The sequence below is a fragment of the Aythya marila genome, assembly GCF_965140915.1.
Source record: "Aythya marila genome assembly, chromosome: 4".
NCBI classification, from domain to species: domain Eukaryota; kingdom Metazoa; phylum Chordata; class Aves; order Anseriformes; family Anatidae; genus Aythya; species Aythya marila.
Genome location: NC_139045.1, coordinates 68381422 through 68452380, shown reverse-complemented (window position 1 = coordinate 68452380; position 70959 = coordinate 68381422). Strand labels below are relative to the sequence as shown.

At 47.4% G+C, this 70959-nt stretch overlaps 1 protein-coding gene across 3 annotated transcripts; it reads left to right on the top strand.

The window, feature by feature from the left end:
- The first annotated feature begins 35290 nt into the window (after nt 1–35290).
- On the top strand, nt 35291–60479 carry NAT8L (N-acetyltransferase 8 like). Of its 3 annotated transcripts, none has more exons than XR_014317386.1 (4): nt 35291–35663; nt 36872–37036; nt 58752–59960; nt 60074–60479. XR_014317386.1 is itself a non-coding variant. In XM_082759079.1 (4 exons), the coding sequence occupies exons 1-4, from the start codon at nt 35339–35341 to the stop codon at nt 38024–38026; spliced, it is 738 nt and encodes a 245-aa protein (XP_082615205.1). In that variant the 5' UTR covers nt 35291–35338; the 3' UTR covers nt 38027–38053. The 3 variants fall into 3 exon arrangements, 2 of the variants coding, with proteins under 2 accessions (XP_082615205.1, XP_082615204.1); XM_082759079.1 differs by lacking the exons at nt 58752–59960; nt 60074–60479 and adding exons at nt 37246–37336; nt 37870–38053; XM_082759078.1 differs by having other exon boundaries at nt 58752–60479.
- Nucleotides 60480–70959: the final 10480 nt, after the last annotated feature.

The following is a 70959-nucleotide window of genomic DNA, read 5'->3' as shown; positions in this document are numbered from 1 at the left end:
AGCATTAAAGGTTCTTAAAATGTTCAAGCAGTTTTTTGATCAGTGGGTGGCCCTGTGCTGGAAACCACACGTTTGTTTGCTCAGTAGTTGGACACAATATCAGTAGCAGAGGAAAAAAAGATGGGGCAAAGAAGAAATTGTTATGTACAAATCCTTCTGATAAGTATTTCTAAGTGGGCCCATGGGGAGCATTCTCAGCAGCTCATCATCACTAGCACTGAGACTGACCAGAAGAGAAGAAAATATTAATTGCAAGATTTTTTTTTTTTTTTTTCTGAAAATCTTCACTGAGTTCTGCTAACCACCACTCACCAGCTGACTTCTCACAACTGTCATAAATGAAGCAATTTCAAGAAGAGATTTGGACATGTTTTGCCTAACACACAAACACACACGCTGCTCTATCTACAACTGTCAGGCATATGCATATGTCTAAACTGAGTAAAGCCAGGTCAGCTCCTATTGTTGTCCTTCCCCATTCATTCCCCACTCTTTGTCTACAATTCACAAGGTACATTTCTTCTTCTTTTTTAAGTTTTGACAAAATCCTAAAATTAATGAAGTCAAAAGAAGTGCTGTTATCAACATCACAGAATCACAGAATTTTCTAGGTTGGAAGAGACCTCAAGGTCATCGAGTCCAACCTCCAACCTAACGCTAACAGCCCTCCACTAAACCATATCCCTAAGCTCTACATCTAAGCGTCTTTTGAAGACTTCCAGGGATGGTGACTCCACCACTTCCCTGGGCAGCCTGTTCCAATGCCTCACAACCCTTTCAGTGAAGAAGTTCTTCCTAACATCTAACCTAAAACTCCCCTGGCTCAACTTAAACCCATTCCCCCTCGTCCTGTCACCAGGCACGTGGGAGAACAGGCCAACCCCCACCTCGCTACAGCCTCCCTTGAGGTACCTAAAAAGAGCGATAAGGTCACCCCTGAGCCTCCTCTTCTCCAGGCTGAACAAGCCCAGCTCCCTCAGCCGCTCCTCGTAGGACTTGTTCTCCAGGCCCCTCACCAGCTTTGTCGCCCTTCTCTGCACCCGCTCAAGCACCTCGACGTCCTTCTTGTAGCGAGGGGCCCAAAACTGAACACAGTACTCGAGGTGTGGCCTCACCAGAGCTGAGTACAGGGGGACGATCACCTCCCTAGCCCTGCTGGTCACGCTGTTCCTGATACAAGCCAGGATGCCGTTGGCCTTCTTGGCCACCTGAGCACACTGCTGGCTCATATTCAGCCGACTATCCACCATCACTCCCAGGTCCTTCTCTGCCTGGCAGCTCTCCAACCATTCCTCTCCCAGCCTGTAGCTCTGCTTGGGGTTATTGCGCCCCAGGTGCAGGACCCGGCACTTGGCCTTGTTGAACTTCATGCAGTTGACCTCAGCCCATCAGTGCAGCCTATCCAGATCCTCCTGCAGAGCTTTCCTACCCTCAAGCAGATCGACACACGCACCTAACTTGGTGTCATCTGCGAACTTACTGAGGGTGCACTCGATGCCCTCGTCCAGATCATCGATGAAGATATTAAAGAGGACCGGCCCCAGCACCGAGCCCTGGGGGACGCCACTAGTGACTGGCCTCCAACTGGACTTGGCTCCATTCACCACGACTCTTTGGGCCCGGCTATCCAGCCAGTTTCTAACCCAACGAAGCGTGCGCCAGTCCAAGCCAAGAGCAGCCAGTTTCTTGAGGAGAATGCTGTGGGAGACGGTGTCAAAAGCCTTGCTGAAGTCAAGGTAGACCACATCCACAGCCTTTCCCTCATCCACCCAGCGCGTCACTCTGTCATAGAAGGAGATCAGGTAGATAGGCAGAGGATGCCTATCTATAGACATAGACAGGCTTAGGATGTCACTCCTGCTTTTCTAAGCCTCATGCAGAAGGCAAGGCAGTTTTGGGCAAAGGAAATGATGCTAAGTACAGAGAATAATAAGAGAGTGTCTCCTTGAATACGGATTTGACAAAATTTAACATGACAGAACGCTGCATGGTCTGCTTTTTAGTCCTCTTTTCCAACAGCAGTATTGTGCATCAGCATTGTGCTCTGTTCCCGTAGAGGGGTGAAGGTGATTGCTAAGACCATAATTTTAAAATGTCTATTACAAGACAGTGTAAAATCTCTTTATAAAGGGTCACCTACAGTGCAAAAGTTTGCACATCAAACATCACTCCTTTGATTTAGCCAAAAGCTCCTGCTGTCAAACACAAATCATCATGAGGGGGCACTAAAGAGCTGTCAATAACAAAGTTATTTTGAGTTAAGGATTGTAGGGAGAGGTAATTATCTTTTTTTAGATCACCAAATATTTTGACTGAGATCTGAGATAGTCTGATTTCAAAACATCTTCAAATTGTGAGGGAGCTAAAGCTTTTTAAGACCCTCTTCCAGAAACTAAGCCTACAATATTTTTGGTTGGTGAAATTGAGGAGTGTGTGAAAGGTAGACAAACCCATTTAAAGACAAATTTCAAATACTTCCTGTTTTGAAAAAAAAAATTACTCTGTGTGGGAGATCAGAGATACCACAAGGCCTCACAACACCTGGCAGCACAAATGGGAAATGAATGAATGACATGCAAATTGGACATCTCGATTAGAAAAGATGGACTATTTCCTTCTAAAGACTGGGTTATGGATGGGGTGCCAAAGCTGGTGCAGATGGATTCAGCAGAGTCAGCCCTGACAAACCGTAAAGAAAATCCCCTATCTCGTAGACAAAGCAGAGGATTTTCAAAATTAAAACGGGCCGTTTCACAAGCGACTTGTGAGCATTCCTGCGAGACCTCACTGCTAACAGATGTCCTCAAAATTGTTCTCGCAGGCCCCATTGAAATGGAATGCACATATGGCACAAACTGCAACCAGACACTCCTGGTGCAGTGCGGGCTGATCACTAATTTTGCACTCATGCTTTAAATCTGAGCAACTGACTTGATGGAGCAAGGTCACTTCTCATATCTCAGACCCCAGTGAAGCCAGTGAGAATGGGACTGAGATTCAGGTTAATCACAACAAAAATAATTAATAACATCTTCCTTGCAATTAATTTTCTTTATTAGACATTTATTTACATAGAACATTTGAGGGAATAATAACAAATTGTTTCCAAACCAGAGACATGCAAAGATGTGCTAGATTACAACCCGGAATCCAATATTTTAGCGGATATGGCTAGAATTTCATGGTCCTAGTCTTCTAGTGCAACGCCTTCCCAAGGACAGGATGAGAGCCTTCCCAGAGTCCTGTTCCAACAAGACTACCTTCTTGAAAAATAATTCCTTGTGATTTAAGGACTTTAAAGGGAAGAAGGAATGAAAAGAGGTTGGACTCCTCTGCCTTTGTGCACCACACTGAGCCCCTTCAGTGTCAGACTTCAGCTAGGCAGTGATCAAACAATCCTGTCACCTTCCATTTTTTTCATACACCACTTCAATTTATTTTTTTTTCATACACCACATAGATGGTATTTTTGGCTGATGTTTCTCCAAGGCATCTTTAACTTCAGCTATGTGTCAGAATCAGCTCCTCCTTCCCAAGTTTATTGAATTCTGGACCCCAAACATGAAGATCACAAGGCAATCGACATCCAACATGGACATTCAGTCCCAGTTATCTTTTCTAAGCACTGCATCACCATGGTAGGCCACGGCCAGCTAATTACCTACTACCACTTGCTAGTGCTTTTCTGAGTCAGTTTTCCAGAGAATTGTGTCCTGCCTTGTGAGAACAGTTTACAGCCTTTGACCCTAAACATAGCATTTGTATTTGATATCTCGTCCATTCAGGTTCACCCAACAGTATGATCATGTTTACTCAACATCATTGTCTTCCTTCTGTTTACCCGCCCTTCTGTCTTTGTGTCACATAATAACTTTGTGAAGACCTGGTTTGTTTTTAACCATTGATAGAAATGCATAATAACATGATGACAATCCCTGCGCAGCCGCGGTAGAAGTCTACTTGTTTAATTTTGCTTCTCGTAACTCAGAGTCAGCTAATCTAGCCATTTTTACCAGTTTTTCTCCCTTTTACTGTATACCACATTGATTTTTATTTTTTTTTAACCATTTGCACTTAACTTCTAAAGTAAGCTTTTGTTTCTTTTGTCAATACTGTAACTGTGTGTATATTCGAGCACAAATAGATTATTTGATTTTGCTTCTAGGCAAGGTTTTCAGGAGTTTTGGCTCTTCTTTGACTGATTATGTGTTGTTTTTTTTTTTTTTTTTTTTTTTTTTATTTTGTTTTGTTTTGGTCTATTTTTAAGACAAATCTTTAAAAAATCTGATCTGAAAATTATATTTTGACATGCTTCCTTACAAGTAATTTGGAAATTTTTTATTTATTTTTTTTTTTCCATTTATAAAACACCTTTCTAAGAGATTGTATATAGAATAATCATCTGGACTTCATTTTGCCTGTACACAAGAAATCCAATTAAGTAAGATGATTTGTATCAAAGCTATCACTAAAATTAATTCTGTGGTCAGTTCCTCTTTGACTGTCAAGATGAGGTCTAGTAGTAAATTTCCTGGATTAGATGGAACATTTTTGAGTAAGAAAATCAGCTTACATAGTTTTTAGAAATAGTAAGGATGTCTAGTTTTGGCAATGTCACTCCTCCAACATATATTTGAATGATGATCCCCTCTCCCCTCCTGCCACCTACCTTTTTTTTTTTTCTTACGAATTCTGCATATCTACAGATAGATAAGTATAGTGTGAATTGGTGGTGTGTAGCAGATTTAGCTGCAGATTTGCCTGCTTTAGCAGTTAGGGCATTAATCAATGAGTGTCAAAGATCACATTTCCAACTGATCATACAGATCCCAGCAGTTCTGACAATGTCACCGTCTCTCCTTCTTTTGCCCACTTGATCCTTTTTTAAATGCAATTTGTTCCATTGTATCATTGATAACTTGATTAATTCCATCCGCCCGTGTTTCCATCTTCTACTAAATGACTGCTGACTGTTTCCACTTTTCACCCTCTGCTTTGGCAAATGTGTTTTAACAGTTGTAGTCAGATCAGTGCTTGGGTTGCTCCCATGGGGTGGAGTCTGCTCCTTAGACAAAGGACGTTCTGGTACAGCCTTGGCTTTCTACCACTGACCTGGCCAGTGGCTCGCTATCAGTTCCATCTCACCTTGTTTTCCAGGGAGAGATATTTTCTGAGATATCCAGGTGTTCCTCTCTGGAAACCACGCCACATTGCCCAATCCATTCTTTGTGGAGCCTGAGGCAGGGATGCTTCTCAAATGGGGTTATCAAGGACCTTCAGCCTGTGGTGTTCCCAGCCTTGTCCCTCCTGCCTCAGAGCTGCTACTCCTGCGTGTACCATATGTACTAGATGTCCTTTGCTTGGAAGCTGTCAGAACAGAAACCACAACCTGCTCCTTGCAGGTCACAGTGCTCGTCAATTGTACTGCTGAGACTAAAGCTGTATGTACAACACATGTACTTACAATTCTCCAACCACCCAAGTAACTACCATGACCTTACTTCTTTTTCAGTATTCCTCTTATTTTATAGGCATTTAACTTAGAGCAGGTGTTCCCAAGGACATTCATTTTTTTTTTCTCTAACTTATTAGAAAATTGTATTTGTCCTATTTTTTTTCTTCTTCATATGTAGTATAGATACTAGTAGAAGAACCTTACAATTAGCAAGGTGAGAGGGATTGTTTGGTTAACTTTACAATAGCCTATCATTTTGTTGATGGTTTGGTGAAGTACTGTTGTCAGTGATGGATACATTATTCACTTTAATAAGTCTTTCTGGAGTGAGCAAAGAAATACAGCCTTAGGGTAGTGCCCCCTAAAACTAAAGTAATCTGTCATTGAATTACATTGTTATATGGTCACAGGAGTTTGACTCCAGACTGAAGGTGAATGTGGAGAGTTTGGCATGGTTTTGGGATGCAAGCAAATGAGGTAGAGAACTAGATGGCTAAGCAACAGAAACAGATAGAAAATGCAGCAAAAAGACACTTAATTACAACAACAGAGAGGCTCTAGGAGGAAAGCTGAAAGATTTGAGGAGCAGACTCAGAACCATAACATGGGTCATTGGGAAAGCTAATTGTCTCTTGGCAGCTGGTATTCCATGTCCAGGGTACTTCTTGTGTTCATGTACATTAGGAAGATTGTATCAAAAAAAGTCTTGGTTTTCTCCATGGGAAACGACACTTAGGATCCTAGTTATAGTGTAACAGCTCATGTCAAGTGTCACACTCAAGGAAGAATAGACTTAAAAATATTACCTGTAATGTCTTCTGGACAACTATTCTTTGCTTCTTGTACTACATTGTTCCAGCTGTTATTAGACAGTTGCTGTTCTTCAGTCCAAATTACTCCAGTGCCAGGATGAATAATTCCAATAAGTAATATATAAAACGTGTTGGAAGCTTTCCAGACAATGCTGCCCAACTCCTTCAGGCACACACAGCTCCTAAGTTTCAGAATAAGGTGCAGAAATGACTGAACGAGTGCATATAGCTGCCACAGAGAGGTAACCCATATACAAAATGTGCATTTGTCTGGATGCTGAGGTGATTCACATTTCAGCTTATGTTTTCAGTGCACACTTCACACTGCTTCATGAACCCCATGTGGGTCACGGACCCTGGGTGGCTCTCACCTGCTCCAGATCAAAACAAAACAAAACAAAACAAAACAAAAAACACAACCAACCAAACAAAAACCACAAACCAGAATATTACTATTATTAGCAACAAGATCAGTTGCTTATTAGTAACATATGTCACTTAGAGCGCCTTTCCAAGCAGGTTATAAATGTCCATAGAAGATGGCATGCTATCAACCCACATGGTTACACGTATTCTGTCTATACATGTGTGATTATCACCATGCCTTCAACATGATGATGGCTCTAAAAATATCCAGGCATTAAGGGGTATAAGGCATGGTAAGATGTAATCAGAGGGAGCAGGGCAGGGGTAGTGGGAGAAGGGGCAGGCAAGGAGAGCAGAGAGCATACTTCACATATCAGCATTCGCTTGATCCAATTTAGGAACGAGCATCACCCTGCTGTGGTCGTGGTCATGCAGTATTTATAGAATGCCACCTCCTGTCTCACAGACATCTAATGGCAACTAGCGTTTACTCCAAGTGTAAATCAGGACCAGATGGCGTTTGGGACCAATGTGATATTTTATAGAATATCAAAATATTTTGTTTACTTATATGATTCCCCCCAAAACCGAGTGCTTAATCTTTCAGTGTGATTAATGGAAAAGTAATCCAGATCAATATTGTTCTCTGGCCAAGGTCCAGAAAGGTACTTAAATGAATGTTGAACTTCATGCATGGAAATAAACCGGCTGATGAGTGTTCCTGATGAATTGGGAAATACTTGCCACTTTTTGACTCTACAGTGCATGTTGTAGCGCTATATAAGTCTTAATTTAAACTACAGTGTGCACACTAAAAATACGGCTTTCCCTATTGCATCCACTCTGTATTCCCCTTACCAAAAAGGGAATTGTGATTGCACACATGTATTGCTGAGAAAGGACATGGTGTGCATGGTAGAAATGAATTTCATCAGCCTTTGGAACCATATGCCTGTCATATTTGCTGGGCAGCCTCAGGGTCCAAAGAGTACATTTTATTTTCAAGCATCATGTTGCATTGTTTCTGAAATGGCATTTTCTTAGAATTTGCAGTTAGTGAGAACTTTCAGATAGTTTTGGGTTCAGTATACTTCCGACCACAATCAAATTTCGAACAAGAACAGCGAGGACATTTCCCATATGTTAGAAATCCTGCTTTCTCCTCTGGTCTATTGTTCTGGGAGCAGCCCAAGGTCTCTGTTAGGGTCAAAGACAGTCAACTAGGCATTTTTTTTGCACCTTCTACTGTTAAGTTTAGTTCCTGGATCGTATTAAAGGGACACCCCAGGTGGAATTAAGTGGAATTATTAATATCTGTTCTGAAGTTGTTGGATAAAGATATATTGCATTATAAACGTGGTGTGATACCTTCAACTGAAGCCACAAATTCACAGAGTTGTCATTAATGAGTGTGGATATGATAATGGATTTGGACTCCACAGAGAAAAAACAGACAAAGCTACAAACATAAAATACTAGAAATGTCTATGAAGCAGTGCAGGACACCTAAGGCAAATCAAAGTGCCAAGCAGGAATACCTTTGAGTGAAGGAAGGAATGTTTTTTTTAGAAATCTGGTGGAATTATATCCAATATCTATAATGTCTATCCAATATAAGAGTGTACTATTCAGGAAGCAGGCAGGGAGGGGCATAAGGTAAATGCAGACTAAACTAAACTAAAAACTAAATGCAGACTAATGCAGACTAAAGATTTCATACTGGCACATAGCATACAATATCTGACTAGCAAGATCCAGGCAATAAAATATTCATGGTTACAGGATTTCAAGATTTAGCAGTGCCAATTTCAAATATTCAGAAATCATGAATCAGGCTCCTCTAAAGCTTGTCTCAGTGTGACACTGAACAATTTCTATGGAGGAAATCACCCATAATTGCCATTTTACAAGATTTACAAGATTCTACCATTTTAAGTTGGACTTGAAAATAATGAGACACAGAAAGAAACACTATTTCAATTTATCTTCTGTTTTGCAAGCTGCTGTGATTTTTGATCTGTGTTTTAAATTTGGTCTCTAACCCAGAGGACTAGAAACTTATTCTTTTAAGTAAAATGTGACATTCTTCTTGAATCAGTTGCCCTGAGAGCTAGATCTTTAAGATAAGCACCAAAGTCCATGGAAGTTATGATAAGTGCCTAAGAATTGGGATCACTAAATCAAAGGACAAAAATATAACAGAGGGGTCACACTATAGGCCCCATGAAAAAGAACTGAATGGTGTTAGGAAATCAAAGAAGTAACTTCATCTTGTAAAATGACAATTATGGGAACTTTGCTCCCTATAAATTTTTCAAATGTCACGTTGAGACAAGTCTTAGAGATATTAAATGAGTACCTTGAGATATTTCTCTGAAAGTATTCTAGAGGAGCTATTCCCCTGTAGAAAGTGTGGGTTTCAGCAAACAGTCACTGAAAGCCTCAGACTTTCCAAGCCATCTGGGTGATTAAATTACAGATAATCATCTTGCAGGATTTTTGAAACATTCTGGACTTAGGCCACTACTTTGCATCAGAGCTTTTGAAAACCCCTCTGCCAATTCATCTAAACCTTTCACTACAATCACTCCACATACCAAAAGCTGCAGAGAGGCATGTAGCTTTTGTGTACGTCCATACTGAGGCTGTCCTTCAGTACAAGCACAGGAGTCCTTCTGCCATGCTGTGGTCTTGACCTTTATTGAGAATTGCACCAGTTTTGGCTGCTGTTTTGTGCTGCTGAAATCTGGTGACTGTAAGGTTCTCCGTTACCCAAGAATGAGAAATTGAGATGGGGCAATAACTGGAGAGGTTTTCAGAAATTGTTCCTGATGTATGAGGGGTTGGTGGCATGAAGGATCGCTGGATGAATGACTATGTGTTTTGGTGTCTCTCTCAAAGGAGTGTTGACTATTTTAATTTGCACTGGACAGGATTATTCTCCCTCTTAATGCATTTTCCAGGCTTCTTGAGGTTTGGCATGACTGGTGAGGCTAAATTCAGGCAGGCATTAATGAGTGGAAAATATATTCTTGTCAGGTACCACTTTCTTTCCCAGTTAGTTCCATACATACTTAGCTGGTTTCATCATTGTAGTGTGCTGACAGCTCCTAACAGGAGCAAAATCGTTTGTCTGATCTGGTGCCTGGACTGATTAATTGGTTCACTATGCAAAATGGCCCTACCGAGATCTGACTTTATTGTGCTGATTGAGAAAGAATAAGAGGCTCATTTAGTCCCTGTTTCTTCAGCGACAGATTTCTATAAACACTATTTGTGGTGTCGGTAGAGGGAATCAGAATGGTTTTTGCATTATTCTTGTTGGAAATATTTCCCTGGATGTTTCATGCACCAAAGTGAATCTGTGCAGCATACTGCTAGGGTCATCTCCTGTACATTTGTCTACTGCACTGTCTCTCATATTTTCCTCCCTCCTAGAATGGCTATAATTAATCACTGCCTAATGTAGGTCCTGCCTCAATGAGATTTTAGATACTTGGCCTGGGAGGGCAAATCCAATTCATCTAATATTGAATTTCCCTTAGCAATCATTTCAGTTTGGCACTTCAGAAGACCTATTAGGGTAGGTCAGCTCTCCTTAAAATAGTCTTTCCCCTTTTAATGTTTATTCAATAAGAATTTAGGTACCTTCAGAATATAATCCAGTCCTCATATATCATTTTAGAGCAGTCCTGCTATGAAAACTAGTAGTTCTGTGAGTGCTCTCCCAAACATGTACCAAGGTGGATCAGATCTGAAGTTTCCCAGCAAAATGCTGGGGAGACTTTTTGGTCTTGGAGCTGTGTCTTCTGGCTATCATGAAGTTTGGCAAGGAGAAGTGCAAAGTCCTGCGCCTGGGGAAGAACAAACACATGCACCCGTAAAAGCTGAAGCCCACCTGGCTGGAAAGCATGCTGGCAAAAAAGGAACCTGGGGGTCCTAGTGGACACCAAGATGAATAAGAATCAGCAATGTGCCCTTACTGCAAACAAATCTAATGCTATTTTGGGCTGCATTAGGCAAAGTATTGCCAGCAGGTTGAGCAAGGTGATCCTTCCCCTTTACTCAGCATTGGTGAGGCAATGCCTGAAGTCCTGAGTCCAGTTCTGGGCTCCTCAGTACACGAGAGATTTGGAGCAACTTGAGAGAGTCCAATGACTGATGATTAAGGGAGTGGAGCACCTCTCCTATGAAGCTGAGAGAGCTGGGTTTGTTTACCCTAGAGAATCACAGAATAGTAGGTTATCCTGAACTGGAAGGGACCCACCAGGATCTTTGAGTCCAGCTCCTGGCTCCACACAAGACAACCTTAAAATTAAACCATGTCTTAGAACATTGTCCAAATGCTTCCAGAAGAGAAGGCTCAGGAGGGATCTCAAGGGGTCTATAAATACCTGATGGAAGGGTGAAAGGAAGATGGAGACAGGCTCTTCTCAGCGGTGCACAGTGACAGCACAAGAGGCAATGGGCACAAGCTGGAAAACCTGAGGAACACCAGGAAGCACTTTACTGTGCAGGTGACAGAGCCTTGAAACAGGTTGCCCAGAGAGATTGCAGAATCTCCTTCTTGAAGATCTCCAAAAGCTGCCTGGATGTGGTCCTGGGGGGTCCTGCAGGGGTGGAATAGATGGCCTCCAGAGGTCCCATCCAGCATCAACCATTCTGTGTTTCTGTGATCATTTGCTGAGGAAGGTTCTGGGGAGTTTTGAGAAGACAAAAGCCTTGCAAAAGAGGCATTTCCATGAAAACTGAAACTGTTTGCCATATACAAAAATGTGCAAATGTCAAAACTGCTCTTTCAGGAGAACCAGGGCTGCCCCATACCAGGTGCAGAATCTGGCACTTGCTCTTGTTAAACTTCATGCAGTTGGTGATTGCCCAGCCCTCTAATTTGTCCAGACCTCTCTGCAAGGCCTCTGTACTCTCAAGGAAGTCTACAGCTCCTCAGTTTATCATCATAAACTTGGGACCACAGTTCAGAGCCTTGGAGCTAGATGGGATGGAGCTTTAGCTGCTCACCCTGAGCTCATTAGTTGGTCGGTTACTAAATCTGCCACTTGAATTATTTCTGATTGGAGTGAGACAGCTGGTGTCCGGTGGTGCCCATTCATATTCAGCTCATGTTTGAACATTTGTGGCTGCCCCTTGGTTGATCCAGTTCACCAGCGTGTTGTGTGCATGCTGATCCTGCTCATCAGGATGCCCGCATGGATTCCAGGCTGTAATTACTCAGCCGTGTTACACAAGCACATTGAAGAGTGGGTGAAGGAAGGGGAGGAAAAGTACATGATCAGCAGCCTTAGGTTCTGGCTTAACTTCTTTCTCCATTAATTCAATAGTTTTCTAATTTACCTTGAGGAGAATGGGAAGAGACAAAGTGTTTAAGAAAAACTCCTCTTACTGATGTTGATGATGAAGTGAAACCTCTAGAGGTTAGTTGTACCTTACCTAAGTAATTCATCTCTCCATTTCAGGGCAAGTCTCAGCCATTTGCAGAGGACATTTTCTCCATTCCCTTGTGATATGGGAATGACAGAAAGGTTCCTGATATATGCATCAGAAAGCAAGCTCAGGTCCTCTGGCAATACTTTATTAATCTTTGGAACAACATACTGATTCTGGATGAATAAGTATCATTGCTATTTATCATATTTCTGCAGCTAGTATAGTACAAACTGCTAGAAGACTTTAATCTACAAGGAAATCCATCTCATCCAATCAGAAACTAATTTGTCTGAGATTTCTTACAACAGGAAGTTCTCATTTTTTGCCTCTTTGCATTCACCTAATTACCTGACTTTGTGCACCTAATTAACTTGTAATGCTGTCATCAAGGGAATCCATGATCTTTCCAAACAATTTAGGAGCAGCCAGAGATGAGCCCTCTCTAGGAAAGAAATAATCTGCTTTTTGATTGCTGTGTCCATTTTGCTCTATTCCCTCTCTGTATACCCTTTCAAGAGATTCACAGGTGAGGAGAAACAAAATTGAAGGAAGGGCAGAAGAAATACCATGTACTCCTGAGAAAACATTGTGTAACAGTGAATCCCAAGGAGATCCTGAGTCAATAATGTGTAGGTTGAAATTCCCTTCACCTTTCGTCTCAATAACTAGTTCCTGACTGTTCAGTTTCCCTTTACATCTGATGGATTTAACCAGGACATACTCATTTCCACATCCTCCACATCCTCTTTTCATCCTGCCAGGGGTGATTCTGTACCTGAGATGATGTTCTTATCTGACCATGACACTTCATGAATTTGTCCAAAGAACAAGCTTCTCCTGGCATCTCCAAGGACACTTAAAGGCCCTTGTACTTGAGTGTAACAGTGGGAGTCAGGAGATTGGGGGGACTATTTCTGTCTCTGACACTAATCACTAGGGGTGGGATTCAACAACAAGTCTCTGACCTTTTAAAAGATAAAGTTAGCCTCAAGTATTCGTCTAGACCTCCTCTGTTGAGAGATGGAAGAGAGAGCCACTAGTGGATGTGTCATTCCACAGTAAATAAATATGTTTAAAAAAATAAAATAACTGACCCCCAGGGTTAATAATGAGTGCAGTAATACCTTTGCACTGCAGTGATACTCCGTGTTGAATGGAGGCAATAAGGTTTATCAGCTATGATGTGAGGGCAGCCATGAAATTTCAGCTGCTAATGTATGTCAAGTGTTCTTAAATCCCTGTGCAGCAAGCAAAATTGAATTTGTTGTCATTTTTATCCAATATCAGACAAAGCAACAATCTCTACAAAACTTTTCTCCAATGATAGATTTTCAGAAGAAAACTGTAACTGCGTTAGTACCTCATCTGAGTGCAAATAGTGACTGTAGCTGGGAGAAGGAGGATGGATAGCTCCTGTAATTTATGTACAGCTGTGTAGGCTGTCTGTATCCACTTAGTGGTCTCCCTCTTGCCTCGCTCCTATCCACTGGCATGCATCAGGTTATGTGAGTGCTGACATACATGCAGTTCATCAAAGTGCAGTGCCATGTGCCACTCGTGACTTTTCCTTTTCCCATTTTCACTTTTTCGCTTTTTAATTCTGGTGCCCTATATTAATTATTCCGTCCATGACAAGAGCTAGTAAGTGCTCATTCTGTTCTCAGCATTAGTCTGCATTTGCCTGTCTGTGTCAAGTCTTTGCCTCTCATGCCAAGTTGTCTTTTTACTCTCTTCATGCCACTTAAGACACACTGAGTGATACTAATCCTTGGCAGAACTAGACTCTTAAATCCAAAGTATACCCCTTGGGGTTGTTTTAAACTCCCTGTTTTTGGCTATCTTGTACATTTTGAGCCAGCAGTGCATTTTACCTCCTGGCTGCCCAGTGCTGAGTAAACATAGCACCAGTCTGAAATCCTCTCCTTGCAGCTACCCATAATTAATCTCTTTCCATGCTAAGAATTGGCTATTTGTTCCTCCTCTCTGCTTCTTATCTCTTCACCAGTTTTTAATCCATGACATTACCTTTCACCCCTGGATTGCCAAGTTTCTCAATAGCCTCTTGTGCGGGAGTTTATCAAAAGCCTTTTGAGAGCCGGCTGGGTCCTTGCGGAGGACAGTCTGGTTAACCCTTTCAAGGGACTCAAGCTGAAAAGAGCATGAGCGAAGGAGGAAAACCATCAATTGTAGGCAGTTTTCTGGCTGGCACATGGTGTTTTGTTGTCACCTTTGTCTCCTGGATTTTCTTGGCTTCCAGTTTTAGGAGTGATGTGTGGTTTATATTAACTTGCTTTTCTTGGCAGTGATCTTGCTCTGGTTGCTCTCTTCTCAGCCTATTTGGGAGGGAGTGGGGAGAGGCCACAGGTCTGTATTTTTAGGTCACAGACCCATTTTAGCCTCTAGGTCTATATGTCAAACTCTGAGGGGACCGCTCCAGGCCTCCAAACTTGGAGACAGAGTTACATGTACCCTGTCATGCTGATTGTGCAGCTCACCTGTCAGGCACAGTTCAGTGGATTGAATGTGGGCCTGGTGCCATTTGAGACAGCCATGGGTATGTAGTTATGTGCATTATAGCATGCCTATATTGGCAGATGCAACATAGGCGTCATGAGAGACCCATGACAGGCTGGATAGACAGTGGAAGGTGGGCCTGAGGGATGTCTCCAACATCTAGAGTTGGCAGTAGGTGGCTTCCAGGAGGAGGCTGGGCAAGAACCCTCCAGAGGTCCCTTGCAACCAACTTTTCAGCCATTTCCAGCAACCACGATGTCTGAAGATACCACCTTATGCCTTTGGATTGCATCAGGCACCAACGTTGTCCTCTGATCATGCTCAAAGTGCCCTTGCTCTGGTGTCTGTGAAAATGAACCCACCTGAGGTGGCTGCAAGGAGGCCTTGGCAAATATTTCTGCCAAGCCCCTTTCCCTGCCTCTCTCTCTTGAACATTCCCATTTTCTTGCATATGATCTGATACAGCCTTGGCAACACTTGGCACTTACTGGCATTTTGCCTTCCCTCCAAATCCCATTGGAAAGAGGACAGAGAGCTCCTGGGCATTCCAGGGCAGTCCTCATTGTGCCATCCCACCAGGTGTCTGCTGTAAACACTGCAGCTCTGAGCAGGGCTGACTGAAAACAGACCCTATCCGTTCCTCAGAAGCTTCTGTTCATGGCCACTACTGCCTGCAATTTGTATAATCATACCACTGCCCTTTCTGACCACTATTTTGCCACTTCAGTATGTCTCCTTTGTGGTCACCATGACAATTCTCCACTGATAACATCCAATTTCTTGTTGTCATTTCTCATTTCTTTGTCCTGCTGACTCTGCCTGGGCTTTTTCAAGTTTCACCTTGCAAGAGCCCTCTTAAAAACACTGAAGACCCTCAAATATACAAGGTTTCAAAGGAAGCTGGAAGAATTTCAGTGTTTTTCAGAGCATGCCTGACTCTGCAAGGCCTCTGGCCTTTTCTCTCCTTCTCCGTTTCACCTGTTGCATTGTATTAGCATCATCATAGCTGGACTTCCACTTCCATGTTGTTTTGTTATCTCAGTGAAACTGGGAGACAGAGGAGAGTACAGGCAGTAAATGGGTTCTGGTATTTCTCCCTTTGCTTATGTGAACCATGAGGATTTCCTTTTCTCCCTGCAGCCCTGACATTTCACTGCACTTGCATCCATTCTCCTGGGGGCTTGGTCACCTGTGCTTTGGCACTATTTGCTAGGTAAAGTAAATATGTCAAAGGTAAGTGCATCTGGACAGGATCTCTCAGGACCCTTGGGCAGGCATTAGGAATTTTACCATTATTTTTCCTTTTTAAAATTTTGTTTTATTATTTATTTATTCCTGGCTGAAATATATACATATATTAATCATATACAAAGTACCTCAGGTTCAGAGATATGTTTTGGTTTTGTAGTACTGTCACCAAATGACGAACACAACAGAAGTTGCAGGGTGTGGACCGAAATCTCTGGCTCTCACAAGGAATGTCAGAATTCCCAGAAGTAGTAAAAAATGTAAGGAGAAAGATAACAGCATATTTCAGTTCCTACCCCTAATCCTCAGGGGCATCAAAGGCCCTGCAGGGATCTGTTGTACATAGTGAAGAGTTTGAAGAAATACTTCTGCCAATAAATCAATTCCCAGCTCATAAACAAGCAGTTAACAGTTTGCAAAGAACACCTTCAACCTGGAAACAGGACAGTCTTACATATACAGTCACCTCTCCCCAGGCAGCCAGATTACAAGAGCTGTAAGCCTTCAGGCAGCGATTGGAAAGTCAGACGGTCCTGGGAGACCTCTTATTTTAGGAAATCAGAAAATTTAACCATTTTGCCTCCTTAGGAAGCAAACACCACAGAAGTGTTTCTTGGGTGTGAGCCAAGGGATCACTATTCACGATGGTTTCATCCCAAGCTCTTGTTTGGGAGTCAAAGCAACATTGATGTTGGGTAAATAACATCAAAAGTTGCCAAAACAACAAACCTGACAATAACAGATAATATACTATAGCAGCCTGCTTAAATAAAGAGAAGAGACATTCAAATCAGGAGCGTCACTGTTTGTGCCAGGTAGAGACCCTGGAGAAGAGCGAATCTGTTATCTCTGGAGCGCAGGAGAAGGGTCGTCCACGGTGTGACTGTCATTTCATCACCTTTTGCTGAAGTTTGACAGCTTTTTATTAAATTCTGGCATTTAGTTCTATTAGCATTCCAGCTGCCGTGCCTTTTCTGAAATACCACTGCTGACTATGGGATACCCTCGGTTTACTGATTTTGCAAAATATCTTTATCTTTTATGGGACTTTTTTCCTGGAAGTTTTCTGATGGTTGTAAAAACAAATTGTTCTTCTTATGTTCTGTTTGAACTTTCCTAACAGGATTAAAAGTGTTAATCTAAGGGAGAAAATTGCAAAGATTGGAAAATGAATTGCATTCCTCACCTTCTTGCAGCCAAAAAGTATTGACCACCAAGGTATGAAACCTGCTGTAACACAGCACTACCCTGGCTGGTGGAGGATTAGGAAAAAAGTAGATAACATTTGCTGGAAAGGGAAAGGTTTTATACACAATGGGGAAACTGAGCATCATTTCCTTAAATGTCAGCATAGTGAATAATCACTTAAAATTAAAAAAATAATAATAATCTTTTCTGCACCTGAAAAAATAGAATTCTGCCGTGGGATTCCTGCAGGAAGCGCATGACTTAGGCTTAAATCTGAGTAAATCAGATTTTGTTCAGCTCAGCTCTAGAGCATTCACAGAAGAAAAAAAAAAAAAAAAAGGAAAAAAATAGAAAAAAGTTGCACTTCTGTTCCATAAAAACACAGCTTTTCATCTGTTTAATTTTGGGACTAACAAAAGGGGAAGATTGTTATGAGTCAGGAGTAGATAGCTTTAGTATGAAATAATTTTTATTCAAAACTCACTGACCTCAACTGTTTTAATTTAGCTTTCTTAAGTGCATTACAGAGAAACTTTATCCAACCTTGATGCTTTGGTGTCTTAGGGATTATATATCAAACTCATTTTAAATCACAGATTTAACACATCATGTGTTAGCTTTCAGCACCTGAGAAATGTTATAGGTTTCCTAATGCTCCTGCAGAATTGGAACCACGAGTCATTTGGCTTTCCAACTGTTGTTTGATTATGTGGCATTAAAGGCTGCATATTTTATTAACAAAAGGAAAACAACCCTTAAATTAAAATTAAATACTCCAGCCAGTAGCCTAACTGCATACTGTTCAACCTCAATCCAATTTGTTCTATTAGCTCTCTCCAGAATACACAAATTGGATAGCTTTGACAATTAAAAATGTTTTCTCTTAATATGGTAAAGGTGGATGAGACTTAATAACCTTACAGAAGTCCCACCCACTATGATCTAAGGATATATTTTCAAAGGAAAAATAATCAAAGCAAAAGAGTTTGGAGAGCTGAAATAATAAAAAAGCTTCAGTTTGCCAAAGCAAGCAGAATCATTTGGGGAACTTTGCACAGCAAGACCAAATCATAAATGCTGAGATTGAGTGAAAATAGTCTCAGAATTAGACATGATGATGAGAGACCTCTGGAGGCCTCTTGCCCAACCTCCTTCTCAAAGCCAGAATAACTGCCACCTCTAGATTAGGCCAGATGTGGCTTTGCTAGCCAAATTTTGAATATTTCCAAAGACAGAGCCTGAGCAGCCTTTCTGTATGACCTGCTCCAGTGCCACACCATGTTTCTCATGAAATTACGTTTTCCTTGCTGTGCCTCCAAGGTGCAGACTGTGGTCATTGCCTTCTGTTGTTATCACTGCCCTTCAAGACATTGTAGGCAACTTCTCAATTTCTCCTTTTCCCCCTTTCACCATATAAAACAAGCCCAGCGACCTCACCCTCCCTTTTTAGAAGTTCAGGAGGTCCCAGACCACCTTGGTAGAAATATATAATGAAAGTGGTGGTCCAAATAAGCCCAAGCATGGTGTTCTCCTACTGCATGCAGTAGGCAAATACTGGTTTTAGTGCATTCTCAGCAGTCCCACAGTCCCTCAGACACCTGCCCAGTGCTAGAAACCTCTGACCAGCCAAAAGAAACAGCGCAGCCTGTTTGGCAGAGCAAGGATGAAATCAGTTAGTGGAGGAGGGGAAGTGAAGGGTTTGACAGGGCCACCATCTCTGGAGAAATTGCCTCGTGCCGAAATTTTCGTTCCTCTGAAAGCATCTCAACCCAATTACCTTGTAATTTAATCTCCTGTGTTTCTTCTCAGAGTGATTCAGTTTGCTGCGGGTTTTATTTGCATATATATGGTTTGTAGTTAAAGGGATCTCTGCTCTCTGTCTACAAGGACTAAAGGAACCAAATTTCCCTCTTTCATTCCCTCCTCTTTCTTCTTTCCCCATTGATTTCTCCCTACTTCTTCATCTTATTTACTGGATTCCTACACTTTTTAAAAAACAAACAAATAAACACCTCTTTTTCCCTGTTCTTGGGTTCTTTCTCCATCCTCTCTGCTGCACGTCCTTCAGAGCCACGCATAAGCCTTGACGCCAATGCTTGAGTCAAATCTGTGAGCTCATACAGTTCACGTCCCGGCTGCATTTATAAACTAAGGGAAAAACTACTTTCTTGCAGTGGGTCTGATAGGTGGATTTATGAGGGATACACATTAGAGCCCATGACAGAAAGCATTTGCTGCATGTTCAGAAAACATCACCAACAGGGGAGGGGCAACCAGCTCCCAGGGTTTCTAGGGACATGCTCTCTGCCTCTGCCACAGAGATACTTGCAGATTGTAGCACATTTGTCCATAATTTACAGATGTCAGGCAGCCCGACTGGGACTGCCGCTTTTGCCGGGTGAGCAGATGTCCAGAAATCCCGACATACCCACTGTGCAGGGGAACATCTGTGTGGTAGCATCAGAGCAGTCGGACACAGGCTGCAGGAAGCCACAGGGGATCCTCAGTTGTGGCAGTAGCATCAGCTGCTGCCTGATCCCAGATCAGAGGGTCTGGAGGGCACATCCCCATGCTCCTGCAGGCTTCTGCTACTGTAATGAGCAGACAGTGTCAGGGCAACATCAGGGACTAAGGAAATTTTGATCTTGCTGCATTACTGTGGATGTCAATGCATTTTTAGAGCTTGGATTCACTAGCTTCAGAGTGCAGACTGTGTTCCCTTTCTGCCTTCCTGCTTGGATCATCAGCTGGGGATTTCTTGGTGTCCCTTAAGCTCAGCAGAGACCTGATCTCCAGTTGCACATCCACCGAGCTGTGAGGGAACATGCAGCACAGTCCGGAAAGTTCAGTGCATTCCTCATTTCCTGGGGTGAAAATAAGTAGGATTAGTCATAGAGATATGAGGCCTTTTTAACTTGCAAAAGCAAGGGAATTAAGGCATCTCCTTGTAGTTTCCCCAGAAGAGGCATGGCCACGAGGGTGATATCCTTACCCCTACATGTTGCTTTCCCCGGCAAACCAGGCAGACAATTATAACACTTCACCTTATAGCTGGTAACAGAGAGGGAGCAATTACCACCCCAAACTTCCTAAATAGCATGCAGCAGCCTCCATCATTGCAGTGACTGTCACTGGAGAAGGGGGGTGACAGACCATGGCAGGAACTGGGGGCGACTGAGCCTCACCAAGTGTTTGTCTCAAGTTGTCAACAGGCCATAGACCCTGTGTGTTACAAGGTACAGGCTCTGGGCTAGATACACGTCCAGGACAGAGAGAGACTGTGATCCAGTCATCTGATGCTGCTCCCTATTGCATGATCTCATTGCTGGCATCTGTCAGCACCATCCTCTGGGGAAACCCGTCACTGATAAAAAGTCTCCACTGCTGCTGGTGATAAAGTGCCACTCCTGCTTTCCCAGTCAGACGCGGGGAACTCCAGCCTCCCCACGCTGACAGGTTTCCATGTTAGGTCTTCTACAGCGGTGTCTCCATAGGGGAGCACCGAGGTAGGCCCAAGAGGCTCTCCTCATGTTAAGGAGCTCTTGACACCTCTCAAATCAGGGAGTGCCAAACCCAGTGAAGTGTCTCACACACTTGTGTTTGATCACCTGGGCCACACAGCCCAGCAGGATGCTCTGCTGTGACACTGCAGGTCCGATGTCCAAGCCAACTACTGGGCCCTGGTGGGTGCAGGCCTCAGCAGCACGGCTCAAAATACCCTGCACACTTATTGCTATATCCTATTCTTTACTCATGGAAGGGTTCAGGGCTTGCCCAGACACCCTTTTGACTTGCGTAGAGAAAAGGTTATATCTGCTGTAGATATAGATATAGTTATACAGATATTTTTATTGCAGATCCCAAGTTGTATCCAGCTCTACCAATGTGGAGAGATACCTTGTTGAGCTCACTGCATGGAAAGCAAACATGACTTTGCCCAAGATTTTCTCTCTGATTTTAGCCCTTTAAATTCTGCATTTTAAGATTTCTTCAATAGCTGGAAGGTGAGCAGCCATCCTGCATTGCATCCCCTGGGTTTCACAAAAGCATCTTCTGCAGTGCCCTCAGAGCTCCTCAGAGGAAGAGTGTCACACGAGGGAAATGCTTCACATGGGGCTTTCAGAAAGCTAGATGTGCCAAGCCTAAAAGCTGCTCTTGAAATCTTATCTTATATTAATAAACATTCACTGCTCTTGCTAGACCCGTTGAAGGGCTTTCTCCCGGTGGGGAATGCATTCCTCCATGTCACAAGCAGAACATCCCAAATTAGCCGAGGGGTTTGAAGCCTGTGCCAACAGTGCTCACGCAGTGTTACCTTCTGGCAGGGTGCCTGGCCCTCTCTGTCCCTACTCGCAGCCATGGCTGTTAACCCTTCAGGCCATCACCCAGTGTCCTGGCCAAGGCAGAAAACCACGGGGAGCTTTGCAGATGAGGGAAACCAGGAGAGCAGGCTGGAGGCCATGCTGGAGAGCTGGTCCATGAGGGTCCCACCAGGCCATGCAGCAGAATGGAAAGGCACTGATGGGATCACAGCTCCTTGTGGTTTTGTTCTTATGGCCAAGCAAAAAGTGATGACTCCCTGCAAGCCCAGTAACTTGAGACATTGAGTATGCTCTCAACTGGTGACTAGAGACTGAAGGAACAGCTTGAATACTTCTGTTTCCTGCCCAGAAGGGCCGTGGTTAGGATCATGGCTCTCCATGCCTTGTGTCCATCCATCCTGAGGGACTCCCTGCCTGCAGCTCAGCAGGACTCAAAGTCTGGCCACCGTGGGCAGCCCCCATCCCTGCCTTCTCCCCCACCATCCCCTGTCCAATAATCCTGAATATTCTGTCATCCCGGGACCTGATTTCACCTTATGCTTAACTTCTCATCTCGGGCTGAAGAGAAGCCCTGTGCACCTCAGAGCTCATCAGAAACCGATCCTTTCAGATGCTCACAAAGTGAGCATCACCAAGTGAGCATCACCATCCCATTCCCTGACCAGATATTTCCTCATGCACAGAGGTGAAATCCCCTCTCCAAAATGCACCTTTCAGAAATAAACACACAAACACTACTAGCTCCAAAATCCTCTTGGCAATGCTTCCCCCAGCCTCGGCATCCTCTGATTTCTCCTTCTCTTGCCGCTGTAGCCATGGCAGACTGGTGGAGGTGTTGGCTGGGCTGGCAGGTGGATGACCCCAGGCACTTTTTATCTCCAGTCCTGGCTCTCAGATCTCTGTGCCTGCCGCAGGGACAGGTTGCTGCGGGGTGGGTGGGCTGGCAGACAGCAGCACGGACAGGAGGCACAGACAGCTCGGGAGAGCAGCAGTGGGGCGAACAGCAAGGGGATTCCTGGAGAGAGCCAGAGCTGCAGGGGATCTGCAGCCGCGACTGGGAAACACAAGTGAACGTGCATAAATCACTCCCCATGCCACATTTGTTCCTCCAGTGCTTGTAGAAGTGTCAGAGTCCAGCTACAGTTTGGAGTTTATTGGATTGCTGCTGGGCTAACAAGATTCTTGGGAAAATTAAAAATTGATCAGATGAGCTAGAAACAATGTGTTCCACTGGGAAAAAAATAAAAAATAAAAAAATGTTGCCTTCAACAAATTTCGCAATTTGGAAAAAGTATTTCTTCGAGCCACACTTGACATCGCTAAACACGTATTGTTTTGCAACCGGAGCGGGTGATGGGGATAATCACTGTGTGTTTGAAATGGAAGTGAAACATTTTGGTTGAGCTCCCTGGAATCTTTCTTTCAGGTTTACAGCTTGAAAAATGTTTCTGCAATTGTGGCTTTTCATTGCAATTTGTGGCAGATGTATTATTCTTCTCTTTGATACCCTAGCAGATTTCACAGGGAAAGAAAAGTGCTCTGCCCAGCTCTGGCTGCACGCATTTTGGGGCCAGGCATTGTTTTGCATGGGAGACTGTAGTATGTACACTTAAAACACGGGCTACTCAAAGCCCCATTGTGCAATTGCCTATTTAACCCAAACAGAAGTATTAACAACAAACAAGTCAAAGCAACTGGAGCTGCTCTAACCCCAGCAAAACCAGTGTTTTGCACAAGGAAGGCAATTGGGATGCAGACATCCCCACTGGGCATTGCCTACCTGCACCGAGGTCTGGATCTGTTGCTGGTTTTGCAGATCAGAGCCAGCACGGGTCCCTTCAGCTGTTCATGCAGAGGCATGGAGCATGTCCTCTGCGGTCACTGAGACATCCCAAAGCGGCTGGTGGCTGTGACAGGGCACCTGGGGCAGATTCCTGCTCGTGCAGAGCAGGTGGACAACAGGCAGGCTGTGAAATGGCACCACCAGCCTCTGTTTAGGCAAGGACATTGCCACTGATGGAGAAAACTCCTCTACCTGAGTATTACTGTGGAGTGGGAGTATAACTGTGTTTATACCTTTGTTATGGCTTCTCCCCACTGCTGGATGTTTGTATCTCATGGGTGCATCTCCTCATTCTCCTGACCCTATACATCATGATTAAAACAAACTCTTAACATAAGAGCTCTAAACTCAGCCCAAAGTTCTCTCAGGGTAGAAAAATTAAGTGATGCAACCAAAAATCTTGGGAATCATTGGACATCAGGGCTGGGCACATAACAGCTGTGGTGCTCCTTCCTTTGAGTGGGTCCTGCCCTGTGGGGCCAGGTGCCTTTTTGAAAATGGAGGCACCCTTTTGCCTTTCACATAGGTGACTTGCTTGGGGTCATTTTTGGTTTGATCTGCTGGAAGTGAGAGATGAGTCGGGACAGCTCTGTTTAGTCTTACTCATCTGGCATTTTACTATCACACGTCTCTCCTTGATGGACCAGCTGTTCCCCTGCAATCAGTCCCATTGAGATAGCAAAACCAGCCAAACATGCTGTTCCTGGTGTGTCCCTCCAGCCTAAAAATGACCTTACACCTTCCACAAGTCACCGAGAAAGGTCCCTGTGCAGGATGCAGATTCCTCATGGGGCTCTGGAATGAGCAGGGGATTATCAAAAGCAGAAGAGAGAGGTTTGTAGAAATTGTTCTCCGTACTGGGGACCCAAGGAGGCTTCAGTCCAGGGAAACCAAACCTCGGCATGGTATGGATGTGCTGTCTGGGTGCTGCATTGTCTCTCCTTTAGTCCTTCCTCACCCAGAAGCTGCACGATATCTGGCCCAGGTACACCAAAGCCACATAAGTTCCTGTCTACAGAGAGGAAAGGAAACCTGTGGGGAAAATTCAAGAAGAGCAGATTTGTGTCCAAGTTGTGTCCCCTCCTGGAAAACCTCCTGGAGATGCTGGGCAGTGGCAATGCTGGTGGAAAACAAGGCAGAAACCTCCTGTGAAGCACCATGGCTGCAAGGAAGGGATGAACCTCACGCTCAGTCTCTGCTAGAAGCCTCTTGCAGAAGGGCTGTGCTGGCTCATCTCCCAGCGGTTCTGTGACCACAAGCAGCACTGACAAAAAGCCATATCATGTATAGAGCTGTTACTGCTTTGATCACTTTTCCAGCAAAACTGAAGTGATGAAGGGAGGGAGTTTTCAGCTCCATCTTAACCTAGGCACATCAGCCAAGCCTTATGCTCTAAATCAAGTCCAAATGGCTGAAAAGACAAGTTTGTGGTTCAAGTTGAAGGAATTAGTCTTGTTTAGTCTACAAAAGGAGGCAAAAAAGCCACAAGATAATAGTTTTCCAACATGCAAAATGTTGCTGTAAAGCAGGAGGTGTTCAGTTGTTGCCCCTCATCTGCTGGCAGGAGGACAGAAGGTAATAGGAGGAATATGCCACAAAAGCAACTTAGGATAGATGTGAGGAATGATGACATATAAACACTAAGCAATAAAACTGGAGATTAAATTATGGAAGGAAGCTGCAGACCCCTCCGTATCTGAAGGTTTTTAGAAACAGATGAGACTAACTTTAAATGTGGATAGCGTGTGAAGATTTGTTCCTTACTTGTTGAAGAAAAACTGGATAACTTCTGACCACACCTCAACCAGAGATTCAGTTTTAGGGGCTGAATGCTGAGAAATAGTGGGTAAGCATAAAATATTAAAGCTCCTTTGAGAAGTTATTGCCTGCAAGAACAAATCTCCCTACTTTTTATTTTCTGCTTACTTTCCATCTCCCATATTTCATTTATGTGTATTGGTCAGTCACTTACCCTGCCTTTCTGTCCTTTCCCCTTCCCCAAGCCCTGGATGTGCTTTCCCCACAAAAAAGGGCTGCTACTTGATATTTTGTAGGTATTTTTAGTGTGTGCATCACTGTGGCATCTCCTCTTGCCCAGGAAAGATGAAGTCAGGACGTGGTCCCGCTGTGATTTGAACCTGTGGTTCCTACAAGCCGGGGCGCGGGTGGCTGAGCTGCACTTTCCAGATTACACATTTTACTGAAACTTCAGGAACAGCCTGATTTATTGATGCTGCCTGAAGCCTACAGACACGGTGGTGACCTCGTGCAAGGGCCAGCTGATCTTCCAAGGTGCTCCAGCTCGGAACAGGTGGATGAAATCCTTCCTCACCCTGGCACAATGGATGTAAGCCTTGAGCCTGTGTCAAACTCGCGTCTAATGACCCCCTGATAGCCAAGTGCTGAACTAGCTGAAAAGGTCAATAGCATATCAGCCAGAACAGCTGGATCTAATAGAAAATGAGTCAAGATGATACATAGTTGGCATTATAGGAATAACAGATGCAGCCGGGGTTGGTTGCAGCAGCACGTTGATGTACTGAAGCAACTGAAGAGACTCGCATGACCGCAGCCTACCGTTCCCTTCCTGTCCTCTGAAATTGAGACGGCCCGCAGGCATTATGCATGGATTTTCTGATGGCCAGGTTTCTGCATGTGGCAGGCACAAGGCAGATCTTGCCATCTGGGGAGGGCCCTTTGCAATGGGTGAAGCAGGTTGCAGGGTGACAAATACAACCTGCACCTCCGGTTGGCATTGGGGATCTGCACTGCAATCCCCAGCCCCAGGTCCAGCAGCAGCACTCCTGAAACCCTGGGTCAGGCATACCAATAAATCCATATTTCTATTTCACTGTCTCTGCTGTTGTTTGCAGGTGAAAAAATAAATATAAAAAAAAATAAGCAGCTGCTTAGGCCAGAGCATCTCGTATTGCCCGGGTAAAGGCAGCACACTGGGGCAGGGGGAGGCTTGCAGGGAGCGGGCTGGCGGTGTGACACTGCCACGGCAGCACCTTGTTCCTAGAGCAGGGAAAGGGATTTAAGCGAGAAATTTAAAAAAGAAAAAGAAGGCTAAAACAGGAGTCTAAAATAAGAACCAGAATCCCTCTGGTAAATTGCTGAGTTCGCTCCCTGCTGCGGAGAGTCAGCCCCGCTGGGGAGGGGGGGTGAGCTATTTTATGGAGATGTGCTGGAAATAGCACGAGGTAGCCTGGGAGCAGCTCAGGAGAGAGTGTGGTCCCCCAGAAGATTCACCGCTGATTCAGGGCTCTCAGCTGTGCTCTCAGCAAAACCACACTGGTTTTGGGGGCAGGACACTTGTCCTGGCCCCGTCCTGGCATGGGGATGTGCCCATCCGCCCGCCCAGCCTCATCCAGCAAAGCAATTACTGCCAGCCCCAAAGTGCTGCTGCTGGTGCTGAAATTGAATTTCGAAGCAGTCGGTAGCAATTCCCCAGAGATCACTGCTGGGCGGGCAGGGAACAGCCGCAGAGAGGTTTTTCTTACCCAGCTTCAAGCCTCACTTAGGTTTAAATGAGATGCTGAACCTAGAACTCAAATCTTCTGATCTTCCCTTTTGCATTCAGCATGGCTCCTGGCTTTTCCTGTGTAAAACCTGTTTATTGAAGCCACACCAAGTACCTGCTCAGCAGGTGGGCTCTAAGACCAGATGATTTTGGGGAGGCAGCGTCTGGATGCTGTATTTTAATAAAGAAATAACCTGTGAGTGCAGAGGGAGGAGGACAATGTGAGGGCTGAGTCCTGCCCTGGCACAGCACAGAGCATCAGGCTGAACCTGGAAAGGTGATGTGCAATCATCACGAGGCTGAATAGCTGTGCAGACCATCCTGGGGAGCAAGCACAGGGCTGGAAGTCAGGACAATAAATGGTTTTGCACTATGGATTAACCCTGCTGGTTCAGAGCATGGCACATGGGCACCGTGCCTCGGGCATCACTTTTGGGAGAAGAGCTCAAGAAAGCCAGCACAGAGTCAGAGCTAGCAGCAAGCCCTGTCCTTGTGGTACAAAATGCATCCAGACCTAGTTGTATGAGTGGGCACAAACAGAAATGGGACTTCTGCTGTGGGTAACTTGCCTCCAAAGCATCACAAGGCAGTGCCACTTAACATCTGCCCTGCGTTTTGGCTCTGCCTCTTGCAGAGGGCACGAGGGGAAGGTGATAGATGCTGGTGGTCAGGAAGGCTGGGAAATTATCAGGAAAAAGAAATATATTATGCTAGGTTTGTTTGTTTGCTTGTTTCCCTGGGAGCAGCACACTTAGAGCACGACCTTGTGATAGAGTAACCACTTCTTACATTGATATTCATAACAGAGGCACCTGAAGAAGTGCTGGTTTTTAGGTTTTCAGTTAAATTGCACAGAGATGAAGAGTTCAAACCTTGTGTCTGGCTGGATGAGAACACCAGGAGGGAGGATGGTGCAGGAAAACCCCGGTGTGTCTCGGAGAGGGCTGGAGGGAGGGAGGCTGCAGGTTTCCCTATTGCTCCCTTGCCTGCCCTTCGGTTCGCTCTGCAGCCAGGACCCCCGGTAGGACCCTGCAGGTGTAGCCGTGTTTCCACGGACCCTCCTAGGCAAATATGGGGTCAGAGGAACCCCGGGCAGGGCCCCCAAGCTGGTTCTGGGGGCACAACGCCATGTAGTACTCGGGAGAGCCGCTGGAGGGCCGAGTCCGGTCGTTTTCCCCTGTTCCCCGAGCAGAGCCCAGGGTGCAGGATAGGGCCCGCGGCACCGAGCGTCCTTCTCGGAGCATCCCGGGGAAGTGGCAGGGAGAAAATCCAGCTGCAGGGCAGGGAGAGGAGGAGGAGGGCTCCTCTGGCTCCCCTGCACCTCCTGCAGCCCAAACCGAGCCGGGCGGCTGTCCCCGCTCTCTGCTTCCCAAAAAAAGCTGCTCTCTGCTTCCCAAAAAGCACGAAGCTGTCGACCTTCGTGATGTGCAAGCTGCTAAGGCTGCGATTTTAAAGGAAACGTGGCAGCCCGGGATCGCAGTGACACCCACTGCTGCGCTGTGGCGCTCATCGGAGGGGAAAGTCGAACAAAACTCTCCTTTCAGTCTGGAAAACTTCCTTAAAAATCGGAAACTTGCTCGTGTCTCCCTCCAGCCGGTTCCTCTGCTGCCCACTTCACAGCTCTCACAGTGTTTGGTGCTTCCCTTAAAGTTCCAGTGTCTGGAACCGAGTGCCTGCCACAAAATCCCACTAAAATAAATAAATAAAACCAAAATCAAACCGGGGTGTCTGGACCTCTCTGAGCAGAAGAGGATCGAGCACCAGGCAGCTGTGGGAAGTGTGATTTTCAGAGCTTGATGCCCCCTGGGACAGCAGTGGAGTCAGGCAGAGGTCTCTCCTTGCTGCTGGTTTTGCTTCTCCCAGAGGAGCCCCGCTCCCTGCAGCACCTGGAGCCATCGGTGTCCCCACGTGTAAAGGGAGGGGACCCAGGACCCTGCACACGGGAGCCCGGAGGCATCAGTGAACAGCAAAACTGGCAATACCTGACAATTTGCCTCAGCTCCTTGCTGGAAGGCAATATGCAGGGACAAGAAAACCCCAGCCTGGATGGAGCGCTGGAAAAAACCCCGTGAAATCAGCTGTGATGTGAGCCCAGCCCCTATAGGGGACAGTATTTGTAATATATATGGCCTGAGGCAATATATACTGCTGCTGGAGGAGCTGAGGCACTTGCTGGCCCCCACCTCCTCACAGTGAAGGGGTTAGTGGGACAAATCCCGTGCCTTTTGCAGGAGGATGGGGGAGCTGAAAATGCCCTTTTCCTTTGCTCAGCAGCCGAACAGATTCCCAAATGTACCCCCACACACACCCCAATAACAAATCACCAACCAAACCAAGCCTTTTCATATCATTTTCTGCCTTACCACCACAGAGCTCACCCTGGGCTGAGACATCCTTTAGCCATATTTTGAGTTTTTGTTTTTTTATCTGTGGCTGCTTTGACATCTGATTTTCCCCTCCTGGCCACAGAATACACTCATTTCTTCTCTTCTGTGATTTTCTGCCTGTTTTCCTCCTTTTTTTCCCCTCCTTCCAGACCCTTTCCCCATCTGTGCCTGCACGCAGAGGGGTAGATGAGATGCTGCTGGTCCGAGTCGCTGGCAGCTCCCTGCAGGATCACGAGGCTACAGCTGCACTTCGCCTGGCGACCACCAGCTAAAGCAACTGCTGTTAAAAACACCAGCAAAAGAGCTGTTGGTTGAAAGTACAGTCATTAACCTCAGGTTCTTTCCTTCCTTAGCAAAACCAGATACACATTGACAGAGCTGTTCGTGATATTGCAAATTTTTGTAGTAACCTTTCCCCGCTGACCCAAGCAGGTAGCCAAAACCTGGGTGGCTGTCGGTTCTTCATAGCAAGAGGGGGAACTGATCACAGAGGCAGGTATTTTTCTGAATATAAAAATAAATAAATAAAAGGGAAAGGAAAGGAAAGGAAAGGAAAGGAAAGGAAAGGAAAGGAAAGGAAAGGAAAGGAAAGGAAAGGAAAGGAAAGGAAAGGAAAGGAAAGGAAAGGAAAGGAAAGGAAAGGAAAGGAAAGGAAAGGAAAGGAAAGGAAAGGAAAGGAAAGGAAAGGAAAGGAAAGACACCAAGAAAAGAGCATTTTCTGGCTCACACCACCTGTGGCATTCCCACATGCAACTGGCTTAAAAGCTCTGGTGCTTCCTGTGTGTCTCCTTCATGTCCCATCCATCCAGCCTCTTCTCTTTGGGCTCCTCAGTTCATTTAAATGAAGCTCTGTAAAAGCTGTCAAAACATGAAAATAAATAAAATAAAATAAAATAAAATAAAATAAAATAAAATAAAATAAAATAAAATAAAATAAAATAAAATAAAATAAAATAAAATAAAATAAAATAAAATAAATAAATAAATACACTGTAATAATATTAACAGGAGGAAAGATGCATTGTCTCCAAGCTGGTGTGCTTGGTGCCAGGAAATGCTACTCTATAAATGAAGATCTTTCCAATCTGCAGAACCTCTCTATTTGAAAGTGTTCCTCCTGGTTGTGTTGAGGCGTATGAGATAAATCTGAGTAACAGCTGGGTATGGCTTGGGTATTAATGCTGCTGTGATCTACAGAGGGGTTTCTTCACCGCAAACGTTCCTAGATGTTAGGTGGATGTGCAAGTTCCAAGTCACTGTTTGGAAGCAGAAAAAACAGCTGTGTGCATGTATGCTGCTTTGGAAACTTTCATATTCTCAAAGCAAATAAACTTCAGACAAACAAAAAAGTTGTAAGAAGTGAATCATCTTCAGATACCTCCCATGGATGCCTGCATATCCGTAAAGGAAGAAAAGAACATCTGCGCCAGGACACCCCTTATAGATAAAACCAAAACCAAACCAAACCCAAACAAAACAAAACAAAACAGACAAATAGTCAAAAAAAAAAAAAAGTTCAGCACATGACTTATCAGATCTGCTGCAGAGGTCCATGCTGGGAGGAGAGGGGCTGTGCTCTCCAAGGGGCTGTTTCCCCCTTTAGCCATGATGGTCACTGAGGGTGGCGAGCTCCCACGCAGGTGCCCACCCAACAGAGGTTTGTGGTAGCCCATCTCCAGCTCCTGGTTCTCTTTCCCTGGCATTTTACAAGCTGGAAGCAATTCAGCTTGTCTGGTTTGACAGTCACTTCTTATTTGTTGGCTCGTGGCATTTGGACAGCCATGAGAGGAGGTGGTCTGCATCCCCACTGCGATGGGTCATGGTGCACAGCAGTGCTGGGGACACCAGGATGTGCGTGGTGACCACCAGCCACTGGCACGGTGAGGGTGCTCCAGCCACAGCCAGCTCCTGAACAAACCTATGAACCCTCAGCCAGGGATCTGTGCATCCAAAAGGGGCCAGCAGCACATTTACAGCCTGAAATCACCGCTGCGAAGAGAAGCCTCTGCAGAGCTGCTGCAGCCAGAGGCATGCAGTGAGAGCAGATCTTGGGATGCTAATTAATCCCCCTTTAGGAAGATATTTATTAGGCAAATGCCTCACATTCATACGCACATCTGCAGTCAACAGAGAGGCTTTGACTTCTTTTTTCCATCCCAGCAAAGCTGAAGGGAGGCTGCTGTGGCTAAAGCCAGCAGTGCTGGGCTGCTCCTCAGGTCAAGTGGGTGCCTGTGCCCACAGCGTGGAAAAACCACTCAAAATGATGGAGCTGCAGGCTGGAGGAGAACCAGGTGGTAGTTAAGAACAAGAGCCTGAAATCTCAATACCATCTTTGATCACTTGCTGACAGAGATATTGCAAAGGATGGGGTCAGAGCTGTCCCTGGCAGAGAGCCTCAGCGTACAGGGAGCAGCCCTTCTGGAGCCCCTGCACCAAAACAACCTGGGGCAGCTTTTGCCATCAGCCAGCTAATTGCTGAGGTTCGTTGTCATGTCCCCTGATGAGCAAAGGATCGTGGCTACTTGTGGCTTTTGCAGGAGAAAGAAAAAGCCAACATCATGTGCACGGCTGTGCCAGCAGCCCCTCTCCTTGCCCAGCAGATACGGAGTTGGAGAAGGTCCAAGGAAGCTCATAGGGGACCTGCCCTGGTGCCCACCACCCCTTGGGTACAGGAGCTCTTTAGGAGTGATTGTTCTTTCCAAATCAATCTGTTTGACTTCACCCTTAGGTCTCATTGCTTCAAGAGTTTGAGCAAAATCTAGTTGGAAAATATTTGCTTTGAGTCATTCAGACTGGATACAACCCTAAAATTTTGGGGCAAGAGCAGGGCGTGAGCTTCCCAGGAGGCAGTAATTCTGTGCACGTCTGCTGGGGGCTTCCTGCAACCAGAAAATGGGGGTGAGCCCTTCCCAGGATCAGACCTGCAGTTGGGGGAGGATGAATAAAGGCATTAAAAGGCTACTAGGTTGGCGTGCCACTCAGGAACAAAGCCAGTCTAAGGCAGACCTGCTGAAGGCAAAGCAAGCCTTTTCAAATTTCAAAGCAATTTCAAGTCGCAAAGCAAGTAATATTTCAGTTACTTACTGAAAAATATTGAAACTTGCTCAGCCTGCAGAGCCATAGAACCTGCCCACATTAATTCCATTTTTTTTCCTGGCTGTACAAATGGATCAAGCATCCATGCGTCGAGTATCCTTCTTTACATTGCAGTGAGAGCTGCTGGCATGAAACTCAAACTCTGAAATGTCCGTCTTAATTAAATTGCTTCTATCCATGGGGTTCAGCGGTAGGTCATGGCATGTGGGAGATTTACCCCTCGGTCCTGGAGGAGCACGAGTAAACCCAAGAGCAAAATCCTTGGTGACTTGAGCTGACAACTGCATTCTTAAAGACTTAAAGCTCCTGGCAGAGCAGTTGCCTTGCCAGGAAGCTCTGCTAACAATATTCTTTTTATTCCAGGGGCCCAAATCTGCTGTCTGTGAACCTGACTGGCTTTTGCACTTGATTTCAGCGAGGCCCTTGATTTTCACTGACACGTGCTTCCGTCTGTCAGGGCTGCCTGCTCCATCCCCGTCCCTCCTGGCTGCTCTGCCAGAGCCTCCCGTTCCCCCCCCCCTTCTACAGAGTAACCCAAAAACCTGGCTTGTTGATAAAGAAAAACAAAGTTTAGCATTCAGACAGTGAGGACAGGCTCAGGAAAGCTGGTTCGGTGCCTGTGGCTTCTCCGAGCCGCTGCATGACCGTGCAGAAATCCTCGGTTTTGCCCGTGCCTCGGCTCCCCCGCCACGGCAGGGTACCCGCACCTCCGACGAGGGGATGCTAATTATTGCTCACGAGATGCTTGAATGTGGCAGCACAAATAGTAAACAAGGATTCGGAGCCTTTCTAAAAATAACTCATCCGCAAACACTCGGGCCCATAGACTGGGACTGGAATTGGGAGCTTTCCTGGCTGTTACATAACCGCAGCGGTGTTTTTTGAAGGATCGGGTTGGCTTCATTACTGTAGTTATTTCATAAATTAGCAGCATATCTGACTAGAAAGGATCAAACAAAAATAAATTCCTGCTTAACCCAGGCATATGGAACCGAGCGTTATTTGAATTATATTTTTAAAACAGCCATCTCCTATCTTTGGCCTTAAGCTCTCAGAATGTGAAAGCGAGCACTGCCCTGTTGTGGCTTTTTTTTTTTTTTTTTCCTTACCCACAGCCTCTTTGGCTTCACATTGGCAAATTTGGGACTGCCAGGTGTCTCCTGAGTGCAGGAGATGATCTGTGCTGAGGGCGAGACACAGCAGGGGATGTGGGGATGCCGCACGTCTCGCCTCTCCCCATCGGGGAGATCTTTCTGGAGGAGGCTCCTCTCCCTCGGGAGACGCTGCTCTCTTGGTGTTGCAGCCCGGCCACTGCGCGGAGAGCCCTGCCTGGTGCCACTTTTATAACCACACTCTGATCTCTGGGCAGTTGCAGGCTTCGGGAGCAGCGGGATGCTCTGGCTGCAGTTGCAGGAGACGCTCGATAGGAATGGGAACTCTGCGAGCACCCGAGCCTGCTGCGAGGCCGTGCCAGCCCCTGCGAGCAGGCTGGCAGCGCTGCGGCGTCTGGCCACGAGTGGGTCCCGCAGCCACTCGAGGAGGAGCTGCCAGGGGGCTCCTGGGTGGGAAGGTTTCCAAGCCCTTACCTAATCTTTCCCCATCTTCCCTCCGTGATCTCACTTCTGAGCTTTTTTAATCAAAAAGTGAAGCGACAAAAACCCCGTGAAGTCCCCACAGGCGGCTCAAGCGGCTGGAAGCAAAGCCTCCATCGACCACAGCGCACCCCACGGGAGCCCCACAAACCCCATGGGGTGCTGGCAGCGTGGCAGGACGTGTGCACCGGGTGGGGGGACACAGATGAAGCTCTCGGGGGGCTGCCTCTGGGGGGGCTGGGTGCGAGGGGGCCACCTGCCAAGGGGCTGGACTCGCAGGTGCGCCTCCAAGGATGAAACTTTTGGGGTGCGCGGGGCTGCACCCCACAGGGTGGGGGCTCAAGCGGAGCCCCCGGGGGGGCAGCCAGCGGGAGGAGAGGCCTCTGCAGCGCCCCGGCAGCGGGCCGAGGAGGGGGAGGACCCCGAGGTGCGGGTGGGGGGGAGCTCAGCATCCCCGCAGCATCCCCGCAGCATCCCCGCATCCCGCACCGGCCGCGCACGGCGCATGCCTGGGGCAGATGCCGGCCGGTTCCAACCGGGAGAGGCCGAAGCTTTTCGGGTCCTGCGAAGAGGAGGAGCCCATCTTCCTCCTCCTCCTCCTCCTCCTCCTCCTCCTCCTCCTCCCTGCGCATCCCCCCGCCCCCTCTCCCCGCGCAGCGTGGGCACGGCAGGGAAAAAAAAAATAATAAAAGTTGCGGGCTCGGGGGGGAGGGAGCCGGGGCAAAGATGCGGCGTGGGGAGGGGGCGTGGGGAGGGGGGATTGATGCGGGGCTGTGTTATTCCGGCCCGGGGGGGGGACACACACACGCCCCCGCGGTGCAGTGACTCACCACGGAGCGCCCACGCTGCCGCAACCCGCGGGGACACGGGGCCATCGCCACCTTCCTCCCCCCACCAAATCCCCGCGCCCCCACCCGCGTTCGCGTCCACCCGTGGGGCCGCGCGCACCCGCAGCGCCCCTTCCAGAAAACGCTCGAATAAAACCCACAGCCCCTCCCGCAACCAGCCCCCCCTCCCGCACCCCCACGCGTGTATTTTCCACCGCGGCCCCACGCGAAAATCACCACCTCCCCCTCCCCAAATTCCCCGCCGTAGTAATTTGCAAGCGGCTGGGCTGCTCGGAAAGGACAGGAGAGGAGAGGAGGGGAGGGGGGGGGGGCGGCGTGTAGGGTAGGGTGGGAGGTGGGGGGGAGGCGGCCCGCCCCCCCCGATCACATGGCGACCCCTTGCAGCCAATGCGGGGGGCTCTAGGACCCCGGGGACCCGCGGCCCCCCCGCCCTATAAATGCCTCTCCAAAATGCAGCGCAGCTCCTTTCTCCCGTCCCGCCCGGCCGCGCCGCTCCGCGCCCCGCGCAGCCCCCGCCGCTGCCTGGCGGGTCTCCGGCCCTGCTCTGAGCCCCGCTCCTTCCCCCCCACCCCCTTCCCCCCTTTTTTTTTCCCCCCTTTTCTTTCCCTTTTTTTTTTTTTTTTTTTTTTTTTTTTTTTTTTTTTTTTTTTCCCTCCTCCCCCGTTTTTCTCCTCCTTCCCCTCCCCGCGGGCAGTTTGCATGCATTGTCTGTCTCCCAAGATGGTTTGTGAGACCAAGATCGTGGCGGAAGACCATGACTCGATCCCGGGCTCCAAAAAAGACACGATCATTGTTTCGTCCTCCCAGATGTGGCCCACTTTGTCGGGCACCCCATCTGCTCCCCTCACCCCCCCCAAAGAGGAACCCAGGCGCGACAACGTGTACATCCGCGAATTCCACCCCTCCGAGCAGGAGGTGGTGCGCCGCATCTTCTACGAGGGCATCATGGAGCGGATCCCCAACACGGCCTTCAGGGGGTTAAAGCAGCAGCCCCTCACTCAGCTGCTCTACGGGCTGCTGGCGGGTGAGTGCCTGCTTGGGGGGGCCCCAAAAAATGGTGTTGGGGGGTGGTGGTGGGGGGAGAGATTGGGGAGGGAGCGCCGCGGTGCCGCGGAGCCGCAGCGCTGCGGAGGGCGCAGCGCAGCCAAGGGGGGGGGTGGTTTTTTAGGGGGGTGAGCCGCAGCCCTGCGCGGGTTTTTAGGGAAAAGAGGCATTTGTGGGGGTCGTGGGGATGCGGGTAGAGCTGTCCTTGAGGTTATTTCGTGGTTGGGATTGAGGGGGGGGACGCAGAGAGGGTTGCGCGGTGGAGGGGAGCGGTGCGCGCTTCCCGGCGCTCAGCGCACCGCCCCCGCGCAGCCCCGCGCGGGGGGGATTTGGGGGGGCCGCCGCGTGCCGCTGTTGCTTGGAGACAAACGGGAGCGCTCCCCCCACCCCCCCAGTGTGTTTTTTTCGGGGGGGGGGGTCGCCTCCTGGGGTTGCATGCCCAAAATAACCCCTGCAAGGTGCGCCCCCCCCCCCCCCATAATCATCCGCGATAATGTGCGCCCCTCGTGCGAATATTGACGAGAGCCCCACATGTGCAAATAATAACGTGTGACCCCCCCACACCCCAAAATGTACCCCCCAGGGTGGTTTCTCGTGCCCTTGGTGGCTGCAGGTGCCCCCCCATCCCTTGTGGGAAGAGGCCCTGTGTTGGAGGGGACCCCCAGCAAGTAGCGAGGTGCGGGGAGCTCAACAGGGGTCATGCTGGGGGAACCGACCAACAAAGGGGCACCCACAGAAGCCCCCGTTGAGTCTTGCACGCCCCCCCCCCCCCCCCCCAAAGCATTGAGGTGGGCAGGGTGCTGTGGCTCCCCCGGCAGTCGCTGCTTCCCTGGGCTGGAAATAGTAATGCCGCAGTGGAAAACACATGGCTGCGGAGCAGCGTGCCCGCAGCCTGCCGTCTTCCCCCCTCAGCTGCTACTTAGCCTTGCTGGGTGTGGGGAGAAGCGGGGTCCGGGGCCCCCTCAGCATCCCCTCTCCCCCCCGGGCATCCCAGCCCCGGGGATGCCACACACTCGGCTCCGTAGTCCCGAGAGCGTGAATCGCGCCGTGGTTGCGTGTGCAAATGTCTATTTTGTCTGTGCTCTTTTAATTAATTTATTTTTTTTGTAAATGAGTTTGTATTCCGAAATCAACACTAAATTCTCTTTTCTGACAGGTATCGTTTATTTCTCTTCCTTATCTCCATAGTAATATGCTTTGTTGTGACCAAGTCCTTCCTGCTGACCTGCTGTTTGCCCATCTTTCTGATGGGCATGAGGTACTACTTCAGTAGAAAAGTTATCCTCCACTATCTCGATTGTGCGCTGCATACGGACATGTCCGATATTGAGCAATATTACATGAAACCGCCAGGTGAGTCCGAGTGCCCCGGGGGGAGCCTTCCCCCTCCCTGCTGGGGAACATGGCTGCTCCGTGCTGCTGGCGCCTTTGCCTCCTGTCAGCAGCACTGAGCAAGCTCAAAAGTCACCAGAATCACCAGAATGCAGCTCTTTGGCCACACCAGGCACAAATCCCAAATCCAGCCCCCTTTTTTTTTATTTATTTTTTTTCCCCTCCCTAAGATGTCCAGTCATCCTCTGCGGCATCCATCTGCACCCAAGGGATGGGGTATGGTTGCTGGGGGCTTGCTGCACTGCGTCCCCCCCAGTGCAGGTAATTACTGCAGGCTGTCTGCCCCCTTCTTGTCCTGGGTGTTTCTGTGCTCCTCATGCATGGGAGCTGGTCTCAGAGTGGGAAGAAGGGGAGATAAAGGTCTCTTAGCCCAAATGCGTAGCCCATTTTAGGGTTTGTGCACATTTTCTTGTATTATTTAAGAAGAACCTTCCTTAACGCAAGTGTTTTGGAAGAAGCACAGATCAGGTATGTAAAGGGATACTGCCTCCATCCATTTGTTATGTACATGCATGTAATTAAAAGCATAATACCTAATGCTAATGTTTGCTCATTAAGCTGCAGAGACTCTCTTACATGATTAACTATAATAAACTAAGGTGCTTCACAATTTGTCAGGCAGGGAAGGTGCTGTTTCCTTTCTGGAGGCGTACACCCGTGTTGAGAACCAGAGCAAGGGGGCTACCTGGGCTGTCTCCTGAAATCAGGGGGGTCTGAGGTTTGCTTTTTGTGGCCATGGAGAGCTGTGAGAGCGAGGTGATGCCAGGCACCTGCGTTAATCTCTGTTTTCTCAGGGTACCTACCCAGTTGTTTTTCCATGGGACTGTTTTCGCTGCATCATTGCTGTTCCCCACGTGTGACAGATCTCTCCCTGAGGCTCTCCTCCTGGTCACTTCTAGAGGACTAATAGGACATGCCACAGCTGCAGACTTTCCTTTCTCTCACTTCTGATATTGCATTTACCTAGAATGATGCTCGTTCTGTAATAAAAGCCTCAAAATGTCCTAACAGTGCTTCCTTCAGATTTTGTTCCCCGTCATGGCACACATCTCATGCAGATCTTGTTCCATCTTACACAGGGGTTGTATTTAATTCACAGTGAAGCAGCGTGTAACTTGCATGTAGCTTGCGTGCCCTTAAAAAGCGCAATCTTCCTTCAAGCTGTTGTCACAAAACTAAAAGGGCGTGTGGCAAAACGCTCCCGAAGCTCTGTGCTGAGGCTCAACAAAGCCCAGTGCTGGAGGAGGTAGCGAGGAACTGCAGGGGAACAAGAGCAGGCGGTGCGGGTTTCCGAGGTGTTTGAGCCACGTCTGTCCTTGGGGCTTGGGGTTTGTGCGATTCCAGGCTGGGTGTGGAACCAAGCTCCGGCATTTGTAACACCAGCATTTGTAGAAAATAAACCAAACGGGCTCACATGAAGAGTCAGGAACGCCCCCAGCTTGTTTTGGGTCAGGAACGTAATACAGATCAGCCTCACTGACAAAGTGCCTTTGAACCATTCGTGTTGCTTTTATTTGAGACCTAACAGGGCTGGTTTCAATTTTAGAGCAAGTGTGTGGGCTTTAATTTTTGACAGAATTTAATCATGTGTAATTAGGCTTCTGCCATGCCATAAAAAGCAGATTTATGGGATCGTTGGTGCTTGTGAAAGGTGCTTGATGATAGTAGTATTACACAAGTTGGCTGGGGTCATAATGAGGTAAAGCCAAGGGGAGGCTGGCAGGACTGACTCCATCCGTGGTGCCACTTTGCATGGTTCTCATCCCCGTGCCGTGATGCTGCATGGTGCTGTCACACGAGGCATGAACCCAGCCCTCTGCACCCATTTCCCCCCACATACAGTTGTATTTTTTCCCTATAAGACAGCAGCATAAGGACAGTTGTCTTGAAAAAGCCTTCAGTTCCACGTACTTCTGAGGCTTAGCACTTGCACTGCCTATTTAAACGTCCTGAGAACAGGCAGTAATGTGCCACATCAGCTCCCCCAGTCCCTGCACAAAGGGCAGCAATGACAATAGAACAACTTCCAAGTTTGTCTTTTATTGTGATAGTTTGCAAATTAGCACGCAGACATAAATTATTGCAGTGGGAACAAGAAGGGCTCATTCTCGTAAGCAATGCCTATTGTTCCAACTTAGATATTACTGAAAACTTTCTCAGTTGGGTGTTAGGGAAGAAGTTGTCACAGGGAGGTTAATCAGATGCTGGGACAGGGGCCCAGGGACGCTGTAGATACTGAGAGCTCAACTAGACGAGGTAAAACCTGATGTGACTTCAGGTTGGCCTGGCTTCAGCTGGGAGCATGACCAGGCAACTTCTCACTCCTTTGAAGCATCTTTATTTATGTGCTGATTTTTTTTTTTTTCTCAACACAGAAGACAGAGGAAGGGAGCATTGCCATGGTGGGTTTACAAATTCTTGTTTACAAATTCTTGCTGACAGACGCAACGGTAGAGCTGGGACGTGGTCTCAAGGTCTCTGATCAGGATGCTGGTCAGGGCTAAACCAAGGTTTTGCTCTTGTCATCCATGGCATGAAAAACTGGTGTTTGCTGTGTGCTGCTTGCAGTACCTGGGTCAGGGTTCTGTTGTGCAGAGCATCAACAGCAAACAGCCTCTGGTCAGGTAGGTGTCTCTGGGGAGGAAATATTTTAACTACTGAAATATTTTAATTACTGAAATGGGTCATTCCTGGTGGTTTTGCTGAAGCATTCTTACAGGCTGTGCAAATCATGGGTCAGTTTAAGAGCAAGAACTGAAAGGTCGCAGTTTGTAGTGGGTTGTCATAAGCACCAAGATTAACAATTAGTGGTACTTGCTTTTCAAATATTTTTTTTTCTGCTGTAGTTTTTCTGGTCCACTAGTCTCCAAGTTAGTTATTGTCTTAAATTTCCTCCACTGGGTTTTGTATGAACTGAAAAATATGTGCTGTCAGCGATTTTGCTGAAGTACACTAGCCAAAATTTAAATCTTTGTTTTCTCTTGTCCTCCTACACTGACACCAAGATTCTGGCAGAAAATTTGGGCCAGAGTTTAACTAAGCTCTTAGGCAGTGGATTGACTTGAATTGCTGTTGACTTCAAAGGAGTTGTTGGTGTTGAGTTGTGTGCTGGATCGGGATCTTAAACAGAGGATTGAATGGCCCAGCCTTTGCAAGCTCTTCGTTAGCTTGCATTTTTTGTTTAAAGTAGCACTTACTGGTGGCTTTTATTTTCTTTATAAAAAAAAAAAAAAAGACACTGGGGCGGTAGAAAAGGAAGGAATTGGATAATGGGCTTAATTGTCAACCAGAGTAACTTGGGCTCTAGTAAATGAAAAAAAAAATATATTAATTTTAAATAGAGAAATGCAGGAGGCAGGGCTCTACGCAAATAAGAGGAGCACAGCTGGAGCTTCTTTTATGGTCTGATGGTTTTGTCGACTAATCAGTTTTACAGCGTCTCTTCAAGCTTCTGTCACAGTTGGTTGTTTTGTGTATTTTTGTGGTGGTTTGTGTGTTGGAAAGATTCTTGCGAGGTTGAGGTCTCCGCTGGAGTGCTGATGGAAACCAGAGCTCCTCGCTTCTGGCGTGAAACCGCTGCCCTCCCGAATGAGCAGAGCTTCTGTGGATGAACAGACATGTCTTCTTGTGGTAGTTTCAGGCCTCATCTCCTGCTGCTGTCTGTCCTGACCTGCTGTATGGGTGCGTGTGGTGGTGGTAGTGCGAAGATCTCCTTGTAGGCCTCTGCCCCAGCAGGATGGGCAGGTGACTTGAAGAGCTGTGGCTGCTAGAGCTGGTGGAGGCCTGAGGGCATCTGCCTTGCGAAGTGCAGCCAATTAAGCTGAGGAATTGCTGTGGGATATGTTGGGTTAGGTTCAACACGCCAGGCTGGCAGCTGTGGTTTTTGGTGGTGGCTGTGTGTCTGCAGCCATCGCTCTGTGGTGGTGTGGGCAGGACTGGAGGGAGCGGTTCTGCCACCTCCTGGGAGTCCCCATCTTGGACTTTCTCCTTGCTAGCTGTGTACAGGGAGGCGGCTGTCCTGATGGGCAGGGCAGAGTGGGTTTCCATCACGCCTGGTACATGAATAGGTTACGCTGGTATCCTAAAACAGGGATGGCTCATGAGGGTACAATCCCTGCTGCTCATGGGCAGCGTGTCTCTCGGGTGGCCCAAAAGAGAGACGTCCTGCCCTTCTCAGCAGAGATCTCGGGCTCATGTCCTCCTGGGATGCCAGCTGGGGTGGGCTCAGAGAGGGTTTGTGAGGAGGTGACACCCTGCTCATGGCAGCACTGCTCTCTCCTTTCCAGGCACTTCTCACGTTCGGTGGGACATCTGGCTGCAGAATGGGTATTTCAGTTGTGCTCTTGGGCTTGGCACAGGGCTTTTCATGCCAGAGAACGGAGCTGACACCGATAGGGCTGACCCCAGGAGCATGTGAGGAGACGAGCACCTGGCTGAGAAATTTTGCAGTTTCTGTGCTGCCAAACCTGGAGGGCACTGGTGGGGTGAGTGGCCCCATCTTGGCTGGCCCTTCTTCCCCAGGCATGCTGGTGTTTTGGGGTACCAGGCCAGTGTGGGGACCATGAGGCAAATACAGGGACCACCTTGGGAGGAGCCTTGGTCTGGGAGCTGTGGTTGCTCTGCCTCACCCTGTGCAAGCCAGGGGGGTTCCTCCCCATGGTGGGGGCGATGGCCTGCGGCAGGGAGGTGGATGGAGCCCCCCAGGCTCCAGTTCTTCCACATTCTGGGTAACTCAGCAAGCAGCTGAGCCGCCAGATAAGCAGGAGGGACGCTGCCTGCTGATAACATTGTTTTGAAAGAATAGAGCAGCTCTTGCTTTGCAAAGCCAGGGCTTAGTTACCTGACCCTGGGAGGGGGCTCGGGGCTGCTGCTTCTCAGTGCAGGAATGTGTTTTTGGAGAGCCCTGCCCTGCTTGCCCATGCCCGAGAGGCAGCAGGAATCTAAGGCATCCCTATCTCCAGCATTTCTTGCTAGCTTTGCAGCGCCCTGACCTCGGGCATCTGCCAAACCCCTGCACTGGCTGTCGTGGGTCGGGATTTTCGTGCGTGCCGCTGCTCACGGAGAGCTGGGGAGTCCAGCCTGGGGCTTGGAGTGGGTGCAGAAAACCCAGAGGAGAGGCTGTGTCCTGATCCCAGACACAGCATTTCTCAGCTCTGCTCCTACCAGTGCTGGGAGTGGAGGTCAGGTCTCATCTTTTGGAGTTGAAGGGCCTTTTTTCTAAGTGTCTTCAGTGGTGGCATCTCGGCCATTCAATGGTGATGCTTCAAGAGATAAGATCTGCACATCAGAGAGATCTTGCAAGATTAGGACGAGAGAGCTTCAGACACAATGCTTTCCACTATAAAATGCACTGAAGATATTTCAGACTGGCCTCCTGCAAGATGAGTGCTTAACAATTCCCAGCGTCGTTTTTTGGTTACTTACACCTTAGCTGAACTGGAACTGCCTGCTCTGGTATTTCTCACACTCAGTGCCTGTCTTGAACTGAACTCAGGAAGCAATAAACAGCAGCTCATGTCTCTGAGTGCTAGGGATGTGTGTTGTCTGGTGTTGGTAATTGACCAAAATATTATATTATTTGCATCATATAAAATGTCATTAAAGTCAGGTTGCTGCTCCCGAAAGCTACCTCTTCTGACATTAGTGCTCCACATGTGAGGTCCTCTGCTGCTGTGGTCATTGGGAGCCCACGTGGGACAGACCTGACACCTTGCCATGCCACCCCCTGCCACGTTCCTGAGGCTGAAAGTCCCCAGGGCTTTCTCCAGCACAAGACCAAGCACAGGCACGCCGGCTCTGCTGGCCCCCAGCTGCTCTGGTATCTCGGCCAGCCCTGCCCCAACCCTGTGCTCGTGCTGATAAACACCTGGTGGGGCTGAAGGGGGTGGTGATGCCTGGGTCTTCGGAGTTTTTTTCCTGTTTTAGGCATGCTTAGGCAGTGCACAACTTCCAATCTTGAAGAGCAATGCTGTAAGTAGAGGGTTGCCCATGGGAAAACTGAAATTGTCTGGCTTCTTCAGGACTGTAGCGCAGACACAAATGGGATAAACACGTTCATGGGGAAGCCACTGCAGCCTTGCTCCCCTCTCCTTTCATTTCGTTATTACTGGAGTAGGAACATATGCACAACCCCACTCCTCAACATGCATATCCATAAGACAAAAATAGACCTCGCTTCAGATCCACTAGCTTTGGCACGTTCCCATGTCAAAATGTAATGAAAATATATTTTCTAGTAAATTTTGCAGAGCACTATAACCTATTTTTTTCCCTTGCATTCAAAATTTCTCTCTCAAGGTAATTGACGTGGCTGTCAGTTCATGCAGCAGTATTTAAATGGGTAGCCATGACTTGGGGGTATGGCACTGCTGAAAGCAAGCTCTGTCTGCAGGTATTTAAAAACCCAGTACGTGCAAGTGCTCTTAATTAATCTGTGATACAAGAAGTAATAAGTTGTGTGAATCGAACGTCAGCAGTTTTTTAGGCACCGTTAGCTCCTCAGGACTGCCAAACGTGAGTTGCGCTTGTGAGTGTGAACAGGGCAGCAACATCAGGCCTTCTTCTTTTGACTGGCTTTGAGCAATTTTTTTTTTTTTTTTTCTTTTTCTCTACAGTTGGTTGGTTTCTGATGTTTTGGCTGGATACAACTTCTCGTGACTGTCTCAGTGAATAAACCTAAGGAAGAATACAGAACTTTCTCAACAAGTTTAACTGTGCATTCAATGGCTCCTCCTCCTCTCACTTTCTTTGGAGTAGCTGGGATTTAAAACAATTACCCCAAAATATGTTTCAGCTGAAGGCTTTCAGAATTGGCTCCACATTGGGTACCTGATTAGCAGTGAGAGATCTAAAAGTATGAAGCTCTGAGCCCCTCTTACCCTGAATTTTGGAAGTAGCAGCCCAAGCTGGAATCTTGTTTCCAAGCACCAGAGGCATTATATTTAGATTTTTAGGGCTTTTTTCAGGAGTGTCTGTGATCCCTTTGTGCACAGCCAGGTGCCTGAATACTTCAGAAATTATCATCTCTGTATCTTAAAGCCTCTAAGTTTTTTGAAGGGACACCAAAAACCAGTCTCTTACATAAATACCTAAGTACACGGAGTGATTTTCAACCAGCCCAAACTCTCCAAATTTCACAGTAGATTCCTTCTGCGGGCTTAAATCTTCATCCAAGTCCCTGGGCTGGGAATGGGCTTTTCCCAGCTGCTGGGAGGTTCGTGCCTGGCCCAAGATGGGCGAGCTGCTGGCGATGGCAGCGGGGGAATCCTGCCCCGGGGTGCTCACTGGTACTGACAGGCATGGCAGAGCCCATGCCTGTGGTTTGGTAACGCAGTGCTGAGGATCTGTTACAAATAATAGCCTGCTTTGTGCTGCTTTCTTCCATCCGCAGGAGAGGCTTCGTGGAGAATTTTGCCAGTGTCTGGTTCCGTGATGCGTGGCCTTTGTTGTTTCTTTCTGCATCAGTGAAACGGGGAGCTTCAAAGCATATTTTTAGTTTTTTTTTTTTTTTTTTTTTTTTTAACCCCCCCCTGTAGGAAGCTGAGGAATCATTTTTTTCCTGACAGGTGGCTAATGAAAGCAGTCTTCAAGCGAATCCAAAGATAGCAGAGCGTCTTGCATAGCTTCTATTCACAAATCCCTCATTTGTAAGCAGTGCCGATAACAAGATTTGTTGATTTTTTTTTTTTTTTTTTTTGTTGATAAAGGCAAACTGGAATCACCAAGAAGCCTCGGCCTTGCTTTTTATTAAGGCACCAAAACCAGTTCATGCTGGTTGGGTTAGAGACAGGTGTGTGCCACGGTGTCTGTTACAGATGGCTTCGAGCCATTCTTTTAAGTAGTCTATTGACCCGCTGGACCCCAGCGATCAATTAAGTATTTATGAAAGCACATCCTGTATCATTTAGCATCTTCTATAACTGCTTGACGGCTGCTGCTTTCCAGAGCTGAAGGTGTTGTTCCTTAAAGGATAATCCTGAAATTTTGACCTGGACCTTGCAGAGTTTAAAGCCAAGCTGGGTTTGTGCTTTAAAAGGGATTCTGTGAGTTAAAGCCTGTTCAAGACAGGTGGCAGGGAACGTGTGTTGTATATTTATATTTTAAATGGCTATGTGAGATATTACTATTATAAATCATATTTGCAACAGTTTACACTTATACAAGCTAACAGAAAAATGCAACACATTAGGCTCACGTTAGTGGGTACTGCTTGCAGTGATAACTTGCAAGTAACAATTTTGTCACTTAAAATTCATGCACTGCTTGGAGATTTTATCTAAGTGGCAAAACTGAAAACCCAGGGTTTTACGAGAAGATGATTCTTCTGTTCAGGAGCTAGAAAATAAAAGGGAAAATAGTTTTGGTTGAAATTAAACTGATTTACTGCTCCCTTTTTTTTTTCTGCTCACTGTGAGGAACCAAAAATCTGTATTTAGTGGTGAATGTAATGCTTTCCTCAGCCTGAAACAAGTCTTGGCTTTGCTACAGGCTTTGTTACGAAGCAAAGACCAGCTCCAGGTATATGCTTAAAGAAAAAAAAAAAAAAAAAAAGCTGATTACAGTAGAGCCATGTTATCTCCCAGACAGGCACCCTAAATACCATGCTGTTAGGACTCGGGTTTTTGTATGGCATTATTACAGACAAAGCCAGTGCTGGACCACCTGGATCCCAGCCCCCTTTTAATGATAAATAGAGGCATTTTATCCTGCTGTAGAAGTCAAAGAGGTTGTGTTGGGGGGGACCCACTCCAAAATCCCAGTAGCCCATCAGCGATGTGGGGACGAGCCGTGAGCAGGAGTAGTGCCAGTCTGGATTTCATGCGTGTTTTTTTTTTCCTGGCTGAAGACTTGGTGAATTCAGGACAGACCTGTAACTTGTTTTGAATCGACAAAAAAATGCATTTTTAAGTAAACTACTTGCCTGGACTTACTCTCGATCACCAGTAATTGCTATACAAGCTGCTCCAGCGCTCTCTTGCCAACATGCTTGAATCCTGACTTGGAAACCAGCATCAGAGGTGCAGCTTTATTTGCTTTTTACAGTCACAGCTCTCGGTCTCTGCACTAGATGCTGGCTGAAGTGGGGGTGCTGGACCAGCTGGCCAGCCGTGCATGGCTCCCTGGCGCTCCTCGCATCCAGCAGTCACACAAACTGCTCACAAATCGTAACAGCAGCTATGGCGAACCAACAGTGGCTTCTCAGTTGTTGCTTTTTTCCATTTCCCCCTTCTTTTCCCCTGCCACTGCAGTTCTTTATCCCACTTCTTGCAGCCTTGTGCCAGACTGCAATGGTTTTGGTTTTTCTTCTCTGGATCCTGCTTGGCTCTCTTGCCTATCCCCGTGCTGAACTCCGCCATGTGCTTGTCTGGGTCAGCCCTTGCTTCATTTGTCACTTGTAGCAGTTCCCAAAATGGTGGTCCCACACCACTAATACCTCCCTTTGCATGTCTCTGAGCTTTCCCTCCTCCCCCTGTTATGTTTTTAAATTTTGTGCTTACATCCCTGTGCTTAATTTCATTCCACAGGCGGTTCTCCTCTTTCTTAGCGTGTCATTCAGATGTCCTGCATGGTGAGCACAAGGATTTATTTTTGTTGGTAAAATGCTCGGAATAACAAAAATGAGAAAACAAATACAAGTCAGCAGCACGAGGATATTGTGTCTGCTAAGCTGAAAACACAGTGTGTCAGCGCATAAACCCATGTGGTGGGGAGAGAACATTTTGCCTGAAGGCAAATGAACTGCCAGCAACAGGATTTCTTACACCTTTAAAGCCTCCGACCTGCCTCACTCAGATGTATCTGGACATGGCCTATTGATCTTTTTCCACGATGACTCTTTCCCAAAAACCCAGTCTTAGCATTTTAATGGGGTGTAGAAAATCATTATTACAGTCAGAATACAGGGGGGAAAAAATGTAAGAAGTCCTTTGCTGCGATCAGGGCTTTTTGTTCTTTTTTTGGAGGTGCCAAATCTGTTCCTCCTCCCTGGAACTAGCTAGCAGCATCAGAAACCCCGTGTAACACTTCAAGTGGGAATCCAGGGAAGACCTAAATATGCCGTTTTTCAATTTAAAATAATGTATTTAGTAGAGCTGCAAGGAGAAGCTTTTCAAAACGGGCTGGTTTTGGAGCACCTGCCGTTTTCAAGCGCTAACCAATTTTAGATAATGGTTGGTTAGAGCTGTAAAAGCATGTCAGCTGCTCAGCTGCTGTCTTCCATAACCACAATTCAGTGGCTCAGCCACGTGAGAGTCTTGGTAAAGTCATCGCCATTGGAACAACGTCACTGGGGGTGGGATTGCTTGGGAGAGAGGGAAAGCAAGTAAGGGGGGAAGGTATTGTAAGAATGGCATGGTAATGAGAGTTCAGGTGGATTTTTATTTTAAAAAGTCCAAACTGCTTGAAAGGGGTGTTCTTGAAACACCTTTTCAAACTTGTGCCGCTTGTACAGTCAATTAGGTTCACTTAATGGCTACGAAAATACACATCAGGTTTGATTTTAGAACCTGTGAATGTTCAGAGGATAACATCAAGCTGTGCGGAGATTTTTGTGCAGAAATAAGCCATCATCGAGTTTTACAGTGCTTTTTTGGTGAGCCTTCAGTACTCTGAAAAGCATCAAAGCATCTGCAAGGTTGTTTTTTGTTGGTTTTTTTTGTTGGTTTTTTTTTTTTAAGAAGTGGGAACATTTTTCATGGATAATGCAAACAGCTAAAGAGGATTTCAGTAAAATTCTCATATATAAACAAAAAAAACACCTCCCCACATTTACTGAAGTTGAGCTTCAAGAGAGCTTAGCTTAAAGCTTTGTTGGAGCATTTGCTTTAACTTAACTGTGTGCTTGAAGCCCTTGTCCTGTGTTGGGAGTTAACAGCATGCTAAGGGACGTCCTTCAGCACAGGTCCACGTGCTGCTTTGATCCTTACAGGAAACCTGTGGCATGAACGGGAAATGCAGTGACACGGGGTAAACCTGCCTCCAGTTTGAGTTAGCTGCGAGATGAGTGCGTGATGTTTTAGGGAAAATTCTGGTGTGTCAGAAGGAGTTGTTTCAGTCAGGAACCTGCTCTTAATTTCATTTTGCTCTTCATATTGGGGGTTTCATATGTATTTAGTGTTGCTTTTATAGTAGGGAAAATCCACCCGATCCTCAAAATTCTGCATTTCTACCCCATTTCTGGGGATTTGCATCTCTCCTGGCTGTGGTTGCTGCTCACATGGATGAGTGGATCCTCACGATCCGGATGATGTGCTGCATGCAGGTCTCTGCTTTCACCGCCTGTGAGCACGCTGCCCTTCAGTGCCACGTGTCGCCCTCTGTGCTCAGCTCTCTGCCTGCTCCGTTGGTTATTTCACAGAGCTCTTTAAAGTCCCTGGTCTCATGACCGGCGTTCAGTTTGGGGCCAAAGGGGAAGGAACCCCATTCGTGGGGATGTTGGGCGTGCGATGTTAGGTGATCGCTGCAGATTTGGGAAGAACTGGTTTAGGTTTCTCTAGGAGTTTTGGTCAGAGTTGTTGGTGTGGTGGTCTGAGCACATGCCAAAGGTTTTTTTTTTTTTTTTTTCTTGTGTTTTTCCCTTTTTTTTTTTTTTTTTCATTTTTGAGATGTAGACATTTATACATGCAATTTTCATTTCACGTTAATGCATCATCCACGACAGGTCCATTGTCTGCCCAGCTGGGCAGATGTCCATGTATTTATGGATGCGCAATCTTCTTTTGGTGCCATACTCGACAGATGTGCTAGTTTCCGCCTGGACGTAGCGGGGTTTGGTGTAATTACACCCCAGCCATGTTGGCCTTGATGAGGCATAGGAGCATATTCTCAACAAGTGAGCCTCAAGGTGCTTGTTTTCTGCGGCGTGGCAGGGCTGTGGTTTCACGTGCAGCACGGTTTGCTGAGAGGTAAAGATCAAAGCAATGTGCGGGTCTTGGTGGGGTCTGCACATGGTAGGATGGAAGAAGAAAACAACGAGAGCCTTTGTTTTCATTATTACATGCCAGAAAGAAGGCAAGTCTTGCACGAGCTGCTTCAGTGCTTGATCTCAGTGATGTGCAAGGCTGCTGACAGCGTGCAGGGGAGGAGAGAAAAGCCCAAAGCCCTGCGCGTTGGTGTGTGCAGGTGGAACACAACAACCTTACCCCAGGGCCAGATTTAGCTGTGTTGGGTATAAATAGAACAGCCCTCCAGGGAGTGAACATTTATACCAAATCTAGAAAAATAAAAGGTCTGCAGGCAAGAAGGGTGTTAATTGACAGCCCAAGTCCGTGGGGGGCACTGCAAGGATCATTCACAGGCTTCTTGGACTGGATTGCCTCTGGATTGTCTCGTCTGACGTTTCTGCCTGTCCCCTGGTGTTACTAACTGCTCTCGGTTCCTGGAGGGCCCAAATGCAAGGAGGCATCTGCAGCTGCCAAAAGGGTTGGGTCCGACCCTTTTTTCTTGGCCTGCTATGTGTGGAAGTTGCTTTTCTCCCCCCTTCCCACTCCACTGTGATGGTTTGTGAGGGCTCAGCTCAGGATGGCAGCTTCATCACGTGGTGGGGTGGCAGGTCCCAGCTGATTGTCACTGGTGGCCTTGTCTGATGCCTGAGCTATGGGCAGGCAGCACTGTCGTACTTGCACAGCAGCTTGAAATGGTGCTGAACTAGAAATAGGAAGAAATACTTGTTGCTAGCAATAGGCTTGAGGAGATCAAGCCATTTACTGACTGCCTTCAACCTGCAGTTTGTATCAAATCTGTGCCCTGACATTTTTTTCCTTTTTTTCCTGCCTTCTTCTACTTTGAGCAATGAATTATTCAGTGGGGTTTTGGAGAAAATGTGACTGCTTATGGCTGCTCTTTCACTCCCGTCGATTCTTAATACAGTGGGAAGGTAGAGCTTGGGGAGGTTTGATTCATTGTGTTTGCAACGAGATAGGATTCTTGTGAAACTCCAGTCATGTGCAGAAAGAAAGGCTTTTAGTGGAGCAGTCGTATTTATTGTTAGTTTTGGGGGAGTGCAGTGGAAGTTTCCCTTTGCCAGGTGGAGTTGAGTGAAACATTCCCTGCTGTGAGTTCCCAATGCACTCCTCGAAGCAGAGGAGCTGCCCTGGGGTCTGAGACTTTCCTGGTCAGCGTGTCTGCACCATAAGCTATTGCTAATTACTCCTAATTATTGCTCATCAGTTGCTGTAGTAATGAGGTCCCCATTCAGAGGCTTTTGAGGGCAACAGGAACATTTCCTATTAATGAGCTAAAGGAAAACACAGCAGCAAACTTGTTCAAGGCTGTTGACAGGTGCCATACAGCATCTTTTGGCTGGATGTAGACGTCCACTTGGTGGCATACAGCGGAACACTTCCAAACCATGCATTTGCCCTTTTGCATCACATCTGTGGCATGGGATTCCTTGATGCCCCTGAAAGTAGTCAGAAATGTAATGACTTCTGCAGGTGGGACCCTTTTGGTTTCCATTTTCTAAGTAAGTAAATGCTTTTAGTCACCTCTTCTTACATACAGCTAGGTGGGCTCCCTGTAGACTGGGGGAGGCCCCTTCCAGCCTTGCTTTCAACCCTGATTTAAAGAGCTCTACCTGCGTATATTATTCTGTACTAAAGCATTGTTATGCTGGATCCCAAGCTTGCACCTAGGTCTGGGTGCAATTCCTTTTGCCGACCTCATTCCTGGTTAAAAGTGGTCGTTGGCAGAGCTCTGGGCAGGCTTTGCGATGGTTGTTTGCCAAGGGGAGGCTCTCTCAGTGGCTATCTTGCCTAAAAGTTTGCTGACCTCTGGTAGAGCAGCATAAAACTCCTCAGAAGTCCTTGCAGAGATCAGAACCGCTTTTATTATTTAACCTTAAGTAAATGTAGCATTAGTTTCTCCCTTTGCTGTGAAGCATTTGGTGCAGTTCCTGTGTAGGTACATGCGATTCTATTCAACTGAAGAGAGGCTTGGCTAAATTTAGACCAGACGAGTAATGATAGATGGCTAAAATAAGATCGATTCTACCCATTTTCCCCATGTGATTTATGTCTAGGCTAACTGCTAAGCGAAAACGGAGTCATTTGATGATACCGCTCAGTGCCTTTTTACAGTAATGCCCATAAAGCAGAAGCCAGCCAGCAAATAATGAATTGTAAAACATCCAATAATTCTCGATTTTCCAGTTTTTTCAGTGTTTGGAAGTGGAATGTGCCGCAGTGTAAGTTCAGTACCTTTCAGAAAGCAATAAAGCCATAGAGTGAAAGATTGATAAGAAGAGGGAGATGGAGCATTAACGGTGTCCTTTTAAGAAGCTGGCTTAAAACACAACCAGCAGCATGTTTTATTTTGTAAACTGATTTAACAAGAAGCTAATTGTAGCAGCAGTCATTTGGAGCAGTTACTGGGAAGGATGCAGGCTAGCAAAGCTGGCAGAAAGTCTTGCTTCCTTGCCTCCTTTAAAATTCTAGCTAAGAACAGCCTAAATACTAAAGGCATTGGCTTACTTAAGGTCTGACTCCACAATTTATAGGCTTAGCGAGGATTTGGGATTCATAGGGAACATCTGCTCTGCAAATAATTTAAATACTCATTTTTTGTCACTCTGTGCAGACCAGTCCCTTCTGGTCTGTGATGTTGGTCTGGGGGGAGTCATCACGCAGCTCGAAAACGCCTGGCCAAAATTGTATATTTTAGTCTCTAGCTGCTCCTTTAAGCTATTTAATCATTTGCTTACTGATAACTGTTGATCTCATGCAAAAACCCCAGCCACCGCCTGGTTTCTCAGGCTGTGCTTTCTCTTGGTGGCGTAGCGGGTGGATCACAAGGTCTAGGCTGGTAGTTTGGTCTCCTCACTGCACAGCAGGGAGCAGAGGGACACAGACAGCTAAATGTGTGCTGATGGATGGAGCAGGGACACTCTGGGCCCTGGGGACCGAAGGCTTTTTGGGAAATCAGACCATGACGTGCTGACATGGGGCTCTTGTTGATCCAGGTTGGGTCCTCGTGAGGCTTCAAAGGGGAAAGGTGTGTGGGTAGGAGCTGCCTTGTGGTCCAGAGGAACGGGGAGTTTTTTAAGCAAAGGTTTTGAGGTGATCAGTGATGCCTGCTGGGTCCTGTCTCCAGCAGGGACAGTGGGAGGTGTCGGCCCAAACCTGGCTGCTTTCAGAGATCTGGCTGCTGCACACTGTGCTCTTCTTGTCTCCAGTCAAAAACCTGTGAAAGGAAACTGTGGCTAGCTGCTGACATCTCAGGGATTTTTTTTGAGGGGCTTTGGCACCCTGGAAAGAAATACCTGCGACAAACTAGCAGGGTGCTCTTGGGGGCAGGCCAGCTCCATCGGGCAATGTCCACACCTTGCCACCACCCCCATCCCACGTGTGGGGCCGGTGCCCTTCTGGCCCTTGGCACAGCCGGGTGTGCTGCCAGCCTCCCTTCCTTGCTGTCCTGGGAAAGGAGCCAGCATTCGATCCTCCTGCAGTCTGGTGACACTGCTAAAAACCCTCCTAGCATCGGGGGTGGTTTGGTCGGCCTCTAACGTGGAGCGGCAACGGGCAGGAAAAAAAAAAAAGAGATGAAAGGGAGCAGAGATGAAAAAGGAGGTGGATGGAGAGGCAGCCGGGGCTGGTGGCAGCTCATCCATCTCCTGGTGCTGTGCAGGTGATCTCGTCGCCTGCCCCTCGGGTGTCCCGTGAATCAGCCCCTGGCACCCGCCCCCCGCACGCGGATGCTCGGCCCTGCGCCCTTCCAGCCGGGGGTTATTTATGGTGAGGCGATGAATCCTCCACTGGTAGCTTGCGTGGAGTTATTTATGTGAAGGAAGGGGTCCCACAGCGTTTCTAATTTCATGCATGGGTAATTCTTGTGTGTCCCTGACATTTTTTTTTTTTTTGCTCCAATGTCTGTGCCTTGTCTGCTGCAGAGGGATGCTTGTGGGTGTCAGGAGTGTCAAGGCAGGGTATCTCGCATCTCATCCACTTTCCACAGCCATAAACTACTCAGAAATGCCATTGTTTTGTAGGAGCCCTCCAGGAATGCCTTTTTAACTGAAGTCAAGTGTAGAGTTATTAGCAGAAGTTGTTGGAGCTGTTATTCAGCCCTGCTTGAAGCCAAGGGCAACTAGGAAGGTAGAAGGGAGAGAAACAAAGACCTGGGAAGAGCGGAGGTAAGGAGAAATAACGTGCTTCACAGGCACAGTCCCCTCCTGCCCTGGTTAGTAGCGCTTGTTTCACAGAACCCAAATTTCCTTTCTGACTTGATGTTGATTTAACTTGGCTGGTCTGCCCCTCGCTTTGCTGAGGATGGAGGGGAAGGAGGACGAGGCAGGATGAAAGGCTGGGGGTTCAAATAGCAATGCATGACCGGGACACCGTCAGCTTTGGGCTGGGGACTCGTCCACTTGCTGCAGCAAGCACTGAAAGCTGCTTATATAAATAGTGCTGGCAGGAGGAGAGGTGAGGCACCGAGCTTTGGGGCTTTTTAATAAAAACAGGAGTAGCACAGCTGCAGTGCTTGGTGCAGCACAGCCCCTGCAGGCTCCCCGTGCACCACCCAGCTCAGGCTGCCCAAAACCTCACAGGAGGCTGGGCGATGGACTACAGGGGCACATATTTAAAGCTCTGTGATGGGGCAGTGTGTTGCATTCCCTTTCCCGCCGATATTCCTGCGTGGTATTGTTGCACTGGGTCACAGGATGTCAGTGGGTTGTAGCAAGGAGTTCGGGGCATCTAGGTTTTGCAGCTGGGATTAGCAAGCCTGTCAGTTTTGGCAGGCTTTTGTGTGTGATATGAGTGAGAAGCTGCAGATCCTGCCCCATGGGAAGTGCTGGGCTGTTTTTTTTTGTTTGTTTGTTTGTTTGTTTCTTGCCCTTTTCCCCCTACCTTAGTGACCCAGGGGAAGATTGAGGATGGGGGCTTGCAATGCTGCAATGTGAGGCAAGGCTCTTGCTCCTCCCAGCCAGCGCTGAAGGTGCACACTGAGACCTCCACCTCCTCCCTCAGCACAGCTGCAAGTCCCATCTCTGCCAGGGATGTGGATTTGCAGTTTTTAATGCTGAGGAGGCCCGGCCAGAGTTTCCCATGCCATCAGCATCCTTCTGTCTTCCTGCTCGGAGGGTGCTCTGAGGATGTTGCCTGCGACAGCTCCAAGCCAGGAGAGGAATTGCTCACATCTGTGCCGTGGTGACACACTAAAGCAGAACCAAAAATCACAATCCTTCTAAACCGTGCTTGAAGGGATATCGTGTCTGTCTGGAAGGGACGTTCAACAAGTAGCCGTGAAAGTCGCCACCCCTGAAAGAGGGGGAGTTGCCCTCATTTTGCTGGCAGTGCGAGCTGGCAGTGCCTCTTCCCTGGGCATCTGCTCCTTCCTGGAGCTGCTGCGAAGGGAAAAAGGCTGGAAACCAGCATGCATGCACCCAGCCTGCTCTGAGTTCAATTGCTTGGCTTGTGTGCTGCCTGGATGTGAAATAAGAGCTCAGCCATGGGGCTGCAGCCATAGCAGTGCCTTCCATGAAGAAAGAGGGAAAAGGCCGGTCTGTTTCAGGGTGAGGTTTCCAATGGGGTGAGCTTCTGTTGAAAGCTATGCCAGGGGAGTGAACCCCACAAAACTGGCACCAGTCAGGTGGTAGCTGATCCCCAGCCCCGTGAAGGGAAGCGATGGGTTTGCTCTGGCTCTGTGCCCTGAGCACCGGCACAGAGGGGCAGTTCTGGGGCAGCAGGACTTTGCCTGCTCCCCTGGAAATTTAATAGAAAGAGATGGATTTTAAAAATATCCCAGAATGTGCGTGTTTTCTGTCGCGTCAACAAAAAAGCCAAGTCAGAGCTTTGCTTTGCCATTAAATTCTGGTTTTAGGCGTAGCTGTCCCTGAGCACTGTGGGACGCTGGAGAGCAGTAGGAACCTGTGGTATTTAATCCTGTAGGGCTCCGGGTGGTGGGGAAGGCTGATGTCTCATTTTCCTCTCCTCTAGCAGTACTCTCTGCTATTGCTTTCGGTTCCAATCTTTCCACCCATCCACCCACTGGCCTTTTATTCCCTAAAGGGTGTAGAAGAATTTGCAGCAAAAAATAAATGAACTGATTTTCACCCACCATCCCTGTCGGCTGTGTGGGGGAGCGCCGTGCAGCTCATGACAGGAGAGGCTTACGAGAGCAGTGGAGCTGTGTCCTCAGCTGAAGAAACACGGCCAACCTTTGTAGGTTATTCTCCCCACCAGCTCATTTTTGTGCATTTCTTACAGTAATTCCACTGTTACCGTGGCTTTCTGGGTGCGGTAAATAAAATATATCTTAAGTGATGGGCCTGTAGGACCGGGAGACTTCACTGTGGTGAAGTCCAAGTTGGTAGCCAGCTGTTTGGTTTAACTTACTGGCTGATAAGGCAGAACTGCTGGCCTTTTGCCATCCCAGCTATTTCATATAGCTCTAAGGAGGTGGGAGACACAGGAGCCTTGGCTTTGCTTTATTTTACAGTGCCTTTTGTAGGTCTTGTGTGACAACTGGCCTCTAAACTCCTGCTTGCAAGCAAAGCATCCTTCCTCTTATAAAGCTCGTGCCACTGTATGCTGGTTTTCTAATCCCAAACTAAGCTTTTTTTCTGTGATTCATGGTCTTAAATGCAGCAGAAGCCTCATCGTATGGTAAAGCATGGAGGCACATTGGGTGGGTCTTTTTTAGGGAGAGGTGCTACTCTGGAAGTTGTTCGCATGGGAAACATGGACGTGGTATGGAGGGGGCTTGCAACAAGGCTGAGTCCAAACAGGAGGCCTGGGCATGAGCTGGCATTTCTGGAGATACACGAGGAGCTTGTGGCACAGGGATATTGCAGCTGGAGTTAAACGCAAGGTATCTGTGAAGAGCAGCTCTTTGTGGTGGTCTTACAGGGTCAGGAACCTGGAGAGCAGTTTGGGGCAGTGGGAGCTGAAAGGGCTTTGGGTGTCTGTCCCGATGAGTAATGGGGGGATACCAGGAGATGGAGGGGATGAGAGTGAAGGCGAACACTGGCACAAGATGAGCATCTGAAGGGCAGGGGGAGTCGCAGCCGTTGGGGCGTGTGTTTATCTTGCAGCCGTGATTATTTTCAGATCGCGGTTCGGGAACGTAAACCGTCAGCGCGCGCTATTAATAGCACTGCTGGCAGCCGGGCTGCTGCTTACTGCTGACAGGTGAGGGGAAGGTAATTTCGTTTCATCCTTGGTATGAAGAAGTGCAAAATCGAGGTGGGCTCTGATTCAGGCCCCTCAGACCCAAAAAGATGGGCAGGAGATCCTCCCCTAGACCTTAGGGGTGAGGATGTGGGTGCTGCTGCAGGAGGGAATTCGGTGAGGAGCTGCAGCTAGCTGGGAATGGTAAAAAACAAAACAAAACAAAAAAACAGTGAGTTCAGGCAAAAAGCAAACCAAAAAGTTTCAGTTTCTCTGAAACTTGAGGAATTTGCTCAGAGCATCAGCCGGGGATCAGCAGTGTGCATGGGGATGCCCAAAACAGCTTTCAGCAGCAAATCCGCGTGGGTGAGGAGCATGGCTCCCTGGGGAAAAGGGATTTGGCCACCCCATAAGGGGAAGCCGGTGCTGGGCTCGCAGCGGCCTTCAGGATCCCGGCGTGTTTTTGCAGGCTGGGGTCTGGTGGAAGGCAGTCCTCCGTGGGCACGGAGCCCTGAAAGTCCTGGTGACTGTTCACGCCGGTGCAAACGGGAGCTGAATGCAACTTGCATTGTTTGAGCAGATGTGTCCTGTCTGGCGCTAATTATAAGCGTTTCATGCACAACACACACCGGGAGGTGTGCCAGTTACTATTTCTTTTCATGTTGAACTTGAAATCATTATAATTAAGCTTTAAAGTTGTAAGTAAAAACTAACAAGATGTGAGCATTGCTGTCATGCTGCTAGCAGTGGGGCTGGCGCTTGGTGTGGGGTTGGGCACGTTGGAGGACTGTGAAGAGCTGGTGGGCTCTGCCATGGCAGATGTGTCCAGGTTTGGTCTTAAAATAGGCAAAAATCCTAAAAATTCAGGAAATGTGTTGTTTTACAAACCTTGGAAGCATTTTGTCAAGTAAGCTTTAGCAGTAAGTTGGCTTCTTGGGCACACATGGGGCTTGTTAGGAAGGGAAAAATATTAATGAATGTGGGGAGAAGTGCTGGTAGATGCACAGATGGGTGTCTCTGTCTTGGGGAGGACAAGCCAAGCATGCTGAAGGAACAGCCCCAGGAGCAAGGTGGCAAGGACTGGCTGTTGTGTGGAACTCTTTTGGGCTGCACCAGGTGGGACGCACCTGGAGAGGCAGTGGGTGGATGATGGAGGGTTGGCAGGGTACTGCTATGTGACACAGGGTCACCAACCACACAAAATGCACTTTTAAAAACATCACAGAGCCGTGAGCTGGTGGAGCTGTTTGATTTATACACAGAGGGAAAGCAGCTGCTGGCCCTCAGCACTCCTAGGCCTCGTCCGGGCCTTGTCTGACTAAATTACGTTGTGAGGTTTGGGCAAATGCAGGGGAACAAGCAGCACTGTCACCACAGTAGCAGCAAGGAGATGTTTTAACTGCTTGTGATAAATGGGTCAAGATGGGTCCCAGTGTGTTAAAAATTAGCTGTTGACCTAGATAGCAACAGCGCGATGGCTGCTGGCGGTGGGAGCCAAAGCGAGTGTTGGTGCTGTGTGTGTCTGGGCCCAGTGGCAAGGATTTAGCCCGGGTGCTTTGTTTTGTGCCTGACTGCTCTTCAGCTGCTCAGCCATGGGTCATATCCACCTCCCCAAAGCCTCACTCCCCATGCTTTGCTCTCCCCAGGTACTACAAGACTTGGGGACTTACTGTATGTATTTAATTTCCCCCCATTTTGGTGCCTGCTGTGTGCTCCTGTGCTCCCACCCCTGTGGCTCTATGGATCCTGGTGAGGCTCTGCCTTCAGGAAGGGCAGTTTGCAGCATCAATCCCTGTGCTAAAGGTGGAGCCGCAGCCAAAATCAAGTTGTCTCCTGCTGTAGGAAGGAGAAAGCCAATGTCTGCCTGCAGGTCTCAGTGACAGGGGTCTCTCCTTTGGTCGGTTGTCTCTGGGTAAAGCCTTGCTCCTCCTGAGCAGCTAAAGTCTGTGCTTTCCTTCTGGGCAAGAGTTTTGTCACAGTGTGTCCCTCATTAGCTGATATAATTGGATAATGGTTTTCTTGGATGTTAATTGAGCAACATCTGAGGTGAAATCATGTTTGTCCTGTGCTGAAAGCATGAATCTTCTTGGGTCAGTTCAAGGCACCTCCTTCACCAGGATGCTATCTGAAGATCTTGAGTTAAGGCCCAAGTAATTTGTTCCTTTAACTGCACTTGTTTTTATTAAATTGCCTTGCTGGTGGGGCCGGGTGGTGCTGCAATGCTCTGGAGTAGCAGTAATTCCTAATTTCATTGGCTTTCATGTTGGTTGGCCAGCCCGAGCAGCTGGATGTGATGCCACCACAGCATGCTGAGGCATTCAGGTGGAAATACAACGCAGAGTAGAGGAGGAGTTGGGTAGCAAAGTGAACGACCACATTGCTGGTCCTCGTGTGCCATGGTTGGGTTTGGGGGGTTGTGACAAGCAGCCAAGGGCCTGTTCTGGGCCGGGGTTCACTGAAGAGAGGTCTGCTGGCAGGACAGGAGAGCTGTGACTGCCTGCAAGTCAGGACCAAGGGATGATTTCCGACCCCGGCGCCGCCGGCGGCTACATGTGGTGCTTTGTCTCCTGCAGGCTCCTGCTTCTGGGTGGCCGTCCTGGACGGCAACGTGGTGGGGATCGTGGCGGCGCGGGGCAACGAGGAGGACAACACGGTGGAGCTGCGCCGCATGTCTGTCGACTCCAACTACCGTGGCAAGGGGATCGCCAAGGCCCTGGGCCGCAAAGTGCTGGAGTTTGCCATGCTCAACAACTACTCCTCCGTCGTACTGGGGACCACGGCCGTGAAGATGGCGGCCCACAAGCTGTACGAGTCCTTGGGCTTCAAGCATGTGGGAGTGGTTGAACATTACGCCCTGCCGGGGATGACGCACTCCTTGCTGGAGAGAATGTTCTTCCAGCTTCGCTACCACCGCTACCGCTTGCAGCTGCGCGAAGAATAAAAAAACCCAACCCACCAGGCGAAAAAGTTATTTTTTTTCTCTCCTCCCTCCTCCCCTCCTCCAAAAAAAAAAAAAAAATAATAATAAATTGCCCTTCTATTTCTTGTCGCCGTTTATTTGCCAATTTTGTCCACCCTTGTTCCCCCATCTCATTTTTAGTTTGCTCCATGCAGCCGGGTGGCAGGACTGGGCGCCGCTCCCTCACGTGCTGGAGGGGGCGATGCTGGCAGTCCTGCCATCTCCGCGCACGGGGCCGCGGACCTGCAGCCCTTCCTCCCCAGGTACCGACATAAAGCACAGAAACTTACCTGCAAGACAGCACCACAGCTCCGGTGTACATAGTCTTTTCCTTTTCCAGATGTAAGATAACACAGCGACGCATTCGTAATAGCGCAGAGGAAAAATTACTTGAATGCAGATTTCAGTATTTCATGCACCAGTAAGTATAGAATATGCATTCATCTTACCCTTATTTACTGGTTAATCGTTTTCAAAGAAAGAGCCGGGGGGGAAAGCCCCCCAGCCCAACCCGCTTGCTACAATGCATGAAGAGGAAGCGTGTGCACGCACTGACGCATCGCACTGCCGCCACGGCACCGGTGTTGCACTTTCTGTGGATGTGCCTCGTTCTGCCAAATGTCCGAGGGACCCTCGGTGCATCCCGTAACCACGACTCCGCTCCATCCTCATCCTCCTTCCTACGCCAGCAAACAAGACTCGACCCGTTCGGACTCGGAGCCCCGTTGTAACATAGCGTGATGTGAAGATCAATCAACCCTACCCAGCTCTGTGCTCCTCCGTAGCCACGCGTAGCCTGCACTCCCCAGGCCAGACTCCGCATGTGCGTTGGACTTTGCTGCCTTTTGGGGTGGGTTCTTTTGGGGTTGGTTTTGGTTTCTTTTTTTTTATTATTATTATAATTATTATTTTTTTAATTTCTGTTATTATTTTCAGTTTTGGCTTTTGCTGAATGGTGTCATTGAGGCATAATGGAGGCTGCAGTTCCTATGGCAACCCATTTGCACATTCATGTGCGCACCACATCTGAGCACTTCAGAGAAGCAACGTGTGACAGATAATAGCATTTTGGGGAGAGCTGGGGTGGGGGGTTTGGGGGGGGGCACACACTTATTATCTTAACCAGCTGCTTGTTCGATACATGTAGATGGCCTCACTGCAGCCTGCCATAAAAGGTAATTAACTGCTTTAATGATGTCAGATTTGTGAATTGTACAATGCAAAAAGCAATGCAAAGCAGATCCGGCATGTGTCTGTACCCAGTATGTATGTACAGTGCCTGCCAACTAAAGAGTAACCAAGACTACAGCTTCTTCTAGCCTGAAATATCAACTTTTATAACTTATTTAAACAAATAGCAACTCTGCATGAATTACGTCTTGGGGTGGGGGGGGGGAGGGGGAAGGGGAAAGACCAGTAGGTTTTAATTTTAAAACATGGTATCAGAAATATAAAGAAAACACATTTCTGGCTGCACTTAATTGGAGGTGGGTGGAGGGGGCTCAGCTATGTTAATATATTTAAAGGGAAAAACCCCTTTAACTTAATTCCTCGGGGAGGGACGGGGGGGAGTTCCTATTTTACAAAGTATTACGCGTGTGGGGGGAGGTGGAAAAAAACAATGTTCACGATGAACTTGGTGAGAGGATCGAGCCACAAACGCCACGAGAGCATCATGGTGCGTGGGAGAGCTGCAGAGGGGGGCGACTGGGGAGGGGGCCGCATCCTGCCCCCGGGGGGCTGCATCCCCCTGCACCCCCCTGCGCCGGAGGCGGCCCCGTCCAGCTGCGTGGTCCCAGCAATAAGGGGGGGAGGAGAAGGAGGCCGGGGAAGGGCGCTGTAATAATAAGAGGCTGCGAGTTTAATTAATTAACAAAATTTCTGTATGGGGCACTCTATTTTTAAAAGTCTTTCTAATGCTGTACATTTCTCCTGGAGCCGAAATCATGTACTGTTGGTTGGGGTTTTTGTATAGTGTACAGAAATTGGCGGAATATTTTCTTGCTGCTTTCGGTGATTTATTAACCTAAGGAAAATAGACGAATATAAAGTGTTAGCGAAAGTGAAAGGGAAAAAAAAAAAAAAAGAAAACACAAAACAGTTTGTGCCTTTTTTAGTTTATTTTTCTGTTGCTATATAATCACTGCACTAAAACCTTTCTGGAGGGGGAAAAAAAAATAACTAGTCTCTTAATAAGGGAGGAATGCGTAAAGCCTAAATTGAGCGTTAATTTTTTATTGGGGTATTTAATTAAAAGAATGACGCTGGTTTTATTTGATACCTGTGCCTTTGTAATGAAACCTCCATACCCTGTCCGAAAAGCCAAACCTGGAATCAATCCCACCAGATCCCACAGACACAGAAGCACCATTGGGTTACTGGGATTTCCTTTAAAAGGCATGAACTGTCGCTGGTGATTGCAGGACCTGCTCGTGATGCCCAGGAGAGAAGAGGTGCTGCCAAAAATGTGGCCTGCTGCATTCCCCCACCCATACGCCAGGTCCCGGGGATGCGCTGAAGCGAGTCCTCGCCACTCGGCCACCTGCTGCTGAGCAAATTTCTTCCTGTAATGCTCACTTGTGCGGCTCCGTGACCTGTGTCTTTCTGGAAGAAATCCATCCCATTGCTCCCAGCTCCGTCCTGCGCATCCAGTGTCCAGAGGGGAGGGCTGGCTGCCACGTTTGTGCTTTCTGAAGAAGACGGAGAAGGTTGTGAGATGTTGCTGATCCTGCCCCAGCTGGGCTGGTTTTTACTGAGAAATCCCCAGATGCCTGCGTGGCATCCCTGGGTGGCAGCAGAGGGATGGGGAGCAGGAGGTCCAGAGTGCCCAGGGCTGCTGTCACCAGGAGGAGACAAGGCTGTGTGCATAAAGGCATGAGCAGACGCTGCCGCTTCGTTCCCTGAACGTGGAGCCAGAAATTCCAGCCAGCAGACCACGGTGCAGATCACGATGTGATGTTCTGAAGCTGAACCGGCTTTGACAGATCCATCTGTATGCTGTGCCCCTTGCAGGGTACCCCGATTCCACCAGCACTGCATGACAAAGTCAGACCCCGCTCGCTGCCCCAAGCACTGGCTTTGCAGCACCCCCGGCACCACCAGCCCCTTGCTCCTGGCGTGAGCATCACCTCCTGACTGTTCCTGTCCCCATGCAGCGGCTGGGTGGTGCAGAGCAGCACAAAACGGTCATGGAAAGATTTGGACCTACCGCCTGAGCCTCCCGGAGAACCTTTTGCCAGTCATCAAGTCTAATTCCAGCGGTGACTGTCGTCAGCAGATGAGAGGGGCTGCTCCAAACAAATCCTGGTGATTTCTTTAAAAGCACTGCAAGGGGAGGAGTAGCGCAGCTCTCATAAACCTGGGCTGGGTTTGGCTTCATGTGGTGAGCATGATGGGCACTGGGACGGTCTCAGGCTCAGGTGGAGGTGCCGGAGGTGTGCAGGAGTGTCCCCCTGCTGTGCCAAACGCCTGCTCTCACCTTGCTGTGTCCCTGGGCTGCTGCAACCTACTGCCCTCGCATCATGTGCTTCGTGGTCCCACCACCAGCTGTCTCCTTGGCATCACGGCCGTCCTGCTAATCCCCACCAGCCAGCTCTACCCGAGCATCCTCTGCTTGGTGGCAGTGGGCCAGAGCCACAGCTCACTCAGGAGAGCACCTTGCAGTGTCCAGGGGTGATGCTGAAGTCTCTCTCTTAAAAGATAAGGGGAAATTTTGTGTCAGCATGGCTCAGGTCCGCAGCCTTGGGGCTTTCCTAGGTGCTGAGCTCCCTTGGAGGTGAGTGGGGCTGTCCTGCACATCCCGAGCATGCCGGCATCCCAAGCAGACATCATGTTTGATGAGCTCCATGGGAAGCTCAGCCCCTGAACGTAGCCAGGCCAGCGGTGCTGAGCAATCAAAGCCACAAGGAAAGCGCTTCCTAACCTCACTCAAAACCTCTGAGCCGAAGTTTGTTGTAAATTCATGCTGTGCTCTCCCTTAAGCGAAGCAGGCAGCACCTGCAAGGTGCCTGGAAAAGGCAGGTGAGCTCCAGCTCTATCCTGCAGGGATGGCTGGGGGCTTGCAGGGCTCACCCCCCAAGCAGTAGGGCAGCCCCAAGAAAGCCAGTGAGAGTCCTGAGGGCAGATTGCCCAAGGACACGGAGGTTTTGGAAAACCTGTCCACGAGCACTGCTGCCATCCACTGCTTGCTGAGCCTTTTCCATCCGCCCTGTGTGGCTGCTGCCTTTTCGTTTGCCAGATTTCCTGGCTAAGGTGCAAACGGATAGAGCAAGCAGAGGGATCCCAGAGCTGCCAAACACACGAGGGCAGGACCCAGCTCCAGTTACCTCTGAATTAACAATCTAATTTTAAATTTGCTGGGAGCCTGCGTTTCATTAGCACTGGTATAATGCCATTGGTATGCATTCTATTTAAAGCTTAATAAAGGCATTTTAATTCCAAGCTAACTGGAGTCTTGCGGTGGAATATACTGTACCACACACAGAAAATGAATGGATGGAAGCTAGTAAATAAGCTTTAACGTGCAAAAGGATCATTTTCTCTTTTTTTTTTTTTTTTTTTTTTTTCACTCCCTCAAAATATATCCCCACAAAATCCTGAGCAGAAGACCCGTGCGCTCTTGCATCCCTCTGTAAAGGAGACTATGCACAGAGATTATTTTTTTATCTCCCACTGAAGAACTGCTGCCTGGACTCTCCTTGTGGGTACCTTCACTGGAAACAGAAGGAGTTAGAGAATCATTCAAATAACAGCGAGTTTAGTTAAAACACAGCGAGCTCTCAGGCAGCGTTTGGAGGGTGATTGCTGCTGAGTATTGTCACACGACGGTCAGCTGCGGGAGAGGGCAAGCTTTTAACACCTGAGTAGTGGAAGATGGGCTTAGTGAGACCAAGAGCATAAAAATACCTAATGCAACTGTAAATTCACTTATGAGTAACACGTTTCAATGCTGAAGCGGCTACTGCTATGTAAGCATAATGAGCATATGGCTAACATCGTTTTCTATTTCTTTTCCTCCAAAGCTTAGTCTTTTGACTTGTAATATGTATATTTGCTTTTTTTTTTTTAATATATATATATAAAAATATATATAATTAGGTTTAACAAAGCATCCATCGCTTTGTGAATTGTACTTATGATTGTGCTGGGCTGTTAGCTTTAAGCAGTTTGTGTGCTTGTGTTATTTTATTAAAGCAAAAGTCTTCTCGAGACAAATGCGGTAAAGGTTAAAAAAAATAATAATAATAATTTTTTTTTTTTGGATAGTGTTAAGCAGATGTGTGGTATGCATTTGGGAAAACGTCCAATGTCAGTTGAAACAAACCTGGGGCTTAATTGCTTACCAGAACTGCTCGCGTCCGCGGCGGTGGCTCGTTGGTTCGTGGGCTGAGCCTGCGGGATCCGGGATTGCCCTGGCCAGCCTCGGCCCTGCACCTCCTCTCCCTTGTGCCAGCCCAATGTGAATTAGTCTTGTGTTGTCCGTGTTCAGCGCAGTCTGCACTGTACTTTGTAATGGGAAGCGGCTGCGAGTCCTCAAAGAAATACGAACCTATATTAAAACAGCAATAATTAGCACTGCAAAGCCGGGGAGCGAGGCCGGGGAGAGGGGGTTTCCCCAGGGGGCTCGGCTGGGGGAGGCTGCTTGTCCTGGGGGCTTCAAGGGCGAGTTATTGGGATTTGTGGTGGGAGCCTGTCCACAGGTGGGAGAGAAAACGGTCACGGTCAGAGGAGGGCGAGAATAACCCAGGGCTGCTCCCGCACCGGGGCGGAAAATAGCAGAAAGGAGCTAGTAGAAAGGAGTGTGCATTTCCAGGGGAAGGAGGTGGCAACTGGCACCGATGGGAACCGCAGGGGCTGGAGGTGCAGCCTTCATCCCCTGCTCGCAGCTCCCCCACGAGAGCGGTGTGTCCGTGTGTCCGCGTGTCCGTGCGTCCGTGTGTCCGTGGGTGGTGAGGAGCGAGGCGCCGGGGTGAGCGAGGCGGAGGTACTCACGTTCTGTTCCTGATGGCCGCTGTAACTGTGAAAATTAACCAGACCTGCTGTGATAAATTTGGTTATATAAGGTTTATTTGGTTAATTTTTTATAAGTGAAAACTGAAAAGATGAAAGAGAATTGTAATATGAAAGCAACTGCTGTAAATAATGTACGAATGAATAAAATCTAAAACTTATGTCAGTTTTTTCCTAAACTGTATTGCTGTCAAGTTACTGACTCCGAGTCCAGAGCATGGGCAAATACCACTTGTTCCTGTTTTCACTGACAAATAGGACTTCTGTGTGTGTGTCATGCATTGTCCTTAGGTTATATGTATTATGTAGTTGAGCATTGTCAGTGACGATGTTTTTAGTGGTGGAGGCACATTGGTGGAGATTCCCCAAGCCAAATGTTCTCTTCCATGCACCTGTGCATCCCCCTTCGCTTTGGCTTGTTCCACGTAAAGAATGTAAGTCCCCTAGGACAAAGACCTCACCCCCCTGTCCTGCATTCCCCGGTGTGTGCCTTATGCCCTGAGTTGAGATGGGCTCTCACGATCCCTTTCCCGTACCCATGGCCTTCACTCAGTGGCTTGGTGATCTCCCAGGACAAAGGAGGGAGGCTGAGGCTGGAGCTGGGCAGGTAGGACCATGGGTCTACAGGAACACGAGTGCTGTCCAGTGGCAGTGGATGGGTCCCTTCCCAAAGCTTTTTTTATTTTATTTTTCTGTATTGCAGCTATTCGCAATACTAGTGGCCGAAAAACAAAGCAAAGCAGCTTCTTTTTTCCTTTCCCATCATCTCAAGATACGGTCACGCTCCTCTGGGAAGCAAAGACCTCGCAGAAAGCTTCCTGTTGAAATGGATTCCTCATCAACACCGCAGGATGTTTGCCCAGCTCCCTGAAGTCCTCGCAGCCCACAGCTTGGCATTGCGTATATGTATTTTTGCCAGGATACATTCAGACCCTGGCAGTCCTTGCCACCAAAGTTTTCCAGGTCGGTCTTGCCTAAGAGATAAAACCCATAGCGACAGCAACTCTGTCACTTAGCAGCAATAAAATGTTGGGTGACAACTAGTGGTATGGGAGGAAGATGGAGGTATGGGAGGAAGAAGGAGCTTAAAGATTTCGTGTTTATGGTCATGTATGAACAATCAATTATGTCAATTATGAAGTAATCTGTTAGTTTATTTTAGATACTTTTTTCCCCGTGTTTGACTGCATTTTCAACTTCAGTGAAGCAAATTCAACATCTCAGAACAGAAATGAGAGATTAATCTTCTCCTCATGTGGAGGTCCCAGGCAGCATCAGATGAATCACGCTCTAGAAGAGCTCATTTCTCTCCACTAATGACTGGTGCAGAGTGAGTCTAGACCAGCTCAGTGGTAGATGTCTACACTATAAACACCCGAGGTGAGATCCTACCATGATGTCTAGCTAGAAAAGCTTAATTGCACCTGAGAGCTCAGGGAAGCTGAAGGACTGAAAGTGCCTACTTTATCTGCCAATATTCACCGGGGCTTTAATGTGTCTGACTGCATTCAGCCACCAAAACTTAAAGCTGGGGCAAAGACAAATTACTTGAAAAATCCCGTTTTGTTTACAATCTGGTCCCACTCCTGCTTTGGTTACTTGCATTATGACTTCAACTACATGAAATTGTGAGAATCAATTGATCACCAATGATATTTATATTACAATCTAATTACTCTGATGGATTTTTTTTTTTTTTCCTAAACAAGAGAGAACTGATAGAGTAGGAAAATAAGAATAAAGAGCTTGTTTATTTGTGTTTCTCTAGAGAGGTAGGAGGGACAGAAGAAAGCAAGGTTACAGCAAACTGAATTATCTTTGACTCCTCTTTATTTGTTATCACTCAAATTTTGCCTTGCAGCAATGCTGAATAATAGCCATAAAAAATAAGATCATTCTTTCAAATTAGATTCTTTGGGGACTGCTTCAGTTTATATTTCATGGTCTTAGATGCTCCTGTGACTTTCTGAGCTGAAGACAGCTTGTTTCTCAGACACAGGACAGGATCCTCTGTACGAACAATAGGGCTTCCAAGATAAATCTTTTGCTCTTTTGTGCTTGCTTCTTTGTGGAATGGTAAAGAAGAAGCAAAAGGCAAAGAAGAGAAAAAAGTAAATGCCTAGTCTTACAGGCCCTGGCTTCGTGAGGCACTTTTTTAATGAACAGAAGTAAAAGCAAGGAGCCAGAGGACCACAAAAATATCTAATCGTGCGCTAGGTAGACATTTTGGCAGAGCATCAAGGGGAAGAGGCAGAAGGTTCAGTAGCAAACCAAGCTTCACCACCAAATGGATCACAAGGAACGATGTTATCATCATTGGCACCAACGAGTGTCTGGGGGGAAGACAAGCAAATGGTTCCAAATGCTTGTTCCTGGCCTTTGTCTAGCAGGTAAGGTGAGAACCATCCGTTGTGGTGTCCCAGCAGCGATGAGTTCCTCTGCCTGCTCTTCAAGGCTGGGAGGTCTCAGAGCTGCTGCAGCCCAGATCAGGGGCAAGGTCAACCCTTCAGATCCAAGAGGATCATGTCTGAAAATGAACTTAGGATTGGATGCTCTCTGTCTCTGATGTGGATTTTCATCTTTCATTTTTATGGCCATAGATGAGCCTCTATCCAAGAGGGCAGTCAATCCTGTTTAGACTGTTTGGTCTGAGGAAAGCCCCCTGCATTGAAAAATAACCTCATGCTACATGTAACACCTGCACAGATAATGGATAATTTTTTGCTCCAGCTCAGAAGGTGGGTGAGGGGAACCCAAAGCCCTAAAACCTTGTGCCAAGCCTCTTAAAGCTGTATGAATGACATACACTGAGGGATCAGGCTTATGTCTGCTACTGTGGATGCCCTAAGGCAAGGCTTCTCCGGCTCACACTGATTGCACATAGGTAAATCCCATCAGGATTACACATAGACACAAATGCAGGGTAGCTATGCAGTTCTTCCTTTCATTTTAGTGCAGTATATCCAGCAAAACATCACCTGAAACAGCTTTGAGGTTAACCACAGAAAAGAATACGGCATTGCTTTTTTATTTGATTCTGCTTCACAGATATTGTAAAGAGTAGTTTTCCTGTTCAAAATATTTTCTAATGCAAGGATGATGCCTAAAACAGGCTTCTCATGATTGCTAGGTTTGCATGTATGGCATCTAACTACTAATAAAGATATTTACATTTAAATAACAAAGAGAAAGGAAGGAAGGAAGGAAGGAAGGAAGGAAGGAAGGAAGGAAGGAAGGAAGGAAGGAAGGAAGGAAGGAAGGAAGGAAGGAAGGAAGGAAGGAAGGAAGGAAGGAAGGAAGGAAGGAAGGAAGGAATCACACTGAAAAATGGTTTCTAAAAGTGTTTGAAATAGTTTGAAAACTTTCCAGTATCCATCATTCTATTTTGGCTCCCAGTCAGCAAAAACTTGTATGGCTGGCCCTTGAACACATTAAACTGCAGCAAAAAAATGTCTGTGATATGCCATTAAATTTTCAGAAGGCTGAGGGGGTTCTCACTGATGCTGGTTCTGAGCAATGTTGTCATTGCAATGTTGGTCTCCTAATGTCACATCACCCCTATGATTATCACACGCAGACCCCTTCAGTCTGGCCATGGGGAAGATGACTGCGATTGCAGTTCATGCGTCAGGGCTGTGCAGTGTTCAGAAGGAGGATTGGAGATTTTCGGGCATCCTGGCAAGATGCCCTCACTGTGACTTGCAGAAATACTGCATTCAGGGAAGAGAAATGCAGGTTTTTCGCCATCATTCTAATATACTTATTTTTGATAAGTGAAACCTCTGTAAATATGTGATTCTGTTGGCTAAACGTAAAGACCTAGTATCATTTGAGACACCTATACCTAGGCAACTTGAACCGAGCCCAACCCGGCCGCATGCACAGCTTTGGGGAGTTAATAAGCTGGAGAGGCAAAGCAATATCGTTGTCTTCCCCCTTACTTTCAGGCTGAGTCATTTAGGTTTATTCCATGTTATGTTTGCATAGCAGAAGTGAAGAAGTCACACAGATAGCTTGAGCACTTGTGAGCTCTGTAGCCTAAAAAATAAATATCCTTTCCTGCAAAGGGGTTGTTTGTCTTCCTAGAGACTGGACATGTCTGAGACGCACGACTCAATCACATGATTATCTACTGATTCCACAGCAGCCTTTTAATTAATTATCAGTGTCATGGCACTTCTGGTCTTAGGAATGGGCCCCGTCCATGCATAATTAAAAATAAAGATAGATTTCAATTGAACAAATAGTAGTGAAATGACCAGGGTAGGTGATAAAACAGCTCCTTTGTCATTCATTTAAGCAAAATTAATCCAAACACTTCCATATGCTAATAAACTGCAAAATTATTCACTGAGATGGTTTGTTCCTTCCTCATGTCACAGTGTCAAGGGATTTGTCACCAACGCTTCCGCACAGATTTTCAGCATTTTTTGCATATGTAAAGACGCCTTCAGGGAGAGCAGCACGGGAGCTCAGGCCCTACAAAAAGCCATGTCAGACATGTAAGAGCTGTGGGTTCACCATGCTCCAAACATGTTAACAAAGAATAAAATGTCCAAATATAGCTATGAGTCTAATAAAGGCTGTGGATTTACACACTGGAGAAGCTGGAGAAGACCAATTCAGGCCACTCTGCTGCATCCAAGCCCCTGAGCTCCTGAATCCCTGCCAAGAAGGAACCCGTGTTACGAGCATGGAAGCACTTGCTGAAATTCGGTGTAGCAACTCCATGCTAAGTTTACTGAGACATGAAGTTCTTTGAAGTAAGATACCTATCGCAGTGTTATTTTCCTAGTAAAACATTTTAATTAAGGAAAGGCATTTAGTTCCTACTCAATTATTATTTCTGGGAACGCTACCAGGGTTAGACATTTAACTTGTAAATGCCACATATTTTGTCAGTCCTGCTCGGTCTAATAAAGCCTATTTATCACTTCAACCCACAAACTGTCCCAACTATGACAAGCCCGATGTTTCCAGTAGTGGTTTATTTTAATTTCCAACCCTCACTTTAGTTTAAAAACAAGGAGATGAGAGATCTGCTGGGCCTGGCACTGGAGTCCTTTGGGGTGGGCTGTCAGATGTCACTTGCAGTGTGGGTGCATCCCAGTCTAAGGAAAGCAAGACGTGTAAGACCATTTCTTACAAAACCTACCTGACACAGCCTGCCTTGGAAATTGCCTCCTGTGTGTGCCTGTACCTGCTGTCCCTGCCAGAGGCTGCCCTGTCACCACCCTGTGCCATGCTGATGGAGTGGGAGGACTGCTGGGGCTTTCCACAAGGAGCTGACCCCAAAACTTAGTTCTCTGTAAGCAAAAATCAGGAGCTATCCCCAAGGAACAGAGAGAGGAGAAACGCCTCAGCCTTTAAGCATGAAGGCGTCTGGAAGGGGACAGGTACATCGACCTGCTGGGCAGGTGAAATTTCAAACCTCAGGCAAGAAATTGTGCTGCGCTCCGAGGTGTGCTCTGGAAGGGCTGCTGGGAGCCACCCCCTGTTGCAGCGTGGTCCTCTACGCCTCCTGAGGGTGCCAGGCAGGTTTTTGTAGCATAAAGGATGCTTGAGGGCTTTGGATTCCTGCACTGATGGCAGAGTTCAAAACCCTCAGCACCAAAGGGTTCAAACCCTTGCTGTTATCTGATTAATTATGGGAAGCAGAAACATCTGGGCTTTTTGTAGCATCCTCACGCTTTCTGAGTCCAGTCTCTCCCACGCCAATTTCCTTTAACCTCTCTTTTACCTGCTGGACTCTCTCATATCATGAGTCTTTAGGGAAGGGAACCCACATTTTTTCAATTGCATATCAAGAAGGG

Bases quoted from the DNA above. Each gene is read 5' to 3' on its own strand.
- NAT8L (XM_082759078.1), top strand. From the start codon at position 35,339: ATGCATTGTCTGTCTCCCAAGATGGTTTGTGAGACCAAGATCGTGGCG. The intron at 35,664-36,871 runs GTGAGTGCCTGC...TTATCTCCATAG, and splicing joins GCTCTACGGGCTGCTGGCGG to TAATATGCTTTGTTGTGACC. The intron at 37,037-58,751 runs GTGAGTCCGAGT...TGTCTCCTGCAG, and splicing joins ATATTACATGAAACCGCCAG to GCTCCTGCTTCTGGGTGGCC.